Genomic DNA, 72089 nt, shown 5'->3' with positions numbered 1-72089 from the left:
AGGAAGCCAGGTATCTGAGTGTGTTCAGAGAAGCTGCAGAACTTAGCATGAGCTCCAGGAGCAGTGCTATCCCTGGGCACTTGGCCCCTGCCTGGCAACCCAGTGCTATCATTGTGCACCCTGCCTGCGCCCCAGGACCTGCGCTAGATGTATGTGCCTGCCTGCACTCCTAGACCTGGCGCTCGCCTTGTGCACCTGGCCTGTGCCCCGGCTCCAGCGCTAGACTTCTGCGCCCTGCCTGAGCCCCAGCTTTAGACTCGCGTGCCCTCCCCACTCCCTGGGAACAGCGCTAGCTGTGTTTTCCCTGTCTGTGCCCAGAGACCGGACTCTAGCCTTGTTTGCCCAGCTCGTGCCCTGGGTCCAGTGCTAGCCTTCTGCGCTTAGCCTGGGCTCCAGTGCTAGCCTCGCATGCCCTGCCAACACTCTGGAACCAGCACTAGCTGTGTGTTCCCACCCTTATACCCAGATACTGGGCGCTAGCCTTTTGTGCCCAGCTCTTGCCCCGGGTTCAGCACTAGCCGTGTATGCCTGGCCCAATGTCCTGGGACCCAGAGCTAGTCTTGTGCGCCCTGCCAGAGCCCGAGACCAGTGCTAGCCTGTGTACCCTGCCTGTGCCCCCAGACCCAGCGCTAGCTATCTTTGCCCTCCCCACACTCTGAGACCCTGCACTAGCTGTCTGTGCCCACCCCGAGACCTGGCACGAGCCTAGAGTCCACAGCTAGTGCCCTGGGTCTGGCGCTAACCCTGTACACCCTAAACAAGCCCAGGACCAGGCTCTAGGTATCTGTGCCTGCCAGCGCCCTGGGACCAGCCATATCCATACCCTAGACTTTCAGCACTTTGGCAGTAACTGTGTGTGCCTCAGACCCTGCAGGAATCCTTTGTGCCCAATGTGCAGGTGTTTGGGACCCAATGGACTAGCCCATTTAGAATTTCCAGAGACACAGGAAAGGTCCTCAAGATGCAATACCTGCACAGGGCCACAGCGGGAGGTTCCAAGAATACTTTGGACATCCTCCACCCCTGTGGTAGGGAAGCACTGGCCTGATTCTAGGGTGGAGAGTGCAGAGGCATGGACTATAGGCTGGAAATACACAGAACCTAGGACTTTTACAGAATTTATTAACAGTGACACCAGATGCCCTGATACCTAAACCCAAAGCTGTCAAAGGCAAGAGAGGGGTCCAAACACCCAGAGAGTGGGTTAAGAAGCTGACAATAGGGTACAGAGCAAATTAAGGGACATTGGATTATTCTTTGAAAGCTACCACAGCAACCAGACATTCAGATATTATGTGGACCTGACCCCATATTTGTAAGTAAGATGGGCTTTTCCCCACTTCTTTCTTTTCCTTTTATTTGTGTGTGTGTGTTTTTTTTTTTTAATATGTTTGATAGTTTGCTTTGTTTTCTGGTCTCACACAGTCACTAGTTAATTTTATTTTATTTTATTTTTTTCCTTTTTTTCTCTTTCTTACTCCTTTTTTCTTGTTTTCTTTTTTCTCTTTCAGTTGTTGTTTGTCTTTGTTTAAATAATAGTTAGCATCTGTATCTTGTGTTGTTACTTTGTGTTTGTTTGCTCCTTCCTCCCATCCCTTTTACAAACTTCCCTACACTAGCCTATCTACTCTCTTCCCTCAAAATTTTTCCCATAATGTAACTCCTTGTTTAATATTAAAGGTATTTCATATATTTATACTTAAATACTAACTACAAGAGTCCTACTATCTAACTCTCTCTCATTCTCAACAAGATATTACATTATTATACTTAAATTCTTACTAAACCTAAACATATCCTCTATCTATCCCAACTCCTGTACCCATCACCCTTTTCCTCCCCCATCACCCAACCCTCACCATTGGAAAAAGTACTGCAAACCTGCTGAAACCTCTAAATTCCTAATACTAAGATTGGATTAGACATAATACTCACAAACGATGGGAAGATATCAGTAAAACAGGCCTGAGAAACTTGAAAATATGAGAACCAGGAATAATGAAGAGACAATAGAAATAATGAATACTGACCTACAAGAAGTGCAAGAAGGGGAGTTCTGAATCTTGATCTACAACATGATGAAAGGCTTTAAAACAAGTCTACAGGAATGAAAGAGGAAATTGAAACACTAAGAATCAGAAAGAGGTCTGGAATAAAATGAAAGAGTCAATAAATGAAATGAAGAAAGCAATAGAAAGAAATTCTGGAAGATTAGATGAAATGGAAAGTAGAATATCACTGTTAGAAGACAGTTAATTCAAAACTGAAAACATAATCTACAGCATACAGAAGTCATTACAGCAACCAAACCTAAACATCCAACAATTATGGAACAATATGAAGCATCCTAACTTATGGATAAAAGGCATTGAAGAAAGAATAGAGGTAAAGAACAAGTGCATCTGTAATCTCTTCAGGAAATAATCCCAGAGAATTTTCCAAACATGCAAAGAGACTTGGATCTTCACGTTCAGGAGACATATAGAACACCATTAAGACAAGATCAAAGAAGAAACTCCCCACACCATATAATAATAAAAATGACCAACATAGAGGTCAATGAAAGAATATTAAAAGAAGTGAAAACAAAAGGATGGGTGGCATATAGAAGCAAAACAATAAAAATCATCCCAGACTATACATACCAAGTTATGAATTCCAGGAGAGACCGGTATGATCTGATCCAGACTCTGGAAGAAAACAACTTCCAGCAAAAACTGCTATATCCACCAAAAATATTATTGAAAATTGATGGAGAAACAAAAGTGTTTCAAGATAAGCAGAACTTCAAAAAATTTATGAATTCTAAGCCAACACTAGAGAAAATACTTAACAAAATAGAAAAAATACTTAAAGAAATAAACCATAAAGCAGAAAAAAGAAGCAGACTCCAGAACCAGAGAAGAGATGAAGTTGATCAGCAGGGCATCTAAGTAAAGAAGAAATAATATTATATCCAGCAGAAGATAGAACACAAAATGACAGGAAACAAACACCATATTTCATTAATAACGCTAAACATCAACGGACTTAACTCTCCAATCAAAAGACACAGACTGAAAATGTGGATTAAAAAACATAATCCAAATATAGGCTGCTTGTGAGAAACTCACCTTACAGCCAAAGACATTCACAGACTGAAAGTGAAAGGATAGAAAAAGATATATCATGCCAATGGAGACCCAAACCAGGAGGGACTAGCAATATTGATATCCAACAAAACAGACTTTAAGCTAAAACACATCAGAAGAGACAAAGTAGGGCACTACCTTTTATTAAAAGAAAAAATCCACCAAGAAGATATAATGATAGTAAATGTTTATGCCCCAAATGTAGGTGCAGCCACATTTGTAAAACAAACCCTCTTGGACATCACATCTCAAATAGACCCAAATACAATACTATTGGTAGACTTCAATACACCTCTCATACCACTGGATAAACCTTCAAGGCCAAAGATGAGTAAAGACTCTCCAGAACTAATGAAAACTATAAGTCAAATGGACCTAATAGACATATACAAAATATTTCAACCAGGATCAACAAAATACACATTCTTTTCAGCAGCCCATGGCACCTTCTCCAAAATAGATCACATCATGGGACATAAAGCAAGCACAGGCAAATGCAGAAGATAAAATATAATTCCCTGCATCTTTTAAGACTATAATAGGATGAAAGTAGAAATCAACAACAGAAAACCCAAAAGAAACTATTTAAATACATGGAGATTGAATGATACACTATTGAATGATGAGTGGGTAAGATCAGAAATTAGGGGAGAAATAAAGAAATGTATGCAATTAAATGAAAATAGAGAAACAACTTACCTAAATCTATGGGAAAATTTGAAGGCATTGTTGCGAAGAAAGTTCATAGCATTGAGTGCCCACATAAGAAGAACAGAAAGTCACCAAGCAAACAACCTAATGACACAACTCAAGGACCTAGAAAGACTGCAACAGTCTAATTCAAAGCCAGAAGAAGGCAGAAAATTATTAAAATCAGAGCAGAAATAAATGAAATAGAGAACAAAAAACAATTCAAAGAATCAACAAAACAAAAAGCTGGTTCTTTGAAAAGATTAATAGGATTGACAAACCCCTGGGCAACCTAGCCAAAAGAAAGAGAGAATAAACTCAAATTATTAAAATCAGAAATGAAAAAGAAGACATCACCACAGAAGTAGGGAAATTCAAATGATTATCAGAAACTGTTTTGAGAATTTATACTCCTACAGACTGGAAAATATGGAAGAAATTGATAGATTTCTAAGCACAGTTAACCTACCTAAACTGTACCAAGAGGCCATAGCAAGCCTAAGCCAACCAATAGCAACCAAAGAAATAGAAATGGTGATAAAAATCCTTCCATCAAAGAAAATCCCAGGCCCTGATGAGTTTCCAGCTGAATTCTACAAAACTGTTGTAAGGAACTAATACCAATACTTCACAACTTGTTCCGGGAAATTGAAAGGGATGGAATTCTCTCTAATTCCTTCTATGAGTCTAGTCTCAAATTAATCCCCAAACCAAATAATTTTTCTTCAAGAAAGGAAAAATTACAGACATATATCTTTAATGAACATAGATGCAAAAATTCTAAACAAAATACTAGCTATATGCATTCAAAACCATATCAAGAGAATTTTACACCATGACAAAGTTGGTTTCATCCCAGAAAAGCAAGGCTGGTTCAACATACATAAATCAATGCATGTTATTCACCACATAAATAGAACTAAGAATAAAAACCACGTGATCATATCCATAGATGTTGAAAAAGCATTTGACAATATCCAACACCCATTTATGTTAAAAAAAAAACACTGCAGAAAATTGGAGTAGAAGGAACATGTTTTGACATTATTAAGGCAATATAAAATAAACCCAAAGCCAACATCATATTGACTGGGGGAAAACTGCAAGAATTCCCTTTAAAATCAGGAACAAGAAAAGGATGTCCACTATCACCACTCCTTTTCAATATAGTCCTTGAGACTCTTGCCACAACAATAAGACAAGAGAAGAAAATCAAAGGGATTCAAATAGGAAGAGAGCAATTAAAACTATCCTTATTTGCATATGACATGATTCTATATCTAGAAGACCCAATGAACTCAACCAAAAGACTTCTGGAGCTGATTAACCAATTCAGCAAACTTGCAGGATACAAAATCAATCTAAAGAAATCAGTTGCTTTTCTTTATGCCAATAATGAATCCACAATGAAAGAAATAAAAAAACTATTTCATTTACTATAACCTCAAAACCAATAAAATACCTAGGAATAAACCTAACCAAAGATGTAAAAGACCTCTACAGTGAAAACTACAAAACATTAAAGAAAAAAATTGAAGAAGACCTTGGAAGATGGAAAGATCTTCCTTGCTCATGGATAGGCAGAATAAATATCATCAAAATGGCCATTCTGCCAAAAGTGATCTATAGATTCAATGCAATTCCCATTAAAATAGCAACAACATTCCACATAAACCTGGAAAACTCAGTAATGAATTTTGTATGGAGAAATAAAAGACCCAGAATAGCCAAAATAATTCTCAGCAACAAGAAGCTGGCAGGAGGTTCTTGCATAATTGCTAAATTATGGGAAATACACACAATGGATTTCTATTCAGCTATAAAAAAGAATAAAATAATAGCATTTGCAAGAAGATGGAAGGAACTGGAGTACATTATGTTAAGTGAGATTAGTCAAGCACAGAAAGAGAAGGGACATATGCTTTCTCTAATATGTCCAAGCCAGGGAGTAGTGGTAGTATCAGATGGATTCCAGATAATGGAGGGGAAATCTCAGCAAAGCTAAAATAATAAGAGAGGAAGAAAGCTGAGGTTGTTCAATGGAGGAGATACATCCGAATATGTGTAATAGTATAAACATAGCATGGTTAATCTGGACATTCATTATTGGGAGGGGGAAAGGGGAATCGGGGGGGAGAGAGCACGAAGCACAATCCAAATTACACCACTTTCAATATGTTCCACATATAAATAAAATAAAATACGAAAAAAATAAATGTGAGACCTTTATTTCAATGTGCATGAACTGGAGACGTCTGCAAAAGAGGAGACATCATGGACCTCTATTGTAAGTCAGAATCTGAATAGGGCCCTTGCTAAAATAGAAGAGAAGCCTGCAGCTAACTTTAGTTGTGTTTCTTAAACATAGAAAGATATTCTTTACACAAAGAGTTCTAATATCAGGTTTCAAAGCTCAGTGTAGAGATTTTGAAAACAGTAGACAAGAGGAAGGCACCATACAGTCCCTGACTGCTCTCTGAGACTGAATGAAACTGAAGTTCCGTGGCTCCAAGTGAGGTAGGAAGGCCCTGGTGAATCACTAAAAGCAACCCAGAATCTAGCAACCAGATGAAAATCAGAAATATTATTTTTTTAAGAATAGAATGAGAATTAATAAAAGGAATAAAAGGTGTCACATGATGACTCAGTGAAGGAGGAGTATAGTTCTCTTATTTTCATTATTTTTAAAAATGTTTTTATTAGTGCATTGTAGTCATGCATTTTAATGGAGTACAAGGTGATAGTGTCTCAGGAAGTTTAAGGAAAGCAGAATCCAGTAGGTAGCAAATTTGCATTCAGAGGAGAGAAAACACGGAGAGTCTGTGAAGTGAGCAAGTGCAGAGCAGAGCCCTCGCTCTTCCCAGTGGATTTAGTAAAAGTGGGGAAGTGGCATCAGCTTAAAAACTCTTTGAAAATTCTGAACAGTAGCTTTGGAGTCCTTGCAGTTTTCATTTGTTTTTCTTTTTTGTCGACTTTTAATTTGTCTCTTGTTCTTGATTGCTTTCCATTTGTCTAAGACCCGATGACCATTTGTACTTTACTGTGTGTGTGTGTGTGTGTGTGTGTGTGTGTATGTGTGTGTGCGTGCACATGCATGTGTGTGTGTGTGTGTGTGTGTGTGTGTGTGTGTGTGTGTGTGTTAGTGGGGACTGAACCCAGACAATTCTACCTTGAGTAGCTCCAGCCCCACTTATTTATTTTTTAATTTGTAAAAATTTAGTTACATTTAGGGTTTTTATACTTTTATTAATGTACTGTAATAATACATCAGAGTGAGTTTCAAAGTGATACATGCACATTTGCACATACCTTTTGGAGTATTTCCAGGCACAACTCACTCTGCTTCCCTTTTTGTTCCCTCACACCTATGAATGAGATTGGCAGTAATGGTTTCCTATAACATTATTTGAACTGTTCCTTTCCTCAAGCCTCCTTTTACCCCCTCCACTTCCATTCCCAAAGCCCTTCAGCTATTTTACTAGATTCATTTGTCATTTATCTGACATCTCTCTTGTTTCCTATTTTTTCTCTGTCACATATGGAAGGAAATATATGACCTTTGATTTTCTGAGATTCAGTGATCCCACTTAGCATAATATATTAGAGACTATTTACTTTCCTGCAAATGACAAAATTTTATTCTTCTTATGGTGAGTAAAATTCCATTATCTGTATGTAACACATTTTCTTCATCCCTTCATCTATTGATCATATTTGGATGGTGATGGGAGCTGCAGCTGCTGGTCTGCAGGTCTGCAGAGCAGAGCAGAGGGGGGGAAGGCTTTCATCTGAAATTGGTGATCTGAACTCTGTGATGGAGCCGACAGGGAGCAGAATTAGACTGTAATGAGGATTGGGTGGAAAGATGCTACTTGGAACATCCTGCTGTGGACCTGGTCACTTCCCCAGTGTCCCTGAGAGTCTGGAGGATTTGCTGACTTGACCTGGGCACTTCTGGTTCACCATCCCCAATGCAGGGACTGACGATCTCTGAAGAGTGGTATAGAGCAATTCTGATCAGTCCAGAGGCTACCTGTTGAGAGAGATGGCAGCAGCTACTTCCAGAGTTGCACTCCTATCCCTAGATACTAAAACACAGCCAATTTGAGGGCGAAAGCTGCTTTGAAATTGACAATGCTCCCCCAGCACACGCTTGCAGGCAAGGAGCAGGTGGAAATTTGCATATACAAAATACAAAGAATGTACACCATTGTTAACTGGTGGTCATAATGTCCAAGTTGAAAATACTTTTTCTATTATTATTTAAGCTCTTCAAATAGTTTAAGAGGTGTAATTATCTTATGCTCCTATATGATTTCAAACAATTGGGCTACCTCTTATTTCTGTTGTAAATACAGATGTGCATAGTGAAAAAGAATATTTGGCAATTTCTAAAATTTTGAATGTATTTGTTAGCAAGTATTTTAATGTTGTAAGAATGCCTATAGAATAGATGATACTCATAAATTTTTTTTTATCCTGAACACTGTTAATTGATTCATTTTGCAGTTTTTTGTGGGGTTTTTTTTTGCAATTGTTAAGCAATTGATCACATATGCTATGAAGTTTTCTGTTATTTTCCAGGACTTTGGTAACATTACACAGTTTCTAAGACTTTATAGACTCATTATGTACAAAATCCCTAAGGACCACGAGTTCTTAGAGAAATTATAGGTTCTTCGTTAATAATGGATTTTCATGGTGAGTAATGTCAAGTTACAAAATGTTAAACAGGTTCATTTGCTGGATTTTTAGAGATTTTTATATACTAAAGTATATGTAAACCTCTAGTGGTGGATATATTATTCAACATCTATTATTTAATCATAAAATACCTATTAATACTTAATAGAACAAGTATCCTGAGATCCATGGTAAGAGGAATACTAATGGAAGCCAAATAGCTGAAACCACCCACAGATGGCAAATTAGGAGCTAGATCACTTGCCTGGTCAGGGACAGAATGAGCACTGATTATTGATAGTCTATTCTTCCTGAGACTTCACTACACCAATAGTAATGGAGTTTTAAAGGTGAAAAAGTAGAAAAGTAGATGGCATATAGAAGAAAAGTGGCAGAGGAAATGGAATCAAGGAAAATGCCTGGAATGTAGGACCTGATGAACAACCAGCTGCTGAACACCAGCATGGGCTCCTGGTTCAAATGGAGGATGGCAGGCAGATCCCCATACTGTTGGAAGAAACAGAGGGCAAATTGAAGGTACCGATTCACATAGTTGCCTTGCCTCACGCTGCCTGGGAAACAAACTTACGTTCTCACCAGATAAATAATAGTTCAAACACATCCATATGAAAAAGAAACATCTTAGAAATGTATCAGTGACTGAGAGGGCACTTTGGCCAGCATGGGTGTTGGGGCTGCCATATGAAGCCCTTTCTATTTTATTTAGGATTCCCTCATGTAATATCTCCTCACATCTATTTTTACAAAAATCCTGACAACTAACAACACCTACTAAGACACTCAAAGACACTAAGAGTCATTCTATTCATTTATTCTTAAAAATGAATGAATAAAAACAACAGTGAAAAAATTGAAGAAAAAAGATAAATACGATAAACTGAAAACAGCTCTGAATATAGAGAGTTAAGAGAAGAGAAATAAATGTAAAGAAAACTACCTTTGTTCACAATAAAATTTAAGATGCTGTATTTAGAAAAAAGAAAACATAAAAATAATAACCCATATAAAATGTAGTATAATTTAGCTGTTAAATCCACTAAAAAAGATGGTGAGAAAAAATACTGACTACAAAATTGTCATACAAGATTATGTTATGTACATGTACAAATATGTTACAATAAATTTCACCTATTATGTTTAATAATAATGTACCAATAAAATGTTTAAAAATAAAGGAAGTTAATCATAGCACACAACTTGATGCCACACTACACATGTTTTATATTAACAATAAATTATATTTTATTTATTAAGTTTTCAATATTTTAAGCAAGTTAACAAGGATAGACTAACAATAACTATGGCTATGCAGCAGAATGTAAATTCCATCACTAATGTTGTCTAGTGATAACAGAAGAGATACACTGTCTAATAAGCTCACTTTTAAAGTCTATAAGAATGATACAAGACACTGTTGTGTCAAGTTATTATTTAGAGATTTGAAAATAGCTATCTCTAAAATTAAATACATAAATGGGCGACATTGGTTTCTTTGGTTAGAGTAACTGAGAATAAATCATTGGAAAGGCAACCATTGACTTTTAATTTGAGCCCATAATATTTCAAACTATGAATGTGTATTACTTTAATAATAATAAACCACGAGTAAAATTTAGTAAATACATTCAAATATGGATAGTTTTGGAAAAGACTTTGGAAATAGTCATAAGAAGCCTGAGAATCTTTTTCTGTTCGAGATTGGGATTGTTCAGCACTGGCTTTCTATTATTTGTAATTTACAAGGTGGATTGAACTAAGCATACTCTCTAGTTATCTTTGTATTCCCAACTTCTGGCAAACACTTCTCATAGAGCACATACTCCTTAGGTTGTACCTAGAGTAAGCATTATACAGAGAAGGATTCAAAGGTTGGCAAGGTCTCATGAAGATGTGATCAATTAAAACAATGTTAATATTCATTAAAATATTTTTATGTACATTAATAATCCAATAGTGGATAGCATATTACTTAAATGTACACATTATTTTTCCTTGTTGAATTATCGCATTGCATACAAGCATACACATAGTACATATATTTGTTCACAGTCAAGTATATATTTTGTGTGGCTATGAATATCAATCTCATGTTATTTTTATGTATAAAGGTTTGTTATTGATTAACTAAAATCATTTCAAATGGAGGTAATTAAGCTTTCTATAGGAACATATTTAAAAGTTAATGAGCTTTCATTTATGTACAGTAAATACACTTTTGTATAGTTTACATAAATTTATTATTGACGTTAATCTTTCATTCAAGGTAAAGATAGAGATAAAAGTATCAATAATGACTCCAATCAAGAATTCTTAAGTGTGGCCTGCATTCTCACAGAAAATGTGGCCATTACCTTTATTTTTGAATGCTTATGCTTAATTAGGCAAGCTAATATTTTTGTATGCTTAAGTAAGCATAAGTGAATGCTTATTTATTTTATTTTGTTTTCTTTTACTGGGAATGATTGTGTTATTCACAATTAGTGCTGATCACTTATCTTCTATTTGTGAATACTGAAAGTTAATGACCATAGGACTCCTGGGATGTTGTCTCCAATATTAAAAGGCAGAATTTAGCTAAATTCAAACTTAGCATTTATTAAGAAGATAAGGAGGCTTGCATACATGAGATGGATTGTACATATTTCTGTCCTTTTATACAAATATTGTATGTGCTCAATTTCCCACTGATGAGGATTTTTTTTAACAATGGTGAGATTAGGGAAGATAATAGCATGAACATAAGGTCAAGATAGAAAATGAATGTTTATACAGACATTAAATCTCGATAGTCAGGTATGATAAAATGCACATGCAAATAAGGTTGCATGCCATTAGATTCTCCTGAAGCCTGCTTGTTTACTTTGGGATTCTTTACCCCTGCAAGGCTCTGACTCTCCCTAGGGAATGTTTGCTTCTTATTTCAAGGGAAGATTGAGGTGACAAAATAGTTTGTAATAAGAAAAAATTCAACCTTTGCCCTCAACACGCAATGAACCTTAAGCAAACTTTCTAAAGCTCAAAAAACTTAGATATATTGTTTAAATTTATATGTACAGGTGGAACTTTAACATTTTAAATTATGAGAAAATCTATGTAAAATTAGTTTTAAAACCTGTTCTGGGAGAAATTTTTAATCTCTCTGGATGTAGAAATGAGTATGAGAACATTGTCTGAACTCATGTTTAGATTAAATGAGACTCTTTTCCTTTCTTCTTGACTTAATAAGAGAGCTAAATATCCCAGAACATAATACCAACTCCTTTCAACTCCTAGGCTGTTGAAGAGGAAAAAAAAAAAAAAAAAAAAAAAAAACAGTTAAAATCTTTTCTATTTCTCATCATTAAATGAACTTATACAGATCCAAATATATACAAATATTCTCTTTCCAAAAATTATATTTACTTTTAGTTTAAAATGCTACTAGCCCGGCGTGGTGGCGCACGCTTGTAATCCCCGCGCTTGGGAGGCGGAGACAGGAGGATCGCGCAGGTTCGAAGCCAGCCGCGCGCTGGCTTAGGAGACCCTGTTTCCAAAAATGAAAATGAAAAAATAGGTCTGGGAGTGTAGCCCGGAGGTAGAAGGGCTTCCAGGAACCCCAGTACCACCAAAAAAATAAAATAAAATAAAATAAAATAAAATGCTACTAAGTTGGGCATGGTAGCACATACTTGTAATCCAAGTATGCTAGTGTGTCTTAGCCACACTCGGGAGGCTGAGACAGGAGCATCGCAAGTTCACAGCCAGCCTCAGCTACTTAGTGAGGCCCTCTGCAATTTGTGAGACCCTGTTTCGAAATAAATAATAGAAAATAATAGAAAATAGGGATAAGGGTATAACATAGAGATAGAATGCCCCTGAATTCAATACCCAGTAATGCAAAAAGTATTAAAATGTCCAAAAAATTTTACTATACTCTAGAAGTGTTGGTGTCATGCAAACAAACATGATATATGAGAATAATTGCTACTTTAGGCAGCTTTACTTCAATCTTAAGATTATAACTATCACAAATATACATGCATATGTAATATATATATTACATATATATTATATTATATATAAACATATATATGTATAAACATTATATATACACACACACGGATATACGGGTCTGGGGATGAAACCCAGGAGCATTTGACCTCCAAGCTACACCCCCCCGCCCTGTTTTTCTTTCTTCCTTCCTCTCTCTCTCTCTCTCTCTCTCTCTCTCTCTCTCTCTCCCTTTCTTTCTCTCTTTCTCTCTTTCTTTCTTTCTCTCTCTTTCTTTCTTTCTTTCTTTCTTTCTTTCTTTCTTTCTTTCTTTCTTTCTTTCTTTCTTTCTTTCTTTCTTTCTTTCTTTCTTTCTTTCTTTCTTTCTTTCTCTGTGGTACCGAGGGTAGAACCCAGGGGCTTTCTATCACCAGGCTACTCCCAGACCTATTTTATTTTATTTTATTTTATTTTATTTTTTATTTTTATTTTTGGTGGTACTGGGGTTCCTGGAAGCCCTTCTACCTCCGGGCTACGCTCCCAGACCTATTTTATATTTTTGAAACAGGGTCTCTTACGCCAGCGCGGCTGGCTTTGAACCTGCGTGATCCTCCTGTCTCCGCCTCCCAAGCGCGGGGATTACAAGCGTGCGCCACCATGCCCGGCTCTATTTTATATTTTATTTGGAAACAGGGTCTCACTAAGTTGCTGGAAGCCTCACTAAGTAGCTGAGGCTGGCTTCAAACCTGTGTGATCCTTTTGTCTCAGCCTCACAAATGCGGGGATTACAAGCATGCACCGCCACCATGCTCGGCTTATTCTTTATATTTTAAAACAGGGTCTCACTAAGTTACAGCGTGCCTCACTAAGTGGCTGAGTCTGTCTGCAAACCACGATTCTCCTGTCTCAGCCTCCCAAATGCTGGGATTACAAGCATGAGCCACCATGCCCAGCTTAACATATTTCTTGAGTTATGGCTAAATTGATGCTTAATTAAGCTAACTAACCTATTTCTTAAATTAAATTTTTTTTGTTATTTAATATATTTTTATCTCTAGAGATAAAGGAAAAACAGACATTCCTCAGTATCCATGATGAATTGTTTCTAGTACCTTTATGGGCACTAATGAGCAGGGATGCTCTACTCTCTTACATATATGGTGTTGTATTTCACATCATAATCAATGTTCATCCTTTTATATACTTTAAAATTTTTCTAAATTACAAATAACACCTAATTCAATTATAAATGCTACTTAAATAGTTGTTAGACTGTGTTATTAGGAAATAATCACAAAAAATTCTGTACATGTTCAGTATGAACACAATTATTTTTCTGAATATTTTCACTCCCTAGTTTGTTGACTTGATGGATGAAAAACCGAGAGAAAGGACACTAATTGAGATAATGATGATATTGGACATATTATATTGTTAAAATAGGACCTATTAAAAAATAAAAACTTCAACTTTGAACAAGTGCGTTCTCAGTGTACAATGTACACAATGTAAGGTTTCCCACAATAAAATAAATCATTTTTTCCAGTTACTTCCTAATATATGTATAGTTCTGAACTTTGTGTGTGTGTGTGTGTGTGTGTGTGTGTGTGTGTGTGTTACTGGAAATGAAACCCAGGGTCCTTCTACCTCCGGGCTACATGCCCAGACCTATTATATATAAATATAAATATAGCATAAAGGTGATCAATGATGTAAAATAGAATGTGCATAGATAACTAAGCAAAACTAGAAAAACACAGGGATTCTGTAGCTGAAAAATTTCTTAGAAGGGATCAGGAGCAGAATTTATTAGGAATGTGAGTCAATAAATGTAAAGACATATATCTAAAATTTAGCAAGAGGGAAAAATAAACTGGAATTAAAGAAAGTGAGGAAATGTTATAGAACTTACTGGACACTATAAAGTTAAACAATATATTATGGGAATTACAGAATGAAGTCAGATAGAGATAGTAGATGATGCTGATTTGAAGAAATAGCGGCCCAAATTTACAAAACTGAGCCAAGAGAAAGGCATTCAGATTTTTAATAAATCCATAAATAAATATACAAACATAACATTATAATGAAATCGCATAAAATTGAAGGCATATAGAAAATTTTGACTGTAACAAGAATGTCATTATACAAGGTAGCTTATAAAAGTTAACTGTAAACATCTTAGTAGAAATTTGTAGATTAGAAATCATAGGATATAATCACAAAATACTGGAAACATTAAACCAATAAACCCGTAGCAAGTTTCAAAAGAAAACAAAAAGACTGAAATAACTAAATTCAGAATGAAAACAGAGGAAATTAATCTAGTATGTCAAAATTAAAAATTTAAGAAGACACTATAAAAATGTATGCCAACACATTGAGTAACCCAGAAAAAAATGAATAAATTCTAGTAAACATACAACTTAATAAGAACCAATTGCAAATGAATAAAAAATTTAAACAGGCAACGAAAAAGCAAGGATATTAAATAAGTAATCAAGTCCCCCCTCCCACAAAACAAGACCAAAATAAATAGCTTAACAGAGAATAACACCAAACATTTAGAGAAGAATTACGACCAATCATCCTGAAACTCTACCAAAATTGAAAAGAAGACTGACATAATCATGTTATTAGTTTAGCTTTACCATGATAAGAAATCCAAACAAAGACACTACAAGAGAAGACACTACAGACCAATATGCCAGTGAATGTTGATGCAAATATTGTCAAGTAAATATTAGCAAATTAAATTCAACATGACATCAAAAGCAGCATGCATCATGACTAAAAGGGTTTATTCCTGAAATATAAGAATGATTCAGCATAAAAAATTCAATAGAGGTAATATAACAACAACTGAAGAAAGGGCAATATATTCCTAGTTCATAAATTTAAAGAGTAAATATTGTTACATTAATCATAATATTCAAACTGATGTGTAAATTCAATCCATTTTTAATCAAAGTCCCAATGTTAATTTTTGCAAAAAAAATTATTTATAAGTCCATATAGAGTCTCATGAGAACCCAAATAGCCAAAATACTTTAGAAAAAAATCTTTTAGATAGCAAATTGTTTTATCTTTCCTTTATCCAATATGATGAGATCGACATTTCAAATGATGTGTCTAAGATAACAAAATTTAATTATAAGAAAATTTTTTGTTTCCCCACAGTTTAGAATCTTTAGCATTCTGCGTTCCTTTGTACATTCAAATTTTCATCAAGTATCATTTTTCTTTTGCCTAGAGAACTTTTTTTGAGATTTCTGAAAGTATAGTCTCTTGGAAGTAAATTATCTCATCTTTTTACCTTTGTGTGTGATATTCTTTTTTTTTTTTTTTTTTGGTGGTACTGGGGTTCCTGGAAGCCCTTCTACCTCTGGGCTACACTCCTAGACCTATTTTTACATTTTTTATTTGGAAACAGGGTCTCCTAAGCCAGCGCCCGCGGCTGGCTTCGAACCTGTGCGATCCTTCTGTCTCTGCCTCCCAAGCGCAGGGATTACAAGCGTGCGCCACAACGCCGAGCTGGAATATTCTTTATATTGCCTTTACTTTCACAAATATTTTCACTGGATTTAGCATTCTAGGATAACACAATATTTTTCCTTGAAAGCTTTAGATTATTTATCTATCTTTTTAAAAAGTCACATAATTTTTAAATTTTTTTATTCATATGTGTTTCTAGCCCTACCTGTTTGTTTGTTTTGTTTGTTTTGTGTGTGTCTGTGTGTGGTACTGGAGGTGAAACCCAGGGTCTTTTCTACCTCCGGGCTATGCTCCCAGACTTATTTCATATTTTATTTGGAAACAGGGTCTCACTAAGTTGATGAAAGCCTCACTAAATAGCTGAGGTTGGCTTCAAACCTGTGTGATCCTCCTGTCTCAGCCTCCCAAGCGCTGGGATTACAAATGTCTGCCGCCACGCCTGGCGCCCTAGCTATTATTTTTCTTTTCTTTCCTTTACTAGTTATGTTAATTTAAAAATTTAGGCATATTGAACGTACTTCATTGTTGTCTTAGTGCCCCTGTCAGGCACTTCTAGGTCTTTCTACTTGCCTTCCTGTCCCATGAATATGTGTGACACTTTTTCTGTAGTCTGATATTTTTTATTGATTTAAAATCATTTTTACTTTAAAGTGTTGAATATTGAATTATTTTGTGTTCCTTTAAAGACTCTTTTGTTCTTGCAGTCAGCTAAATCTTGGACAGATATGTCAGATCCTTTTAAAACATTTTTTTAACTTTGTAATTATTGTTTTCTTTTGAATTGGTATATTATGATAAGAAATAATTGTGGGATTCATCATTCAATATTTTTAAAGCCATTAAAGGGTGGCCAATCATAATCTGTACACTTGCACTAGTTTATTCATTGTAGTCTAATCCTCTCCTCCATGGTATTGAACCACTGTCAAAATTTGTAGCAATTATTTGATCAACTAATTCTTACTTGGCCCCAAATCATTATTCTGTAGACTCGTCCTTTACCTTCCATTTGCTTCTAAGAAGACATCTTTGCTGTTTCCTCCTATTCTCAACATCCCACCCTTGGAATGCTCCATAGCTTAGTTCTTGAACTTTATCTATTCTCATTCTCTGAATTGTATTATTTCATGGTTGTAAATTCCATCTACATGCTGAGAGCTCCCAGATTTATATCTGAAAAGCAGACTATTGTCTTAATCCTAGCCTTATATAAATCTGACTCTCCAAAAGATTCATTTGGGTATAAAACAAACCTTTCATTATGAACATGTTTAAGTCAGAGTCCAAATTGTGTTCCTTAAACTCCTTTGCCTTCATTATGTCATAAAGGATTCAACACTTTTAGTTCTATAGACTAAAACCTGAAAAGTGTCCTTGACTTCTGTATTTTTCTCATACAGCAGTCCATTGTCACATTCTGAAAGTCTCCTTTCTTCTGCTTCTGCTGCTACTACCATGGGCTGTGAACCACCTAATTTTGGCAGTGCCATTGAGTCTAACTCATTTCCTCTACTCTTTACTCTCATCCTTTATTTGACACTATTTTTCATAGTATAGCCACACATATATCTTAAACATAAATGCATTCCTTTATTATACCAAATCCGTTGCTTTCCTTCTTTTCAGAGTCAATGTTCCGTCTGCTATGCCTGTTACCTCTTGGAGGAACAAGAGGTAACAAGAGATATAACTTCATTTTGTTTGTTCCTCGTTATCCATATTTTATTATTGATACTTAAGACTCATACTTTCCTCTTGACATACTTGCTGCTATTTTTCTGCTGGCTTTATTGGGGACACAATAAAAATTGACCAAATGAAGGAATAAACCAAGGCAGATAATATATGTATCTTGGGTAGAAAAATAAACGGAGAGTGGGGAAAAACAAGGACTAAATGCCAATCTTGTTTTCCACAACTGTATTTTTCTAGATATATAAAGAATAAAATTCAGACAATGGATATATCTTCATAGTAGAAATATGTTATATATAATCAGGAAGACACGGAGCTTGTGTTTTGACTTTCTTAATTAGTTCTACCTTATAACCTGTTTATTTTTACAGTTTTAGTATTTAAAAATGTGTCTTGTATGCAATCAGAAATGTCATTGAAACTCAGTTGATTTTTCTGCCATAGGGATACATTTTGTGTTGCTTTGTTATTAGAGCAATCGGCAATAATAAAAAATAGAGCTGTCTAAAGGTTTACTCAAACTCTCAAATATGAATTATTTTTAAAAGCATATAGACTACTATGCTATTTTTAATTTAAATATAAACACTTTCAAAATGACTGGTATAATATTAGCTTATGAATATATATATATATATATATATATATATATATATATATATATATATATATATAATTTTTTTGTGGTACTGGGGTTCCTGGAAACCCTTCTAACTCCGGGCTACACTCCCAGACCTATTTTACATTATTTTTATTTGGAAACAGGGTCTCTTAAGCCAGTGAGGGTGACTTCGAACCAGCACGATCCTCCTGACTCCTCCTCCCAAGCACAGGGATTACAAGGGTATGCCACCACACCTGGCTGATATATTTTATTTTTAACTTCTATGACTAGTCAACAGTCCATTTGGATGGATACAATTATTTCATTGTACATTTCTTCCAAATACATTATCAGCATCTGAAAACAAATTGTACTTCAGTAAGGAAGAATCACTATACTGTTTCTCCCTTCTGCCACAAACAAATTTCTCCTGTGGACAGCTCCCTATCCCTCATGACTGATGGTTGGTGTCAACATATGGCAGCTTTGAGAAAATTTATAAGTCTGCTAATGGTAGCAAAAACACACCCAGGAAGACCCACTAATTAGGAAATAAAGCTGGCAAAGGCTTGATCAGTAGAGCTTACGGTGAACACCACCAAATGTCTAAAAGTATCGTGGTTGAGTTTATCCCATCAGGTAGAACATAATTTTCAGGGCTATACAGAATTTAATATACTTTTGAATGTAATTACTTGTTACTGAAGCCTCCATATTTTTTGCAATTTGGTGACTTTCCAAAAACCTAGTCTCCACAAACAAAATAGCAAATTGTGATAATTATATTAGAAGGCTAAATCTAATTATTATTGTTTTGCAACAGAAAACATATTAAAAATCATCCAAACTTTTTCAAAATGTTTAGAGGTAGAATAACTAAAATGCGCCTTCAATATCTTATTATCAATAAGCAATTTTAAACTTCTAAGATGGTCTTCTGCATAGTAAAAAAAAATCAATCTGTGCTTTGAAAATGAATTTGCTTATGCCAACACAGCTGACAAGTCTATTTCCCTGCCTTTTAATATCAACTATTCCTTAAATTTTTTATTTGTTATCATGATCCTCAATATAAAGATGAAAATTTTATTAGTGACATAATATAAGAAGTTAAAATAAAATATCTGTATTTTAGAATATTAAATTTTCCTTTTGATTATATTTCTTCAATTTTGTTTCCTTTTGTTTTTGTGGTGCTGGAGATGAGCTATATCCTCAGCACTATTTTCTTTACTCTTTATTTTGAAACAGAGTCTCCCTGATTTGCATAGGGCCTCAAAGTAGCTGAGGCTGTCTGTGAGCAGCAATCCTCCTGTCTCAGCTTCCCAAATCCCGGGGTTATTAGCATGCACCACCACGCCTGGCTCTGTATCTTCGACTTTTTTGTGTGTATAGGTAAGGCACTGGGGATTTAACCCAGGGTGTTCCTACCTCTGAGTTATATAAAAGCTCTTTTTTCATTTCTCATCTTGAAACAGGGTCTTGCTAAACTACAGCATGCTGGCCTCTATCTAAATATTCCCTTGTCTCAGACTCCCAAATAGTGGGATCAGGACTATACTACCATTCATGTTAAAAACCCTGCTTATCAGCTGGGTGCCTGCCGTGGTATAGGCAGATAATCCCAGTGTTTGTGAAACTGAGACAGGAGACTTTCAAGTTCAGAGCCAACCACTGTAATTTATTTTATTTAAAATTAAGAGGGCAGAGGTTGACATGTAGCTCAGTGGAGTGCACCCCTTGGTATACACACACACACACACACACACACACACACACACACGAGAGAGAGAGAGAGAGAGAGAGAGAGAGAGAGAGAGAGAGAACGAACAAAAACCCTGCTTATCTCTGTGAACCAAAATAGAATGTTCATTTCAAAAGTGGCAAGTAGATAAATGTTCTTTCTAAAATTGCAATGCTTGTTTTTGTGTGGTTCTTTGTAATGTAGAATTGTCTGCCACATTTTCCTAGTTTTTAAGTATAATTTTGGGTTTATTTAAAACTTCAAAGTTTCAGTTTTTATATAGTGGTGACTACATTCATTTCAGAGAGTTTTGGCTTCTGAAATGTCTAATAAACTTACTTTCTTCTTTCATAATAAAGGGCAGGATTATCAGTTGCTCTGAGACTTTGCTTCAGCTGACAAACACCAAAGAAACTAAAACATGCAAATAAAACAAAAAGCCTGACCTTTCTTCCACAGATCATTGGGTTTACTCATGTTAGTTTGTCCCCATTTCATCCAACTGAGGAAAGGGATTTGGAGTAAAATTAAACCGACCCACTTCAGTTTCATGGGGATCCCTGGAAAAACATTCCAGAATTTTGGCCTTAGCAGATTTGGAGACTTAAGATGAGTCATTTTAACCTTGGAAAATACTGAAACCTGCCTGGTATTTCATCTCAGTTTTCTTCTCTTATAAACTACAGTTGTTCCTCCATTTGCCAGCATTCTCCTGTTCACTTAACACTTTATTCAAGTATGATTGACATGCATTTCCTATCCTCCTGTCCTAATATCCTTCTGTGCTTCATTATTAGCAGGATAAACTGTAGTATCAACATGTTTGAGGTCAGAAAGACCTGTTTGTGAATTCCAGTTTTATGTTTCTGAGGAGGCTTGGTGGAGAAGACAGGAATCCCCACATCATGTGCTTATGTCAAGATCCACACAGGTAACTCATGCTGAAATAGTGTACGGTCTGACATAGAAAACAAACTTTTCTAATCATCTACATTCTCAGGAACATAGGCTCTTCATAAACTGATTTGTCTAATTCTAAGATTTTTTTCCCCCAGTATGCTTTTACATCCCAGTTGCCACCCACCAAAGGAGATGGTTTTCCATTATAAAAACATCCCATGGTCTTCCTAAGTACATATTCCAAGTCCTTTCTAAGTAGATGTTCCCAGTCCTCTCTATGATTTGCATTTTATATTTCCCTGAGTGAATACTGAAGTTGTTCTGGTCTGTGTTCCTACAGCCATAATCTAAAGACCTGACAACAGAGCTTACAGGAAGGAAGATTTATTTTCTTACAGTTTTGGGTTTAGTCCATGTGAGGCTGGGGACCACAGATCTCATTCATGGTGGTGGAGGTGGAGTAAGGGAGAGCACATGGGCTGTGCTCCTCACATCAGGGAGGCGGGAAGCAAGAGAGCAAGCAGGGGAGGAAGAAGCACACATACAATCCCCAAGGCAGCACCTCAAGGACCCACTTCCTCCAGCCTCATCCTACTGGTCTACAGGGCACCATGCAGGTAAATCCATTACCATGTACTTATCCAATGCTGGGATTATAGCACTTATGACTCTACTGTATGTATCAACCCTGAATATTAATAAGTGAAACTTTAGGGGATATTTTATATCTAACTATAACAAAAGCCTATTGCAACATTTATGATTCTACAAATCAATGCAATTGAAATCACAAAATGTATATAGGTCACCTACTCTTTGCCAGGATCAATTCAATGCAGAGGAAATTTGAAATAGCTAAAGGACTAAAATGATGCAAATAATCAACATTCAGATGTAGTGGGAAGTTACAGTTTTTCTGATTGTATTCTGACTCAAATCTCAATATATTTTTATTCTCTGTGTAGAGTTCCATGAATTGCCTAACCAGTAAGAACTGCCCTGCGCACCCCCTAACTGCTGCTATGGAATTATACATTAATAGAATATCCAAAATGATCCCATCAGAAGAAAAATTCCTCTAAGATTACTAAAAATATTTTAGGTTGAAGTGACATGCAGTACTTTAGATTATATGTCATCCAGAAAGTCAAAGGGCAGATGGTAAGGGCAAATCTACTCTCTGGAGATTAATTCTGCAAATAGTAGGAAAGTTGACAGTGTAAAGACAGTATGGCTGACAATACACTGAATCAGAAAATTTACCATTTGATTTGGTATTTCCATTACTTGGTTGTGACAACTCCAATGAGTTGATTTTCAGGACCATGTTTTTCTTATTAGTATATTATACATTAAAGTCGGGTTGAGAGTGACCAAAACATACGTACACACAGCATTCCTTGTGTTTTTCCTTCTGGGACCCTCCCCACTGCCTCTTCCCCATGAATGATATTTACATTGATACACATAATTTTGTGTATAAACAAAGGCTTATTTGGATAGTTTCATCATCAGCTCTCCGTTTTCTCCTCCTCACCTTTCCCCTGCATCCCCCTCCCCCATTCCACTAGTGTATATTTTTCACCTGTATATATTCATGTAATATGTACCTTATGTCTTAAATTCGATTGAAAACTACCAATTATCAAAAATATAAATAAAACTTTAAGGTCTTTAACTGAAAGGAGATCTTCAAACATGATGTGAAAAATAAAATGCAACATTTCCATGCAACTTATTTGTTTATAGTCCAAGCGTTAGTAATTACCCATGTAACATTGCAAAAAGTTGCTAGGAGATCTAAGTTAAGTGAAGAGGGCTGTTACTCATTTTAAAGAGCAGATGTGTAAATTATTTTAAAATGTATCTTCAAAAAGATAGTAATGGTGGCACTCGCTTGTAATCCCAGCATTTGGGAGGCTGAGACCTGAGGATCGCGGTTCGCGGACAGCCTCAGCTACTTAGTGAGGCCCTCTGCAACTTAGTGAGACCCGGTTTCAAAATAAAGAATAAAAAAATAGGGCAAGAAGTGTAGCTCGGAGGTCGAATGCCCCTGGGTTAAACGCCCCAGACCCGCAAAAAAAAAAAAAAAAGATAGTAATGTATACCGGGCGTGGTAGCGCATACTTGTAATCCCCGTGCCTGGGAGGCGGAGACAGGAGGATCGCACAGGTTCAAAGCCAGCCGCGTTGGTTTAAGAGACCCTGTTTACAAATAAAAATATAAAATGGGTCTGGGAGTGTAGCCCAGAGGTAGGAGGACTTCCTGGAACCCCAGTACCACCACCAAAAAAAAAAAAAAAAAAAAAAATAATGTTATTAAATGCTGTCGTTCTAGTTATGTAACAGAAATCTATTATTGAGATTTTTATGTCAGATCCACAGTTATTTCCTTTGAGTTTAAAAATGTATAGGGCAAGTTCACCAATGAGCTAGTCCTTTTGTTATCTGCTAGCGTCACTTAGAAGGCAGGTGGCTTTTATGGGGCTTTATGGCCTCTTCATGTTTTATGTCATGTGCTCTCATCATTCACTTTCTGTAACCACCAATCTACCCAGATTCTGTTTCCTTAGTATAAATTTTTTTTATCTTTTCCATTAAATAGGAAAGTTCATTTGACAACCAAATTTTGGACAATGCTCAAATACCATTGCAGGCCAACTATCAATATTGTGAGGGGGGCGTGAAAGGTCTGTAGATTCCTCATGAATGCTCAAAGTCAGATCTCTAATGAAATGTACTATGGCTTGAATTTATATGGGTATTTCAGGTTGTGAATTCAAAGGCTTTGTGAAATTTACCTGTAATGGGATGAAGAACAAATCAAAACCCAGAAACTCTATGCCAGCACATATGGACTTGATAAAATGAAGTGCGCTATTTAGTGGAAAATGTAAGGAAGTGTTTATTAGAAAGAATACAGTTTTATGATCTGAAATAGTGCCAGGCCTCTTACAGTGTCCTGGGAGCACTGTAAACTCCCAGGAAGCGAGCAGATTGTCAGTGCTAAGTCTTGAGTGAAAAGAACACAGAAAAGCAAGTGACTATCAGGATGGTCATACCACAAGAGTGAGGCTTTTATTTCTAACAGTGACAGGGCCCTTGCCTACACAATAATATGAACACATGGCAAAGTGATCTACAGAAAAGTTCTTGTGGAATACATTTTGTATTTGCTTTATTCTTTGGAGGAAATTTCAGAACTGAATATAAAATTTGGATTAAATATTGTCTAAGTAAAGCTAATACTATAAAGGATTAAGGAGAAAATACAAAGAAACTATATCTAGTGAACCACATGAATTTTCAACTGGCTACGAATACTTTAAAGGCTAACGACTCAGGTAAAAATATTGTTAAGTTTGCTCTATATTTTAGTGCTGAAGAAAATGCACCTTAAAGAGTAAAGAAAAGGCATAAGTCTACAAATGCATACCTTCATGTAGAACATTATCCCAAAGGACCTTCCCTCCCTTTCTCTCTCTCTCTCTCTCTCTCTCTCTCTCTCTCTCTCTCTCTCTCTCTCTCTCTCTCCATTCCTTTCCTTTTTCTGTGGAAAAAACATACATGTCTTCATGTAGACCATTAACCCAAAGGCCCACCCTTCTTTCCTTCCTTCCTCCCTCCCTCCCCCACTCTCTCTCTCTCTCTCTCTCTCTCTCTCTCTCTCTCCATTCCTTTCCTTTTTCTGTGGAAAAAACATACATGTCTTCATGTAGACCATTAACCCAAAGGCCCACCCTTCTTTCCTTCCTTCCTCCCTCCCTCCCCCACTCTCTCTCTCTCTCTCTCTCTCTCACACACACACACACACACACACACACACACACACACACACACGAAAGGAGTTGTTGATGAAGATTAAGTATAGGTGAATAGTTATTTAATTTGATAGTAAGAATAATAGAAGATAAAAAATATATTAGAGTTGGAATGATTTTTCTGGTTTTGATAAATATTAGGTTGTAGGAAGAAAAATGAGTGACTAAGAGTATTAAAAATCTCATAGAAATTGAAGATTAGGGATTTTTTCCCTATTGACTCAAAAATATCATCTAGGAGAAAAAGAATGTAAAGACTTCAGTAAGATTATTGAGACAAGAGCTGGTCAGAGGGTGGCAGTCCTGACTGAGTACCTTTGGAAAGGGGGCAGCCTTAACTTAGTGCATCCTTATCGGCTGATCTCTTCAGATGGATTGGTGTCTGTGCTCATGTCTAAAATGCTTTTGAATTCACCTACAATGGTAATTTTTGTTGCCTGTTATGAGTGGAATTGTGACTCTCCGTTCTACTACCATTCACATGCGGGTAGCTCTGACCTCTAGTAACGCAGAATGTGACTGTATTTAGAAATAGAGACTGTGAAGGGGCAATTAAGTAAAAAGGAGACTATTATAGTGAACCCTAATCCAAACAGACTAGCTTTTCTATAAAAAGAGGAGATTAGGATACACAGAGAGACAGGGACTCCCACATTAGGAAACAGCTATCAGGTTGCACCTGCAGTTCCAAAATGGCCTTAGAAACATATATACCAACACCTTGTCTGGACTCCAGTCTCCACAACTGTGAGAAAGCACAATTCTTTTTTTTCCAAGACATTCATTCTCTGCTATTTTGTTGAAACAGCTCTAGTTGACTAATACTATATCTTCCCCTCAGGTAAGAGAACAGCTTTGCCTCTTTTGACCTGACACCTGTAAGCACTTGGTTGTTTATGAACAGGAAGTTTATGACTTGAAGACGGAAGTCCAGATTCCAGAATGGGAGTGATAATATGGTAGCCTAGCTCTTTTTCCTTAAGGCAGATTTTTAATGCTGGAAAGTCGTAATCTAGCACTGCACTGAAGTTGGTCCTCTGTCTGAAATTGTGCTCTTACTTGGCTTCTTCACGTTCATGGTGCATTTTTCTCTGTTCTCTTCATCCATTTTTGCTAGAAACCTGTCTTTCATAAATCACTTGAATACACATCCAGTCCTAAGGGCTGACTTCCTGGGAATCACACCTAAGCTAGGTAATTGATTAATATGTTTTATCCACCAAATGTAGGCATTTTCAGACAAAAATAGCCACTGAGATCCAGAAAGGCCACCAAGTGGTGCCTTGTTTCTTTAAATATGTGGAGTATGGGAGGGGTGAATAAGGACAAAAGAAACTTTCTTTGAGAAGACCAAAGAAGAAGTGCATTCTAAATTAAATAAAATAGTCACAGTCTATACACCTCTTTCCAACATCTGCTTTTTTGGTAAAATTTTATGTCCTATCATCTTAGAAACAGTGAGATACTACTTACACTTGTCCTTGTCTCAACTTCTGTATAGCGTTTGAATTTCAATGAGGTATTGTTAATAATGTAACCATATTGCAAAGTCTAATCAAATTATTCAGTGTCTTGATTTTTATTTATCAAATAAAAGATCACAAATTCAGATACAAGAAATTTATTGAAATGCTTTCATGTGCACCTAAACACCTACTGCTTCATTTTCCTCAGGACATTAATCTTTCTATTTATCATTGTTTCTTTTCTCATGTGTTCATACTCTGCCACCTTATCTCAAATTCCTAAGAACAAAATAAAAACAATGCTTGCTGTTTCATGTGCTATAACAAATATCTGTCACCTCCCCAAAGAAGACAATTTTCTAAAGCTTTTATTTAAAAGCATATTTTCAATAAACTATCTTTTCAAATAGCTTTTATTTTTTAAAAAAACATATTTTCAAATCTTTTCATTTGCCATCACCTCCCTTTTATTCTCTGCATTCATAATCACATGCTGAGATATTATTCCCACTGTTCATTAAGGTTCCTGCTGTGCTCGAAAACCAGTTCCTGACAGCTCATAGTCACTTCTGTGAGAGGTCCTGGGCTCCCAAAGTCTAATCCATTCTCCTTTAAGGGGGGAAAATGCTTCTGTATTTAAATTCTAACATCTTTCTAAAGTCCCACTGTACGTGAAAGGCGAATTCTATGACAACCTTTAGATGCTACTATAGAGTCCTTATTGGTTCACATTTCCTACTTGATAGGTGATCTATTATGCTAAAATACTACTGAGTAAGGGAATTTTCAAAAAAGAATACATAACCTGTCTCTCAAAACTAAGGGCAGCAGGGTTTAGATTCCCATCTGAAAATCTCATATTGAAAAGTGTCCGTAATATTCTTATTTACTGTGCATCTGATCCACCCATTTAGAAACTTCTCTAGATAATAAGGCTGAGATAACAAACCAAGTTCTCTGCTTTCTAGGTTTTTTAGAAAAATTTCTCATCTATGTCTGAAAGACTTCTACCAGGCTCTGCCCATAAATGTAAGAAAACCACATTCACTTCAAGAAATATTTATACTTTTTCTTTAGACTAGAAATATTTTTGGGTTTAGTTTTCTTTGAGGTTTGATAACAAATGCACGGTAAGGCTGCTCATTAGAGGAAACACATATAGCTATTGGCAAATTTCCAAAGTATTAGGAAAGGTGGGAATCTCTTCTTTGTAATAATTACATTTAACAGTAATTAATGGTCTGGGACTTGTGTGATTAAGTAGATTTCATACCCAGCTTTTTTGTAAGTCAGTCCACTCGAGTATTTCCAGTTACTAAACATATCTACTTTCTTGATTCATATCGACCCCATTTCTTTTAAATTGTACCTTCAAGTGTTTGAAGTTCTACAGAGCTTATCTATTTTATCCTCTTTCCAATTCACAACACAAGCCATGTCAAAGTAATTAACTGTGATAACCTATTTTGCATAAAGTTATTATAAGTGAAGAAAGAGCAAAGAAACTTTCTGGCTATTCTCCCAGGCCTCTAAATTAGAGCATATGTGGCCATCTTTAAGCCTTGAACAATATCTTTGGTGAGGAAATAAATCAAGATTTAGGTAAGTTCTTGATAAAGTTTCATTTAAGATTTCTTGAATGGAGAATTTTCTTGAGTAAGTGATGATGAACATAATCCACATGTGGTCATAATTACCAAGTTTTAATTGCACAGATTATAAGTAAATACTTTCAGCCAAAAATCCTTTTTAGTTTCTATTGTACAAATACTTTCTGAGATTGTGCAGGATTTGATGTTGTGGAGTCTAAGTGAAAATATCTATTAATATTTGATAAAAATCTCAGCTTTTGGTTACATTACAATTTATTTTAGTTTTTTTGCTTTATAAATCTGCATTTTAATGTTTTGATTTGCTATTGATGAGGTCCTCCAGGTACATATTAATTTGAAATAAAAATTAGAGCTGACTGATATCTCAGATATTAGACAGGGAAAAAAGAAAGTTTTATTGTTAAGTATTATAAGCACAGGTCAATATTTAGAAATGTTTACGGAAGAGTGTCAAAAGTGGTAACTGAAGGGACTACCAGATAATGATCATCAGTTTATGCAGTAGTTAAAATCATCTATTCAATCAGCATATTCTTTTCAGATTAGGAATGTTATACCTTTTCTGTAATTCCTAGAAAACTAATTAATTCCATATGACAACATACGCCAAACTAAAATGAGACCTTTTTTTTTCTGGCTGGGGGAAGTGCTCTGGGTTTAGAACATTGCTAGAGGTTTATCACATAACAGGAGAGAACATTTCCATGAGCTAGCAGAAGAGACTTATTGGAAAACCATGCCTGAATTTTCTTCTTTTCTAAACATAAAAGATGCAAGGGAAGAAGGATGTTCTGAAATGGAATCCTCTAATGTATTTTTATAAAACTAAATATTAGATCTATTTTTTGAGGAGCAAAGAAATCTATATGATGATATAAGTATAAATTGAGCCAAACTAAAACCATGCATGACTGTTGAAGCTCTGGATAAATATTGTTCTTGGCTTTTTTGTTAGCCAGAACTCCTATCTGTACCTTTGATATATTAAAACTTAATGTGATAGCAGAAAATATCTTTCTAAAAGAGCTTTAATTTTCAAATATATATATATATATATATATATATATATTGGTGGTACTGGGATTCCTGAAAACCCTTCTACCTGCAGGCTACACTTCTAGACCTATTTTATACTTTTATTTGGAAACAGGGTCTCTTAAGCCAGCAAGGCTGGCTTTGAACCTGCGCGATTCTCCTGTCTCCACCTCATAAGCGCAGGGATTACAAGCATGTGCCACCATGCCTGGTCTTCCAAAGTAATATTTTAAAATATTATATGTAAGACATTTGAGTAATGCAAGCCAAATAAAATAGTAAATTAAATTTTCTAAGTGTCTGCTTTAAAACATAAGAGAGCATAATTACATGTGCGTGATTAATTCTGCCAATTTGAGTGTATTTGAGGTTATATTGAGACAATTTTTGGAAATAGGGTGTTTGATTATCTAACTTCAAGTAAAAATAATTAAAAGAAAAATTTATCATGAAATACTGACGTTTGGGGGAAGTAAGCAGGAAGTACATGCCATTTGTTTCTAGCATTCACCAAAATTTGGACCCAAATTCCTTGTGTTTCTGTTTAATGCTGTTCCAATTGGAGGCATGAATAAGTTGGATGCTCCCTCTAAGGATGGCAGCTCTGCAGGCATCCACCAACTTGCTAACAGGTTTTGAATGTGTTTGTTTGTTTTTGTGATTGTGTTTCTCAGTTTACAGATGCTTATCCAGCACCAGCTTTCTAAAACTGGCAAGCTAAAGTGAATGCACTTAGAGGTTGTGTGTATGTTCTAGTCATATTGACATACTTTATTGAGAAAATAAAAACTGTTTGTAGATGAAAGCTGGGTGGGAGGTGATGAGGATTTTAAAAGAAATAAAAACATGGTTAATCAGATATGTTAGAATAAAATCTGGCTACTATATAATAGACAATTGAAGAAGATAACTTTGAGTGGTGCGAACTTACCGTGTAACATAAGAAATTTATTATGGGAAAAGCTGATATCCACATGTTAAAAATGTTAATATAAAAAGAATTAAAAAATTAGCATTTCTTTCCTGATCTCTGATCTCTTCTGGCATGTACAAGATTAGCCTTTCTCCTTTCATGTTTGTTGATTTATTTACATTATCCCATAGACATGACATTAAGTAAATCTTGGCAAATATAAACATCAGTCAGCAAGCATCAGCAGGAATTCTACCCATAGAGAATTTAAATTTGTTTTCCCTAATGAGGATTCTCATAGGTTGGAAGGGAACATCAAAGACAACAGGGTAAACTAGATGCATCAGCCATGTAGACATGATGGACTTGAGACAGACTTTAATAACACCTTATTATATAGACATATATCCATAGGTCTCATATATCTCATTAGTGATTTATTCTGGGATGTGACTCTGTTTTCCTGATGTTTGCTAAGGCTCTTATTCCAGCCCTTTTGTGCTCTGGTTTCCTTCCCAGTTTTATCCTTCAACACCCATTCTAACATTCCTTCCTCCAAAGCTGTTGATACATCTGGTTCATAGTCTTTGGATTCATTGACTTTGTATCATTTTTCTCACTCATAAAACTTCTGCCATTCTATACTCCTTTATACTTATTTAACCATAATTAAGACAATATCCTGTCTCTCTCAGTAATTTTCTTTAGGCACTCTGGGAAGAATTAACTTATTTGTTTTCAAAATCATCTCCTCCTACCTTTTTTCTGTGTTGTGTGTTTGTATGCATAGTGTGTTGATGGCATGTTGGTAGCTTAGTTTTCTGTGGCTGTCATATTTAATTAGCATACATTTAAAAAGACAATCCTGATTATTAGTTGACATTCTATAGGTCAGAAGTTCAGAAGCAGAGTTGCGCCCCTCATTCTCTTTTAAAACTCCCAAGAACAATATGGAGGCATTTACAGGGCAGCATTTATTTCTAGATAACTGGGAATAAATTTGCCTTCAGGTTCATGTAGGAAATAAGGGTTATCATTTCTATGCTGGTTGCTGTTTAGGACCATCTCAGTGTTTATAACCTGCCACATTATTTGGCAGGTGTCTTCATTTCTCCATCTTCAAAGCTGCAGTGGTAGATTGATTGAATATTTGAGTATTTCAGACTCTTCCATTTATAACATCTTTTCTGCCTCCAACCAAAGAATTATCTCTCCTTTAAAGATTCCGGTGATTAGATAAAACTAATCCAGGATAATCTCATTACTTCAAGAAACTCGACCCTAATTACATCTGTAAAACTTTCTTCTGCATAGTACCTAGCAAATTTGTGATTATAACCAGGACATAAGAATCTTGGGAGACATTTTCAGAATTCTTCTCTACTGCAGTCATTATTATTCATTTGACCTCTACTCTTTATTACCTGACTATGGCCACTGTGGTATTTTTACAAATTGATTTTCTACAGTCCCCTGCTGCTAGCTTTCTTGGTGTGTATAGCATCTTGCAAAAGAAATTCTCAATGTGTGTAATGGTTTGGATTTAGACTGTTCCTTTAGCCCTCACAGAAACAAGATGGTAATATTGGAAGTGGAGCTTGGTTGTTGATAAGGAGTGGTCCCTGGGGGTGTGTCCCTGGGGTTATATAAGGTTTTCTCTTCCCCTTGTTCTCTCTTTTGTTTCTGGGCTCCATGATGTAAGAGCAGAGACTCTCTCTTTCTCTCTCTCTTTCTTCTACCATGCACTGAGCTTCAGACCTTGGGCTCACATAGGCTGAATCCAGAAACTCTAGAAAAGTGTGAGAAAAAAAATTTTCCTCTAAATTGTGTGGTAAGGCTTTTGAGATCACATCATTGAGAATGTTGATTGAGAAAGTGTGGGTTTGAATAGATCGCTTTGTAGCCCCTTGCACTTCACCTATTGAGTTCATCATTTACCTGAATAAATTTCCTCCAGCTTTCAGAGTATCAAATAAATAATAAATTTCCAGCTTTCGGAGTATCCCCTTGTTCTCTCTTTTGTTTCTGGGCTCCGTGATGTAACAGCAGAGACTCTTTCTCTTTCTCTCTTTCTTCCTTCTACCATGCACTGAGCTTCAGACACTGGGTTCACATAGGCTGAATCCAGAAATTCCAGAAAAGTGTGAGAAAATAAATTTTCCTCTAAATTGTATGGTAAGGCTTTTGAGATCACATCATTGAGAATGTTGATTGAGAAAGTGTGGGTTTGAATAGATCCCTTTGTAGCCCCTTGCACTTCACCTATTGAGTTCACATTTAGCTGAATAAATTTCCTCCAGCTTTATGAGTATCAAATAAATAAATAAATTTCCAGCTTTCTGAGTATCCAAAAGCATCAACATTGAGCTGGTTTCTTGACCTTCATGTATATTCCCTGAATTATGGCTTCAGATGCCTAATCTCTAATTTCACATTGTCCAGGAGGCTGTAGTAGTGGTGGCAGTGATAGGCCCTACAAAAATTGCCCATCTGTTTTCTCAGAGAAAGAAGCTTCATGGTGGGCCCGTTGGAAGTTTCAATAGATTCTGGCTAGAACTGCTTCTTCATTCTTTATAAGATTCAGTAACAGCCTGTTCCCTGCTTTCCTCTTTATACTCAAAATACCTAAAACAGCAACAGTTTTTTTTTTCTTCACTGAACCTTGCTTGACACAATACCAAAAGTAGAAATGAGTGCACTGTAGAAAATCCTAAAATATGTGACTTTGGATTAGTGGTCAGGTAGCAGGTATAGAGTTTGACCTGACAGGTTGGGACTTTGGAGGCCTTAAAAATATATTTGCTAAAACTGTCATCTGCAATTACTTGGAAGAAAAATGTTTTACAGTATCCATAGCTGTAAGGGCAGTGGTTGTACACTGCAATTATATTTTACCTGCTTATGGCTATTTTACCTGTTTATTTTACCTGCTTATGGCTATTTTCAATCAAGTAGTATATAAAATAGATGAACTTCGGTAAGAAAAGTCAGGTGTCAGGACAGAGATAAAAAGAAAGAGAGAGATCTAGCAATTTGGGGCTTCACTTAATTGCACGCTCTAGCTATCTCTGTGCACCAAGAGCTAAGCATTAGGGCCACAAAAAGACAAAGACGCCAGTAAAAAAAAAAAAGATGGAGTCAACCAAATTGTTAAGTCAAAAACAGAAGTCTGAGTACAGTTACTGGCATACAGAGCCAACTGCAAGAAAATAGACTAAGAGTGTCAAAGAAACTACAATTCTAGAATGTATTTTTTCAATCCCTGAAGTTTCTCACCTGTGCTTCCAATCACGGACAAAGATTAGATTGTAAAGGGGCAGCTTTCATGGAGAACGTATTTTCAAATATCCGTTTCATATATGGTAGCAGGGATGAGAGAAGAAATTACCTTTAAAAGAGGAAAAGTAGATACTGTAAAATGAGTCACTTTCAGAAAAAGATTCTTGGAATTCTAGCCTCCCAAATTTTTCTTCAGTAGAGACCAGTTATCACTAAGGGTTTTTAATTCTTTTTTCTGTTTTCTTGATTTCTTAATCACGTTTATCTTGTTCCTGTATTTCATGTGTCTTTCATCTAATACTTTATTTTGAAACCACATAGGTAAACCAAAAATGTATTTTTATTTTTTAAAAGCTTCTTTCTTTTTTCTTTTCAATATGTACTTATTAGTGCATTAAAATTATATAACATAGTGAGGTCCAATGTGATACAAACATACATGCATACAACACTTGGTGTGATTACCTATGAATAAAATTTTAAATCTTTCTTTGCTAAAATGTAGTTTTGAATTTCATAGGGAACAATGAATATAATAAGTCTTATGTTTCAGTTCTTTTTCTACTTTAGAAACAGTACAATCTTATACTCAATTGTGTAACTTATAAGAGTTAGTGTTGTGAACAAATTTAATAAATTCTTTGAATTGTTCTAGTTTTCTTATCTTCCCAATTTCTGTGGTTTGTATAAATCATGTAAAATGTTTCCTCATTGTTCCTTAAATAATTGAGAAGTTAATAAAGAGATTGAATTTTTATGTAAATTAAAATACAATGTTAATAAACCAAACTTATATAGCTATTTTTATGTTTAACAATATTATTATAATTATTTTTTGTTTCCACGGTTAGGGTTAGAGAAAAGTTGCACCTTTACAATCTAACCAGTTGTCACTAACTCAAACAACAAGGATGCAGCCTTTGATATAATAAAGGAAAATTAGTATGAGTTTTGAGTTTTGACATCATTTCAGGGGAATTTGATGAATAAACTTATTTTAATTGTTTTGATAGCTTTCTTAAATTTTCTTAAAATGATTATTGAAGGTAAAATAATAATATTTATAATTTAACACCTAGTATGTACTAGATATATTGGGTATATTTATTTAATTTAATTAATTAACTAATTTATTTATTTATTTATTTATTGGTGGTAGTGGGGTTCCTGGAAGCCCTTCTACCTCAGGGCTACACTCCCAGACCTATATTTTCATTTTTATTTGGAAACAGTGTCTCCTAAGCCAGCGAGCGCGGCTGGCTTCGAACCTGCGCGATTCTCCTGTCTCTGCCTCCCAAGTGTGGGGATTACAAGCGTGCGCCATCACGCCCGCCTATATTGGGTATATTTAACATGCTATTTCTAATTGAATCATATGCTAATATTATTCTAACTATCATAATTTAAAGCAAGTTAATAATTTACAGAAATTCAACAAGAATATTTAAAATCAAACGAAAATAATGAGAGCAAAAATGAATGAAAAACCAGAAAGAATAAGAAAGATATTTTCTCGTGGTAAAATATACTGAGATTGTTTTTGTGTAATATTCCCTCATACGTATCTATCTCATTATACATGTAAATATACATATATATATATATATATATATATACACATATCTTCAGATTTCAATCACTTTTATATCTGCTTCTTTTCAATTTTTATTTATATTCTTTTATTGGTGCATTATAAACTCACGTTATAATGTAGTTCATAGTGATGATGACATACATGCACATAGCACTTGATTATTCTCCCCACTCCCTCTCTACTCCCTCCTCTTCCCCATAAGTGATCCCAAGACTGGCATTGGTATTCTTACTTATGTAAATAACATCAATGAAAGTGCCACCTCTGTTAATTTTCCTTTTCCTCCCACCCCTGGACCACTCTCACTCCACTTGTTTTCTCCTCCATTATCTAAAGAAGTCTCTCTTCTTTCTTTTCATTTTGCCATCAGAGAAATTTTTGCATTATATAAATGTAGAGAAATTTGTATAATAGGGTCTCATGAATTGCAAAAATTATCAGCATGCTATCAATGTGGTTTATGTATTCTCTCTAAATGTCCTTGTACCTGCATGAGTAGGAAAAAATCTTAGACGTTGATCAGATCACTAAGTCAAGCTTAGTGACAAAATATTTGATAGAAGGAATTAGTTATTTGTATAATCATGTACACAATTCACAGAAATTTTGACAATGATTTCTTAAATGTTATTTGCCCTTGAAATTCATTTTTCCTTCTTTCCCATGAGTAATTTCACAGTTAAATATAGTCAATATCCTTCCTTACTCAGTGTTTACTTTTGAATATTTATTTCTCATTGCTGTGAAATATGCTATTTGAAACATGAAGAGAACTCTCATTCCATCTCCAATTCTATGCATCTAGAATCCCAAGAGAAAAACCCATTACAATTAAAGGCATTCTATGCATTTCTTAAGAACTGGAATTTTTTCACCTGAGTAAGATCAATGAGTGTAAGAAAAAGGACTGACAATAAACCAAATATAGATTTTTGACCTTTTGTTTGCTAATTCTAATGATTATGTCATAGAGGTAAGATAGTTCTTTTCATTTTTAAAGTACATGGTTAGGAGCCGGGCGTGGTGGCTCACGCTTGTAATCCTCGCGCTTGTGAGGCGGAGACAGGAGGATCGCACAGGTTCTAAGCTAGCCGCACTGGCTTAAGAGACCCTGTTTCCAAATACAAATAATGTAAACTAGGTCTGGGAGTGTAGCCTGGAGGTAAAAGGGTTTCCAGGAACCACCAAAAAAAAAAAAAAAAAAAAAGTACATAGTTAGTGGGATAATTGATTGATAGGCTCATTTAAAATATTTGTTGCACTCTTGCTATGTCTAAGATATTATTCTATATACTGAATGTTTGAATGTTCAAATATAAAAAGCCGATTATTCATTGCCATCCTCAAAAAACACTGTGACACAGTGTTGAACAAGGGCTTAGTACTGTCCTTATTGAAGAAGTGGGACCAAGTCTAAGAGATACTTGTTAAAGGCAGGAAGGCAGTGCTATGGGAGCAGAGAGCTACCAGAGCCACTGATCCTAAAACGGAGAGAGTGGAGGAGGTAGGGATGTGCAAGAAGTTTTAGAGAAGAAACAAAAAAGAACTATGTAGCACGAGAGGCAGACAGGATAGTATGGGACATGGGCATTTAATATTGAGAAACTAAAAAAATTATTGAGAGGAAAATATTTGAGTCAATAAAAGATTTAAAATTACAAGCTGAGAAAGTTAGATTTCAATGTATAGGAAAACACTTTAAGAAAAGCAATTACATAATCAGCTAGCATTCATTTAACCATCGCTCCTAATGCCACGTAGTGCTAGATAACTAAGTTGAAAGATGTGTATCATTTTCTGAGCTCCCTGACTAAACGAAACTCAGGGTGAAAAACTATATTGTTTCTGCTATAATTCAGCTTGATGTTCTCATGTTGCTGCTTTTGAAGTCTATGATCACAGATAGAAGAAGATGAAGACAAAGACAAAGAAGAAAATCAGAGGAAGGGCAATCATTTTTTCTTCTCCCTCCTTGACTTTCTGCTCCACTCAGGTTTATTCTTCCGGAAGAGGAAAGAATTGTTGGTTGGCAGCCTGCCAAATTGGGCACAGGTGGCATTTGCAACACTTTGGTACCTGCCCAAAAGCCATGCAAAGAAACAACATTCAAGGGTGGGAAAGGTGATTTCACCACTCCCTAAAGAACTTCCTATGCAGTACAATACAGGGAGTTCAAAGGGGAGGAGAAGGAAAGTCATTTCTGCACACACAAATAAGGCTGTGCCAAGCTTTTTATACTAAGGCTTAGGAAAATTTTGTATCTGATTTCTTGGGTCAGAGGCTCAGAACAATTTATTTTTTCTTCCTATAATTATTATTTGGATCATTGTATTTACTACAAGGATTACATTCACACTACTTGTCTTAGGCAAAGCTGAGGATGTATTATTTGAGGGGGGGGAGAGAGAGAGAGAGAGAGAGAGAGAGAGAGAGAGAGAGAGAGAGAGAGAGAGAGAGAGGAAAAATTGTTTTACATTCAGGAGTGTGGCTTGAAAATGCCACCCTAGTGTAATTCACTGCTCTGGAGTTTCTGTGGTGAGGAAGAAATTTCATTTGGGTGTAATTTTCTCAGAGCCCCAGGAACTACTTACCACTTTTGACATGTGAGACATCACAGCTCTGGGAAAGAGCTGATTACCAAGTCATATTTGTTGTGGTTTTCCAGGTGGCTGGGTATTTCTAAAGCATCCTGCCTCTCATACAGCTGTACTCACAGTTTCTTTAGAAGGCCGAGTCTACACTACACTAATAAGCAAAGAAATGCTGCCAGGTATGCAGATAAGTTATACTTCTTAATTAGGAGAGGCAGGGAGGCAGTGAGTGCAGAGGCTTCACTGAGGACTATATATGATTGTTCTTAGAGGACCAGTCCCTCTTGAGCAGCATAAACATGGGCAACCTATTAAATCTTTAAGAGTTAATTTCTGCAAACTATAATGTACAAGATCTTCTTTATAGGCATCATTTTATATGGTTTAAAATTTTTAATGTATATAAAACATTCAGCCCAGATAATGCCTTATAATTACCTCTCAATCATTGATAGTTTTTATTGGAATATTTCATAGATGGAAATAAGTTTCTGATCTGGCTTAAAATCTCATTATATGCTGAAGAAATAAGAAATTTATAAGGTATTGGAACACCTATTCATTTCCATTTTTCTCTGTAAAACCTATTTCCATTTATTTGCATTCTTCACTTTAAAGAAAAAGGGTATATCATATCTGTGAAATCATATGGAGAATTAATTTATTCCATTCATAGGTATTTTTTCAAATAAAAATGTTGTACAAGGGAAAATTTTGTATTTATTTATTTTGCCCCAAATGCAGTTGACAATTTGTTTTAAACTATTTCCTTTAATAAGTAAAAGAGTAAATTACTAAAAGAAGTGAACCAATTTCATTCCATTAAAAGAAACAGGAGCTATGTTGGCACAACCTCTTAAATATCACTGCAAAATCATCATGCAATTGCTATCAGCACTATTAACTTTTATATCATTTCAACATCCTGCATAGGGTGTCTGGAGCTTGATTTTATTGATGAGACTAGTGTCAATGCACTTTTAACTACACATTGCTCAATCAATGAATTTAGAAGCAGAGAGCTTATGTTTGCCTATAAATCTGCACAAGTGTTTAAGCATGGGGTATTTATATACAATTAACTGGTTGCCAAGAAGTCAGCAGGCTCTGATTTCATCTACCACTTATTTGTTCAGGTATTTCCAGTTGGAATTTTACTGTATCATAATGAATGGTATTGATTAAGTTGGTTGTGTGACTGGCATGAAAGTCTTTAAATAAGTCATACCGAAGACTATTTAGTGCTATGTCATTTATTCTTTTGTACAGAGCACGAATGTCTAAGAATATATTGCTTCTTTGTTTAAATAATAAACAATACTTCAAAACAAAACAGAAGAGAATTATAAAATAACTGAGGGTTGTTATTACTAAAATTATTGATCATTTCTTATTATAAACGTTTCTGCCCAAACCATGTGTTGAATCTTAATCCTAGTGCAACATTGTTGGCAGCTGGAACCTAATAAAAGATGGTCATGAGGGATCCACACCATGAATAGAAAGGGCTTTTGGGGCAGTGAGTTTCATCCTTTGCTTTCTTTCAGCTTCTCTTTCTCCTTCTCCCTGGGAGGATATAATCCTTCTGGAGGTGCTGGCCTCTCAAACTTAGATTTTTTAATCTCCCTAACCAGGAGAGATATATTTCTTAGATTGTCTGGAAGAAGAAATTAAAAAAAATAATTATAGAGATCATGATTAAGATTATTTCAGATTTTAAATGTTCATTCTTCATTTATAAGTATTATATTAGATTTCTAATAAAATTTTATTACAGTATAGTTTCATATATATGAACATACATACATTTTGCCTTATTGCATTTTATATAAACACATAAAGGGAGAAAATAAGTCTCTATTATACATAAAAAAACAAATGAGCTCTCTATAAATGACTTCATTAGTATCAATTCCTTATGATGCTTTGCCTAGGCATGGAAAATAGGGATTTTTGCTTTAAATTTGAAGACTACAAGACCATCCTCCTCTTTGCTCTTAAAGCCTGTTTTCTCCTAAGTCTGAAATCTTAAAAGATTCAATATTTTATTTTTTTGGGGAAATCCTGAGTGGAAGTGTTTTCTGGATTTCTTTTTCAGTGAATTTATGGTTGGTATACAGAAAAGCTTCTGATTTTTTAAGATTGATTTTGTATCCAGACACTTTGCTAAATTTGTTGGTCATTTCTATAAGCCTTTTGGTTGACTTTACTGGGTCTTCTAAGTATAGTATCATGTCATCTGCAAATAGTGAAAATTTAAGTTCTTCTTTTCTTATTTGTACTCTGTTGATTTCCTTTTCTTGCCTTATTGCTCTGGCTAGAGTCTCAAGTTATATATGGAAGAGAAGTGGTAATAATTGACATTGTTCTCTTGTTTCTGTTTCAGGAGGAATTCTCGAAGTTTTTCCTCATTTAATATGATGTTGGCTGTGGGCTTATTGTAGATTGCCTTTACGATGTTGAGGTATGTTCCTTCTATTCCAGTTCTCTGCAGTGCTTTTTATCATAAATGCATGCTGGTTTTTATCAAATGCTTTTTCAGTGTCTATTGAAATGATCATGTGATTTTTATCTTTGGTTCTGTTTATATGATGAATTACATTGAGTGATTTTCATATGTTTAATCAGTCTCACATCCATGAGATGAAACCTACCTAGTCATGGTGTATAATTTTCTTGATGTAGTTTTGAATGTGTGTTGCTAGTATTTTGTTTAGCAGTTTTGCATCCAAGTTCATCAAAGGTATAGGCCTGTAGTTTTCCTTCCTTGAATTGTCTTTATTTGGTTTTGGTATTATGGTGATGTTGGCTTCATAGAATGTATTTGGGAGAGTCATGTATTTTTCTATTTCCAAGATTGAGGAATATTGGCATAAGCTCTTTTATGAAGGTTTTATAAAATTCATTTGGGAAACCACCTGGTCCTGGGATTTTCTTTGATGGTAAGTTCTTTATTGCTGCTTAGATCTCTTTGAATGCTATTGATTGGTTTAAATTTTCTATGTCTTCTTGACTCAGTTTAGGCAGGTTGTATTTATCTAGAAAGTTGTCAATTTCCTCCAGATGTTCCACGTTTTTGGAGTATAGATTTTCAAAGTAGCTTCTGATAATCCTTTGGATTTCTACACTGCCAGTAGTGATATCTTCTTTTTCACCTTTTATCTTTGTAATTTGGGTTGATTCATTCTCTCTCTCTCTCTCTCTCTCTCTCTCTCTCTCTCTCTCTCTCAGGTTAGGTTGGCTGTGGTTTATGTATCTTGTTAATTTTTTTGAGAAGTCAGCTTTTGATATTGTTGATTTTCTGTATTGTTATTTTATTTTCCACTTCACTGATTTCTGCTCTGATTTAAATAATTTCCCATCTTCTACTGGTTTTGGGCTTAAATTGTTCCTGCTTTTCAAGGGCTTTGAGGTGTGTCCTTAGATTATTTATTTGAAGATTTTTCTGTTTTTTTTTTTTTTATGTGAGCACTCAGTGCTATGAATTTTCCTCTTAATACTACCTTCAAAGTGTCCCAGGGATTTTAATATGTTGCATCACTATTTTCATTTGTTTCTAGAAATTTCTTGATTTCACTCCTTACTTCTCTTATGACCCATCCTTCATTCAGCATTGTGCTTTTTAGTCTCCACATGTTTTTGTGTTTTCTCTGGGTCTTTATATAGTTGATTCCTAGTTTCATCTCATTATGGTCTGAAAAGACACAGGGAAGTATGTCAACTTATTTGAATTTGCTAGTGCTCACTTTTTGTCCCTGGATGTGATCGATTTTGGAGAAGGTTCCATGAGCATCTGAGAAAAATGTGAACTCTACTGTAGTTGGGCGGATTATTCTACATGTGTCTAATAGGTCCATTTATTTGATGGTATTCTTTAAGACTGTTTGATGGTATTCCTTAAGGTATACCTTTTGTCTAGAAGATCAGTCTAATGGTGAGACATGAGTGTTGAAGTCTCCCAGTATTATTGTATTGGGATTTATGTGGAAGTTAATGTCACAAAGAGTTTGTTTTATGAAGGTGGAGAATATTTGGTGCATAAATGTTGACTATTGTTATTTCCTTTTGTTGGATTGTTCCATTTACCATTAAAAATGACCTGCTTTCTCTCTGGGTAGGAAATTTTTGGCTGCCAGTTGTTTTCTTTCAGACTTTGTAATATGCTACTTCAGGCCCCTCTGGCTTTCATGCCTTGTTTTTGGAAGTCTGGAGTGATTCTAATTAGTTTGCCTCTGATGTCACTTGGTCTTTTGTTTTTGTTGCTTTTAAATTGTCTCTTTGGCTTTGACATTGGTCAGTATGACTATTATGTGATACGGAGAACCTTTTTTCTGATCTTGTCTAAAGGGCATTCTATAAGTTTCCTGTAACTGTGTATAAACCTCTTGCTCTATGTTTGGAAAATTTTCTGATATTACTTTTTTGAAAAGATTGTTGATTCCTTTGGTTTCACCTTTTTTTCTCTCTTTCTATTTCTTGTCTTGGGAATTCTTTTCCAACCCACATATGCACCAAGACATTCCTCAAGAACTAAATACTGTATTTTAGCCAAATTATTGGACAATCTATTAATAAAATGGTGAAATTTATAGAACATTTATGGATCTTTTTAAAAAATTTTATCCCTGAGACAGGCATGGTGGCACACGCTTGTAATCCCAGCACTCAGGAGGCTGAGACAGGAGGATTGCGGTTTGTGAACAGCCTCAGCTACTACTTAGTGAGGCTCTCTGCAACTTAGTGAGACCCTGTTTCAAATGAAGAATAAAAAATACGGCAGGGGGTGTAGCTCAGAGGTTGAATGCCCCCTGGGTTCCATCACCAGACCCGCAAAAAAAAGTTTAGCCTTGGGCATAAACCATTATCTGTGACAGAGGAATGATAATATACCCAATTGGAGAGTTGAGAATCAAACAACAACAACAAAAATTTAAAATAACCTCAGGTACTTGAGAAATGGTCACAGGGAACGTTATTACTACTGTCATGTTCTTCTTTTTTTTTTTTTTTCTGGTACTGAGGATGGAACCTTCTACTTCCAGGCTACACTCCCAGGCCTATTTTATATTTTATTTGGAAACAGGGTCTCTTAAGCCAGTGAGGCTGGCTTCAAACCTGCACCATCCTCCTGTCTCCCCCTCCCAAACACAGGGATTACAAGCATGCGCCACCATGCCCGGCCTACTACTATCATGTTTTATTAGAATAATAGAAATAATATTTTTTAATTCCTGAATCACCACTCAAAAGAAATGCTCCTTCAAGAAAAAAATAAATAAAACAAACAAAAATAGAGTTGCAATGAAAACTCAATCATTAAGTGGGGAATTGCAAATGAGATACAATTAGATCTTTTCCTGAGTCTATGATTTTCTAGCTTGAGGCATTTTTATGAATGTACCATACTTTTTTTATACTACACTTTTATACAAAAAAAATCAGGAAAGAAAAAGTTAAATGCAGTTTAAAGTATTGCCAGGAGAGTATCAATTGAACTAAAACTGATTCAGTGCTTGACTTTTTCTGTAGTCCAAATGAGTTTTCAAAATAAGCTTTAATTTTGAAAAAATCTCCATCTTCTTCCACTGATTATTATTTAATCTTAGGATGTATGAATACTTTTAGACAATGCTACTACTTTTTTAAAAGGGGCACTAAAAAAGAAATAAACAAAGATAGTTGTAGATAACTAAAATAAGCTTTTTATAAAATGTTGGGGAACTTCAGTGATCATTTATTCTGATAATTGCATGATTTTTCTATTTTCTTTAAGGAAGTACCTTAGAGGCTAGAATACATAGACAGTGTGGGTTGTATTTAAAGTCTTAGGTACATCTTGGCAACCCACAATCACCTGAGACATTCTAGATACATAGGGCCATAACAGGGTTTAGAGTACAGGGATCCCTGGGCAGTGAAGGAAAGGGGAAAAATGTAGGGAGGAATGAGAGGACAAAGACAGACAAGGTTATGAAGCTTAGAAGTGATTATTTTTGTTGTTCATTTTACTTTTTGACTTCCCAGAGCTTCAAAATACAGATTGGATTGTCAAATACAAGAAGGAAATTTAAGATTCTGTAATATCTAAATTTGACAGAAAATGATTTCATATTATGAATGTCTGTTAATGCCTTAAATAATTAGTTGTTTATGTTGTGGGATGCAATTTTTAAAACATGTACCTAGAAAGTTTGCAGCCCCTTGAGATAAATTCTTTGTATAGGTTTGCCTACCAATACTCCCTAAGATGGGGAAGAATTTTACCTCCTTGGAGATGGAGCTCAGTCACATAGTCCTAATTTAAATTATGGCAACATAAAAATATATTTAAAATTATTACCAAAATACTTAGCATGGATATCAAAGTGGTTTACAGGTAGTGAAACCACTTTGTACAGAGTACAATCTTTTATTTTTAAAAGAGTTTTAGATACATGCTTGATTGTGACAGAGAACAAATAGCATTGAATTAAAACAATTTTGGTAATATAGAATGTCTAGCAAATAATTTGACTTGAAGATGATTTTTAAATTTTTATATTTATAGGGGTACAATTTACATTCACTAAAATGTTCAGCTGGATATATAGAGAGCTATATTGATGTCTATTCTCATCAGTCTCTCTCTTAATCATTGAAGCAAGTAGTGAACATAATTCTTTATCACTAAGTACTTGAATGTCAGTTTTCCCAAAACAAGGATAATTTCTTCATTGGTTGCAAATAACCTCTAAGTAGGGCAATACAATATGTACAAATCAAAAATATTTGTGAAAAATAATAAATATAAACTTTTGAGTTGCTCTTTTAATATAAATATGTGAATAGGTATTATTTAAAACTATGTATTATTCTGTTTTTAGATTTTTGTTATGCAAATCCTATCATATGTTTAGGATTAACTAATAATGGCAATTAGTCACCACAACATAAACCATATAGAATTAGTTAAAAGTGGAAATTATTATTTGTAGTATTAGTTAACAAATAATGTAAACAATATAATGTATGTATATTATTTCTGTCATTTGATGCACTGTTTTTAAATTATCTAAATTATTTATTGGATATATTTTGAAAGCTCTATTGTTGTGTATTCTTAGAAAAGCATAGTAAATAAATGTAAGGGGTTTTATTTATTTTTATTTTATTTTATTGTTTTGGTGGTACTGGGGTTCCTGGAAACCCTTCTACCTTCAGGTTACACTCCCAGACCTATTTTTATATTTTTATTTGGAAACAGGGTCTCTTAAGCCAGTGTGCCTGGCTTCAAACCTGAGCGATCCTCCTGTCTCCGTCTCTCAAGGGCGGGGATTACAAGCATGGCTACCATGCCCATTGGGGTTTTTATTTTTAAAGAGATGTATGCTTTGGGTATAGTGGTGGGCATTACTTGCCTGTAATCCAGTACATGGGAGGTTGAGACAGAAAGATAACAGATTTGAGGCCACCAATTTTATAAGAATTTGTTTCAAAATAAAAAATAAATAAATCAAAAGGGGCTTAGAGTTAGCACACCCTGACTTCAAACCCCATCACCATCTCCCCATACATACACACACAAGCTATAAAATAAAAAATTATTTAAATAAAGTTAAATTAAGTAGTTTTTACTTACTAGAAGGTAACAATGACACATTTCTTTCCTTCACATGATACAGTAGAATAAAGAAACTCCTCCTCTCTTTTTTAATATTAAACTTCTGAACTGCAGCCCAGTGTGATGACATCAAGCTTTACAGCCTCTCAAGAAAAACATTTGAGCATGGAACACTTAGGATTTCTTAAAGGGTGTTATTAAAAACAACAATTGTTACTGAGGTAAAATTCACATATCATAAATCTAATCACATTCTGCATCTCTCTTGCAAGACTACTAAACTCATTCATAAGGTCCCTGCCCACAAAATCAGATCACTTATCAAAGGCTTCTCCCATTCTTATTATCATCCTGGGAGTTAAGATTACAACATATGAATTATGAGGGGACACAAACATTCAGACCATATTGTTCACCATTCTTCTTTTCCCTGGACCTTGTCAATTACTAATCTACTTTCTGTTCCTCTGTATTTACCTATTCTGGATATAAAATAAATGTAATCATATAATGCATGAACTTGCATCTTCTTAGACTGCTACATTTAGTAGAATGTTCTTGTGTTGTATCATAACAAAACTTCATTATTTTTATGGTTTAATAATATTCCATTTTGAGGACCATTTACTTATTTCTAATTTTACAATTAGCACATTATAATTACATATAAAGTGAGATTGTTCCATGCTCATACTCACACACAATAAAACTTGATCAATTTTATTCCCCAGTATCTCTGCACATTTCCTTCTCTCCTCTTTCCTCCTGGTTCTGGTCGTCTTCCTTCTATTATTTTTTGAATGTTCCTTTTTTATTTCCTGTTTTTTTTCTCTATCTTCCATATACAAGAGAAAAATATAACCTTTGGCTCCTGAGTCGGACTTATTTTACTTAACATAATGCTCTTAAATTTTTTATGTGCCTGTGTGGTATTTCTACTTTTGGCTCTTGTAAATATCACTTCTGTAATAATTTGTGTATATATTTTTGTTTGAATATGGGATTTTAACCCCTTTGGGTATTTTTCTGGCAGTGAAAGTACAGATGGACTGATAATCCCATGTGTACCATTTTGAGAAACTACTAAATTGGTTTTCATAATGCCTGACCAGGTTTACATTTCCACCAACAATGAACAAGTATTTCAATGTCTCCACACCCTTTTTATTAAAATATATTTAGTCTATTTGATGATCATCACACTGTGGCTTTGATATGCATTTCTCTAATGACCAATGATGCTTAATGTGTTCATGAATCATTTGTAGAATGTTTTTCGGAATAATGTCTATTCAATTCACTTACCTGTTTATTAATTGGGTTGTCTTTCTTTGTCTCACTGTTATTAGTGTTCTTTATATATTTTTAATATTAGATATTTATAAGTATATAATGTGCAAATATTCTTTCATTTTGTAGTGTGTTACTTCACTTTTAAAAACTAAATTAAATTTTAATTTGCAGATAAAAATCTATGTATATGTATACATATATATGGTGTATCTTTAGATGTTTTATTATGCAAACATTGTATAATCAGGTTAAAAAATCTTTCTTCCAAAATATTTATTACTTGAAAATAGTCTGAATATTTCAACTGGGTTCTTTACATCTATAAATTTATAATATAGGCTATCTATGTCTATATTATGAAGTGTGTAAGAAAAATTTCTATTTCTCAGAGTTAAAACACACAGGTAATTTTAACTTGTAAAATTGAAGGTAGAATCCAAATAGGCTTAGTTTTAGTAAAGAAATTGAAAAAGTCCTTTTTAAAGAGGCTGCACTTTTTTGGTATCTTTTTTGAGTTCAGAAGCAATCTTATTTCTAAAAAGTAAATCATTTTTGTTGTTGTATAGTTTGTTCATAACTTACATATAACTTTGAAAAGCCAAGATGTAGTCAATTCAGCCTTTTTTTAGATCCTAATGGCCTCTTCAAATATCACCAAACAATTTTGGAGAAAGAAAACACAAATTTTTGTTTTACTATAGTACTCTTAATGATTCCTATCCTCAGTGCATTTCCAGGTTAGAGAAGGACAATCTTCTCATCCCATTATTGAAAATATGATGTTACAACAGGATATTTTATTTATTTGTTTTATTGCTGACAATGACAGTCATCTTGTAGACACATGTCTAAGGAGTTTATTGCTTTCAAATTCTACACAAACATGTCAGTATAAACACCTCAGTATTACAAGTAGGCAAATCACACTGTTTTTAGCAGTGCCACATGCAATAAATACAAGACATGTAGAAGAAAATATATTTTTGGTAAGGTTATAAACTGAATAAAATTGACCAAATTTATATTTATACTGTCTGAAGAATATGAAAATAGTCACACAAAGTATAACTTTGATTTGAGCAGGATATTAACAATTTTTGTCTGATATATTCTGTAGTTATATTAAAATTTTTATAAAATTGAAGAATGTAATTTGAAATTTGATTTTTTCCAATCAAAGTACCTAAAAGTGAGGAGTGACTTTATTTTTTCTAAAAGTTAGGGGTAACTTTTTTGTTGTTGATGTTTGATGAATCACTTGATATGCTATAGAAAACATGATCCTTGGTAAGATGTAACTGAATCAATCCTTCAGTGTAAAAAGTTAATATACCTGTTATGAAAATTTTTACTTCCTGATTCAGGAAATGTAAGTTACTCAGTTTCAGAGACCAGTTTAGAGTACAATGCACAACGTCCAAGTTGGGATTCCCAAGTTAATTCAGTGCTTCTCTTTCCAACTGAATACTACTGTCTTTTTGAGAGATGAAAAACTTTTGCTTAATACAGAAGACAGATGCAGAATTTTGAGAGGGGAAATTAAAATAAACATATCATGGGATAGAAAATGAAGGATAAAAACAACACTTATTGTGCCGGGCGTGGTGGCACACGCTTGTAATCCCCGTGCTTGGGAGATGGAGACAGGAGGATCACGCAGGTTCAGAGCCAGCCTCGCTGGTTTAAGAGACCCTGATTCCAAATAAAAATATATAAAATAGGTCTGGGAGTGTAGCCCGGAGGTAGAAGGGCTTCCAGGAACCCCAGTACCACCAACAAAACAAAACAAAACAAAACAAAAAACAAAAAAGAAACACTTATTCTAGTATCAAATAGATAGTCTAGAGATTATCTGTCTGGCATTGTCACTGCCTCTGTTTTAATCCCTGGCCACTGGTAGTGAGATCTCTGATTTGTTATATCATATATATATAAACAAAAGTGAGAATTAGTCTGTATAAATTAATATCTATGTGAAAGATTACTGTGAACATACTATAGGTGAACTATATGTATTCTTGTGTTTATAGATAATCTATAAATTATCAAGTATTTATAGATATATTTTTAAATTATGCAGTATATTTATAGAAATTAAAATGAATAAAAATAGGCACAGTGCCACAAGAAAACTGACATTCTAGATATCTGTTATCATAGAATGCCTAACATATTAAATTATGAAAAGAAACTTTAAGCAGTTTTAGCCATGAGCTAGCTAACTAAATATAAAAAGGATTACTTTATATAAAAACTAAATATTAAAAGGATTACTCTATCAGCTTTTTGAAAAATACTATCAAGTCCCTAAATACAATTCATTTTCCAGGTCCAGTAAACACATTCCTAGTATTCATTATTGATTTAAAAATGTTTAATTAACATATCTTTAAACATTCAAGGGTTAATAGCATTGAATTCCTTTGGCAAATTTTGATATATTAAAAATTAAGAAAATTATTATAAATTTATTGTCTTGAGTCTAGTCACCAATTTTTCTTAATCTAAAACAAATATTAATTAAATAATGTTGCATGCCACTGTGTGCTCAGTCACATCAGGAAGTCTAGAGGCTCTCCTTCCCTATCTTCATTATAGCAATTACCTGTTTTGCTTCATTAACTGCCTCCCGTACTTTCTGTGAAAATTGTCTTCTTGGCCTGGAGCTTTTGATTCAGTTCATAAAGTGAGAACTCATTAAAACATTTGGCCAAAACCTTACCAATGTTGAGAACATTTGTACAACCTACATTTCTTCATCACCTTCAGGGGTAAATGGGTATAGATTTTAAACAACTTAAGATATATATCTTGTATTATGAGAGTCACATATGAGAAGGGCCAAAGTTAAATAGTATATTCATTAATTTAGATAGGCTAAGTGAAATTCTGAATTCATCGTGACCTTTTTGTCTCTATAAATTTTTTTATTTCTATATAGAGAAGGGAAGATTTGGGGTGTGCTTTTTCATCTACATTATGCATTAGATGCAACTGTATATTCATATGTCACAGAACTCCTTTATAGTCCTGTAGCAAATGCTTTTGGCACCTTGCCCAGATCCTGTGGCCTTTACCTTCTCAGTGAACTCATTTGATTTCCAAAGGCCAAGACCTGCTTTTATTTACCTAAGGAATTCCTCTGAAAGCCAAAACCTCTTGGCTTCTGTGTGACAGGCCAGGAATGCTGGAGAAAAAAAGCTCCCTAGGAGTAGCTGCCAGTTAATGATTGACAGAGGATAGTCTATCGATACTTCACCTTCCTCACCCTTTGGGCAGCAAAATCTAAAACACAAATGCTGTATTTTCCGTAACAGTGAAATTGCTCTTGTCCACAGTGGTCACTTGCTTGATAGCATACCACTTGATTACTGCCCTCTTTCTTGTAGTTCCCTTATCTCCACCCTTCTGAGATTCCTGGGATTATCTGAAATAAACATCAGATGGCCACTGAACTACGGTGATTTTATTTATATATGTTCAAGTTTGTTATGGTATGAAAGCACTGTGCATTGAGTAGTAACCAAACTTTCAATCTGAAAATCTGATCATCCTTATTCTCTCTTAGAGAGCCACAGCTCCTATTCAGCCACACAGTCACAAGGGAAAACAACTGGTACTCTATGTTGTGCTGCTAAAACTTGATGTTGGGTAGATTAGGAACATTAATTGCAATTTTACCATTCAGTGAATTTCTCTACAGATAACAGTAAGGAACATTTGTGCTTGTGTTTGAGCCAATGTCTGATCTTTTATGTTTACAGAAAAGAATGAAAAGGTTAATTTATTTATTCAGTAAACAAATATTTGGGAATGACCTATTTTGTGAATAAAGCTGACAAAATTCAATTTCTTTTGGAGTTTTCATTCCAGAATAGGGAAGGCAATGATCATTTCTATTCTCTTTCATTTTATTCCATAAATGGCTGGTTTACCTTTGGGTATCTAGCTGATAATGGTAGCTACAAATAAATTACATATTTAGAAAGAAGAAATTTTATTTTGATTATTCACTAAGATCACTTGGCTAAATTTTTATAAATTTTTATTCTTCATTAGAACTGAATGAAACCTCTCGCTCTCTCTCTCTCGCTCTCTATTTCCCTATTTCCCTCCCTCTTTCTGTCACACACACACACACACACACACACACACACACACACACAGATTTATGTGTAAGCATTGCTAAATACTATAAATAAAATCAAGGTAGAGAAGGAGGGTACTGGGGAATCCATTTGTTGTTATGTATTGAAATGAAACTGAGCAGGCAAGGAATACTTTACAAAAATAGGGCTTTTTTTTTTTTTTTTTTTTTTTTTTTTAGTGGTACTGGGGTTCCTGGAAACCCTTCTACCTCTGGGCTATACTCCCAGACATGTATGTATATATGTGATGAGCCCCACCCATTGCCTGCTAGCTCGAAGACCTAAAAATAGCGCCGAGCGGAAGCTCTGTGAGGCCCATTAAGCAGTAAACAACTTTCAGGAAGTCCGGTAACCGGAGCATGGGGCGCACGGGAACACAACATACCACTGTTTGTAACAAATGAGCTAATTTTGCATGGAGCGAGTGATCTGAGTGCTGATTGGCTGCTTGGGATATATAAGCGGGGAGCGGGGAGCGGAGAGGAGGAGAGTATGTAAGAGCCTGGGATAATAAAGAGTCCGAAGAAGATCGTCTCCGGTGTCGTGCTTGAAAGCGGCAAGTGGTGGCCCGTACGGGGAATCTCTCTCAACGAGACGGTCAGAACTTTGGACTTTCCAGGGCAGCCGGCTGGTAAGTTCTCCTGTGAAGAGGGAGGCTCTACAAAGTAGAGGATCATAAGATTGTTCTTTCCCAACTCCGTTTGAGGACGAAGGGGAGCTCCTTTGAGGGGAGGATTTATAGGGTAGTATACTCTCAGGCTGGACCTGAGGCTGAATAGGTATGGGAAATAATCCATCTCATCCAATACAAAAGGCTTTAAAAGCCTTATTAAACGGAAAGGGGTTAAAACTTAGGGATAAGACTATTCAGGGTTTTTTGAGCCAAGTGGATGAGGTGGCCCCTTGGTTTGCAGTATCAGGAAACTTGACCCTGGCAAGTTGGGATAAGTTAGGGAAGGATATTAAAAGGGCAGAGAAAAACAATCAAGTCACGGGAGGAACTTATCCTTTGTGGCGCCTCGTCAGGGCATGTTTGGAGCAGAAATACTACAAACCGCTAGTGCGAGAGGGACAAGTGGCACTTGATCTGTTAAAAGAGGAACGGTCCACTTCCTCTCACCCAGCTAGTGAACTAGGCTCTGAAGGGGAGGGGGACTCGGACGAGGAACTTGCGGCAATAGAGGAGGAAGTCAGCAGATTAACCCTAGCTACGGGCCCCTCGCAGGGCTCTGTTCCTCCGCCCTATAATCCCTCAGCTCCAGGACAAAGCGGAGGCCGCTCCTTTAATGAAAAGGTATGGCGTGAGCCGGAAATGTTACTATCCAGACAGGCTTTCCCCGTGTTTCAACCACAAGGAGGAGGACCTCGGTATCATGAGCCTTTAGATTATAAGCTTGTAAAACATATTGCTGAGTCCGTGCGGACTTATGGTACCAATGCTGCATACACCGTAGCCACCTTAGAAAGCATTTACAGGTATGCCATGACCCCTGGAGATTGGCAGAACTTGGCCCGAGCGGCTTTGACCCCAGGACAGTATTTAGATTGGAAGGCTTTCCTTATTGAGTTCGCAGCAGAGCAAGCAGTGGTGAATCAGGCCGCAGGACAACCTGCCTGGAATTTGGATATGCTTTTGGGACAGGGACAATTTGCTAACAACCAGACCTGTTACCCTCAACAAGTGTATGATCAGATAAACAATTTGGCCACCAGGGCATGGAAAAGTTTGCCTAATAAAGGGGAGGTGTCAGGCAATCTTACTAAGATAATTCAAGGTCCCACTGAGCCTTTTTCTGATTTTGTGGCTAGGATGGTAGAAGCTGCTGGACGAATATTCTGGGATGTCGATGCAGCCATGCCACTTGTTAAACAGCTTATTTTCGAACAATGTAATACTGAATGCAAACAAGCTATAAATCCATATAAAAGTAAAGGTTTAGAAGTATGGATGAAGTTATGTAGAGAACTCGGCGGACCTTTAACCAACTCGGGGCTCGCTGCGGCTATCATGCAAGCATCTGGCAGGCAAAAGGGCAATAACAACACCCGACTAGGAAATTGCTTTTCATGTGGGGCGGCAGGGCATTTAAAAAGAGACTGCCCAAAACGAGGCTCTCTCTCTCAAAAGAGCCCACCAGACCTATGTAAGAGATGTAGAAAAGGCAGACATCCCGCCTCAGAGTGCCGGTCCGTTAAGGATATTGACGGCAATATCCTACCGTCCCATGATCAGTCGGGACAGGGTCGCCCGCTGTCAAAAAACGGGAAACGGGGCCCCCATCCCCAGGGCCCTTACAAGTATGGGGGCCAACAAATGTACAATGCTATAGAGACACACCAAACACCCCAATGGCCCAATCTCCAACCGCCCAAGGAATCCGGAGAGCCACTCCCGGTTCAGCGGGATTGGACCTCTGTGCCACCACCCGGCTGGTATTAACCCCTCGAATGGGAATTCAAATTATGTCGACTGATATGTCAGGGCCATTACCCCCAGAAACGGTGGGCATAGTTTTGGGGCGATCATCATCCACCATGAAAGGCCTAATAACTCATCCTGGAGTTATTGACCAAGATTATGAGGGCGTTATAAAGGTTATGGTCTCCGCCCCCAGAGGAATTGTTGCCATCTCTCCTGGTGATCAGATAGCGCAGCTGTTATTATTACCTAGTCTACATTCTCTCTTCCCTTCAAAAAAGGAACAGCGAGGAGAAAAAGGGTTTGGGTCCTCTGGTACTAATATAATATCTCTCGCCTTTGATATGGGAAAACGACCTTTAATTACTTTGAAAGTGGAGGGAAAGCCGATTCTAGGATTACTTGATACAGGGGCAGATACTAGTGTAATTGCTTCTAAGGATTGGCCCCCCGCCTGGCCCATAAAAAAGGCTGACACACAGCTTAGAGGATTAGGATACATTAAAACACCTGATATTAGTGCTAGACCCCTTCATTGGGAGGACCAAGAAAAACATTCTGGGACCTTTACACCCTATATGCTGGAAATTCCGGTCTCCTTGTGGGGTCGAGATCTACTTCTGGACATGGGATTCCGATTACATAATGAATATTCTCCCCAGGCGCTACATATGTTTAACAAGCAAGGTTTTCATCCATCATTTGGATTAGGGCGAAACCTACAGGGACGGAGGAGCCCTGTCCCCACTGAAGGACAAAACACTAAACAGGGATTGGGTTTTGTGGAGTAGCCACTGGGGAGGCAATTCCCATCACTTGGAAGACGGGGGATCCAGTATGGGTTTCCCAGTGGCCTCTCCCCCGTGAAAAATTGGAAGCAGCAAAAGAGTTAGTAAAAGAACAACTAAAATTAGGACATATCCAATCATCCACATCACCCTGGAATACCCCTATATTTGTAATAAAGAAAAAATCAGGAAAATGGAGACTATTACATGATCTCCGAGCCATAAATGAACAAATGCAAGTTATGGGACCAGTCCAACGTGGACTCCCCCTTCTCTCAACTATTCCAAAATTCTGGCCAATTATAGTGATTGATATAAAAGATTGCTTTTTCTCTATACCATTAAATCCTCTAGATACCCCACGTTTTGCTTTTACTGTGCCATCCCTAAACCAAGAGCAAATTGACCAGAGATATGAGTGGAGAGTGCTCCCCCAGGGTATGGCGAATAGCCCCACTCTTTGTCAACTATATGTGGATGCTGCCTTACAACCTGTTAGGGATAAATTCCCTCCATTGCGTTGTCTCCATTATATGGATGATATCCTATTAGCCTGTGAAAATGAAAAGGTACTGGATGAAGCGTATTGTGTGCTTGTTAAAGCCCTTGAGGAAAAGGGTTTAGTTATAGCATCTGAAAAGGTTCAAAAGGGCACCGTCACCCATTTTTTGGGAAATATTCTTTATCCCAATTTTGTCACGCCTCAAAAGGTCACCATTCGTACAGACCAGTTACACACTTTAAATGATTTTCAAAAGTTATTAGGAGATATTAATTGGATACGTCCTGCTTTAGGAATCCCAAATTTTATGCTAAAACCTTTATATGATATCCTCAAAGGAGATTCTTCCTTAACCTCTCCTAGAATGCTGACTGCTGAAGCCCGGGAAGCCTTAAGTTTGGTAGAACAAGCTTTAACTAAGGCTTCCCTTAAGCGCATTTCACCGAGGGATTCTATTTGGGCATGCATACTGGCTACTGAGCTCCAACCCACTGGGGTCTTATGGCAACAAGGACCTCTATTATGGATTCATCCTAAACTATCTCCTCAAAAGGTTATTGAGTATTATCCCTCTATGGTGGCAAAGGTTGCTGTTCTTGCCATACAGCAATGTATTCAACATTTTGGCCAAACCCCTAATAAGCTTATTGTTCCCTATAGTAAACACCAAATATTAATTTTACAAACCTCCCTGGATGATTGGGCTATATTATGATGTGTGTTTAATGGAGAGATAGATAATCACTTACCTAAAGATCCTATATTACATTTTGCAACTCAACATCCTATTATCTTTCCAACCATAACCAGAAGAACACCTATACCCTTCGCTATCAATATTTTTACTGATGGATCAAAATCTGGCCTTGGAGCTTTTATGATAGAAGGACAAAAACCCATAGTTGTTCAATATCAGCATATATCACCTCAGCTAGTTGAACTAAATATTATATTAGAAGTGTTTGAGAGATATGATTCTTCCTTTAATTTGTTATCGGACTCCTCCTATGCTGTAGAGATGATAAAGTCCCTTGAATGTGCGGGGCAAATATCAACACATACGCCCATCCACTACTTGGCATCTAAAATTCAACATTTAATTTTGATGAGGAAAAATCCCTTTTATGTACAACATATTAGGGCACATACAGGCTTACCAGGGCCTGTTGCCCAAGGTAATGATTATGTAGATAAGCTTACGAAGATGCCCATGATTTTCTCTCTCACCCCACTTCAACGGGCACAAGATTTTCATCGCCAGTTTCATGTAAATGCTAAAACTTTACAGATTAAATTTAAAATTCCTCGTTGTCAAGCCCGTGACATCATCAAGGCCTGTGGTACTTGTGCACCCTTTATCCCCTCTTCTAATGTTGGTGTTTGCCCACGTGGGTTGCTCCCCTTACATTTATGGCAAATGGATGTGACCCATATACCTGAATTTGGCTCTGTTAAGTATGTACATGTTTCTGTTGATACTGTTTCTGGAATTATATATGCTTCTACTCACACAGGGGAAAAAGCTCGTGACGTTATCGCTCATTGTCTTGAAGCTTGGGCAGCATGGAATGTGCCAAAAGAAATAAAAACTGATAATGGTCCGGCTTATACCTCACAAAAATTTCAGTCTTTCTGTAAACAGATGGGCGTAACATTAAAACATGGCCTTCCATATAATCCTCAAGGACAGGGCATTGTTGAACGCGCCCATAGCACAATAAAAGAATGTCTAATAAAACAAAAAGGGGGAATAGGTGAGAATCTGAAACCAAGGCAGCGATTATCTTTGGCACTTTTTACTTTAAATTTTTTAAATTTAGATATTAATGGCAAATCGGCCGCAGATCGCCATTTTTGTCCTTCTAGTATTCCCCATGATATGGTAAAATGGAAAGATGTCCTCACCGGAAAATGGAAGGGACCTGATCCGGTACTCACATGGGCCAGAGGCTCTGTTTGTGTTTTCCCACAGGACGGAACCGATCCGATTTGGATCCCAGAGAGACTGACTCATCAAATAATATCGCAAGATGGCGCCTCAGGGATGGATACACCTGATCACCATGCTGATCTGGACAAAACCAGTATGGAGTGAGCAACAATGGGGTATTTTTACAGCTTTTCCATTTCCATTACCATTGAGTTGCTCCTCCCAGACCTTCCCTAGAAATTTTACTACAAATGCATCTCTAGAACTTCTCGGGAGCTTTCCCAACATCTTACAGGCAACTGGAGCTGGGAGTTTGATAAACTCACCGAACAATTACGTGCTGAAATCATCAAGGTCAACACCACCCGAATCGACCCCAAAGTGGCCCAAACGCTGGCGTCCCGGATCCAGAAGGCAGCATTCCATCTAAAAGAATGGGCCGGGTTGGGAGCATTGGGATTTTGTTTTGTTTTCCTGTGCATTCTATGTCTCTGTTGCCTGAGACGTTTATTTCTGCAGAGGGCCAAGGATCAGATGCTCCTAGCTCAGGCTTTCATGGCGGTTGAAGCAGGACAATCGCCTACTGTTTGGCTAGCCGCAATGGAAAAATCATAAAGCAGAATGTCAGCAAGGACTGCACTTGGGACCCCGGGAGGGTGCATCCCAAGGAGGATATGCTCAGCTGCATACGGGTTACCACTGTATTGCTCGCCCGTCCCTGCAAAAAAGGTGGTGGCAAATAATTGCATAAACTATAGCAGGGGTTGAGTCCTCTATCCTCTTCTGCTTAAAAACAAAAAGGGGGAACTGTGATGAGCCCCACCCATTGCCTGCTAGCTCGAAGACCTAAAAATAGCGCCGAGCGGAAGCTCTGTGAGGCCCATTAAGCAGTAAACAACTTTCAGGAAGTCCGGTAACCGGAGCATGGGGCGCACGGGAACACAACATACCACTGTTTGTAACAAATGAGCTAATTTTGCATGGAGCGAGTGATCTGAGTGCTGATTGGCTGCTTGGGATATATAAGCGGGGAGCGGGGAGCTGAGAGGAGGAGAGTATGTAAGAGCCTGGGATAATAAAGAGTCCGAAGAAGATCGTCTCCGGTGTCGTGCTTGAAAGCGGCATATATATATGTATATATATATATATATATATATATATATATACACACACACATTTTTTTAAACAGGCTCTCTTAAGTCAGCAAGGCTGACTTCGAACCTGCATGATACTCCTGTCTCCGCCTCCCAAGAGTGAGGATTATAAGCGTGCGCCACCACACCCAGCAAAAATGGGGTTATTTGAATGATGTCCTGAAAGTGAGAGTAGTATACATGGGAAGAGCAGGCTCCCAATCTAACAGAGTTAACGTGATATCTTTAAATATTTCTTTCCTCAAGTATTATTTTCTTTATAAAATATTATGAGAGTACAATATTTTACTAAATGGAAAATAAAAAAATCTCACATGACAGAGGAATAAATATTTTGGTAATGAAAGTTAAATTGTTACACTTTTTCAGACATATTTCAAAGCATAACTGTATGAAAAAGACTTTTCAACATGACTCCTGTTTGAATCCAGCTGTATCAAAATGTCCTGTTCTGAATAAGCTTCTGCTCCTTTTCTCAAAGAGATTAGATTTTAGACATGTAAACAAAGTAATATAAAATGTACTTGTGTTTGAAGAAAATGAAGAACTGTGTTATAAGAGACTGATTTATCAGAGTGCAGAACAAAGATATGTGTGGAGGGATACCAGTACATATATAGTGAGGATCAATCAGACAAACAAGCTAGTATTCAGGATTTGGAGAATTATTGAAGTGCTGTAAGAGTAGGCACTGATTGCCTTGGTGAAGAATTTTAAGAGTACCATTCTAAAGATATGAAAGGAAGGTGAGGGTGAAGAGAGAGGGGGAGTTCATATCCTAAAGGGACTTGAGCTTCTGGGGAATGGGCTGGTGAATACCTTCTGAATGGAAAGGAAGGACATCATGTAGCTGTGCCATGAAAAGCTTACTCTGGCTGCAGAAAGAAATGCAAATGTGAAGGAACAGGAATGACTGAAAAAGACAAACACAGAAAGTTAGACGTCAGTCACAGTAGATGTGATGGTAAACAAAACAGATTTGGTATTTGTGTGAGAAAATGAGCAGGATTTGAGCACTTATGAGGCAGTTGAATGAGAAGGAGTTCTCTATGTGATGTTGCAGGTCCTTAAATGGTGTTCTTGTTTGGATGGGGAACAGATTTCAAAAGGAAATATGACCTCAGAAATACCCTAGATCCTCAGTGTGGATACTCTCTCCCGCTACTTACTTGTCATGTTACCATGGTATTTAATTACTGGATTATTGGAAATAAACACATAGAATTTGGATGACAACATAATTGTTAATGCCTTTTGATTGCTCTTGAAAATGAAGTATTTTCTTCTTTTTTTTTCCATTAATGAAAAATTAACATATGGCTACCCAGTTGTTAATGATTGCTAAAATAAATTTACCTTTTATAAGAGGAACAAAATTAATTTTAATTGTTTATTAATGGCACTTTGCTAGCATTTCATTCTTCATCAAGACTGTGTGCAAGAAGACAATAACATTTTAAGTGTGAGAAAATGAGAATCAATCGCATTTGTTTCATGATTCATAGAGATTGAGGGATATAAACTTTTCTTTTCTAAATACAAATGTTCCAGATTGCTCCACAGCATGGAAATGAAAGTTTGAAAGTAAACAAATAGTCTACCATTTATAGATATGATTCTAATTTGATAACACATTTTTATTTTTGTTAGATAATAGATTATAATGAGCAGTTAAAACTTCATTTTAATCAGAAAGAGTTATGATTCAGACTAAGCTTATGAATTCTAACACTGCCATGTAAAAAGCCAAATTAAAGCTGGGCATGGTAGTACACATTTGTAATCCCAGTAATTAATTGGGAGGCTGATACAAGAGGATTCCAGTTTCAAAGCTAGCCTCAGTGACTACTATTGTACTATTCATTTGTTGTTAACGCAATACATTTTGTTTTATTATAAATAAAAAGAAAATTATAAACATTTACTCAAGGAAGAATTAGGCATATAACTTTAAAAAAATTCATTGAAATAACATAATATATAATACAAAAATTAAAATTCCTAATTTTTATATACTGTATGTGAAAATTTACTACATGTATATACACATGGTCATATGTTCATAAGATTGAGTGGGCTTCCCATCATTGTACCGAATATATGAGATAATAAAATTATGCAGGGGAAGATGCACTGGACTCACAGTCATAGCAGTTTCAGTCCATGATTGGCCGGCAGCATTGCTTATGGGTGAGGTAGCACATCATGGCAAAAGCCATATATATATGAAGTTGGCTTTGGGTTTATTGTATATTGCCCTCATGATGTTTAAATATGTTTCTTCTATTTCAATTTTCTGAAGTGTTTTTTTTAACATAAATGGGTGTTGGATTTTGTCAAATGATTTTTCAACATCTATTGATATGATTATGTGGTTTTTGTTCTCAGTTCTATTTATGTGGTGAATAACATGTATTGATTTGTATATGGTGAACCAGCCTTGCTATTCTGGGATGAAACCAACTTGGTTGTGGTATACAATTCTCTTGATAGGGATTTGAATGCATATAGCTAGAATTTTGTTTAGAATTTTTGCATCTATGTTCATCATGGATATTGGGCTATAATTTTCCTTTTTTGAGATATCTTTATTTGGTTTGGGGATTAATGTAATACTGGCCTAGTAGAGGAATTTAGGAGAGTTCCATCTCTTTCAATTTTCCAGAACAATTTATGAAGTATTGGGATTAGTTCTTCTTCACTGAAGGTTTTGTAGACTTTAGCTGAAAACCCATCAGGGCCTGGGCTTTTTTTTTTTTTTTTTTTGATGGTAGAATTTTTGTTGCTATTTCTATTTATTTGCTTGTTATTGGTTGGTTTAGGCTTGCTATGTCATCTGGGTTCAGTTTAGGTAGGTTAAATGTGCTTAGAAATCTATCAATTTCTTCCAGGTTTTCCAGTCTATTGGTTTATAAATTTCCAACACAGTTTCTGATAATCCTCTGAATTTCCACACTGTCTGTGGTGATGTCTCCTTTTTCATTTCTGATTTTAATAATTTGAATTTATTCTCTCTTACTTTTGTTTAGGTTGGCCAGGGGATTGTCAATCTTATTTATCTTTTCAAAGAACCACTTTTTGTTTTATTGATTCTTTGCATTGGTTTTTTGTTCTCTATTTATTTCTGCTCTTATAATTTCCTGCCTTCTGCTGGCTTTGGTATTAGACTGTTGCAGTCTTTCTAGGTTCTTGAGATGTGTCATTAGGTTGTTTACTTGGCAACTCTCTGTTCTTCTCATGTGGGCACGCAATGCTATAAATTTTCCTCTTATTACTGCCTTCAAAGTGTCCCATACATTTTGGTAAATTGTTTCTCTCTTTTCATTTAATTCCAGAAATTTCTTTATTTCTCCCCTAATTTCTGATCTTACCCACTCATCATTCAATAGTGTATCATTCAGTCTCCATGTATTTAAATAGTTTCTTTTGGGTTTCCTGTTGTTGATTTCTACTTTTATTACATTATGGTCTAAAAAGATACAGGGAATTATATCTTTTGAATTTGCTGGTGCTTGATTTGTGGCCCAGGATGTAATCTTTTTCAGAGAAGTTTCCACTGGCTGCTGAGGAGAATGTGTATTCTCTTGTTACTGGTTGAAATATTCTGTATATGTCTATTATGTCCATTTGGTTTATAGTTTTCTTTAATTCTAAAAAGTATTTACTCATCTTTTGCCTTGAAAATTGATTTAGTGGGATAATTGATGTATTGAAATCTATTTGAGATCTGATTTCCAGAAGGGTTTGTTTTACAAATGTGGCTGCACCTACATTTGGAGCATAAACATTTACTATCATGATTTTTTCTTGGTGGATTGTTCCTTTTAACAAAAAGACGTGTCCTGCTTTATCTCTTCTGATGTGTTTTAGCTTAAAGTTTATTTTGTTGGTTATCAGCATCGTTACCCCTGCCTATTTTTAGTCTCCATTAGATGATATATCATTTTCCATCCTTTCACTTTCAGTCTGTGAATTTCTTTGGATGTAAGGTGAGTTTCTTGCAAACATTATATATTTGGATTATGTTTTTAATCCACATTGCCCATCTATGCCTTTGGATTGGTGAGTTAAGTCCTTTGATATTCAGAGTCATTACTGAAATATAATTTTTGTTTTCTGTCATTTTGTGTTTTGTCTTCTGTTTGGTATCCTGTTATTTCTTCTTTAGTTAGATGCTTTACTGATCAACTTCACCTCTTCTCTGGTTCTAAAAACTGCTTCTGTTTTCTTGTTTATGGTTTATTTCTTTAAGAATTTTCTCTAGTGTTGGCTTTGAATTCATGAATTGTTTGAGATTTTGGTAATCTTGAAACACTTTTGCTTTTCCATCAATTTTTAAAAAATAATTTTGCTGAATATAGCAGTTTTGGTTGGAAGTTGTTTTCTTCCAGAGTCTGGATCACATCATACCAGTCTCTCATGGCATTCATGACTTGGGTTGTATAGTATGGGGTGATTTTTAAGGTTTTTTTCTCTATATGTCACCTGTCCTTTTGTCCTCACTTTTTTTAAGATTCTTTTCTTGGCCTCTATGTTAGTCATTTTGATTATTACATGGCATGCAGTGGTCCTTCTTTGATCTTGTCTTAATGGTGTTCTACATATCTCCTGGACATGTACAACCGAGTCTCTTTCTATGTTTGGAAAATTCTCTAAAATTATTTCTCTGAAGAGATTACAAATGCCCTTGGTCTGTACCTCTATCTCTTCTTTAAGGCCTTTATCCCCAAATTAGAATGTTTCATATTGTCCCATAGTTGTTTGATGTTTAGGTTTTGTTGCTGTAATGACTTCTGTATGCTGTTGACTGTGTTTTCAATTTTAAAAGAAGTGTCTTCTAAAAGTGATATTCTACTTTACATTCATCTAATCTTCCAGAATTTATTTCTATTGCTGTCTTAATTTTATTTATTGACTCTTTCATTTCATTCTAGACCTCTTTCTGATTCTTTCTTAGTATCTCCATTTTCTCTTTCATTTCTTGTACACTTGTTTTGAGGCCTTTCATCATATTGTAGATCAAGATTCTGAACTCCCCTTCTTGCATTTCTTGTAGGTCAGTATTCATGATTTCCTTTGTTTCTTCACTATTCCTAGTTCTCATATTTTTAAGGATCTCAGGCTTGTTTTTCTGATGGCTTTGCATGTTTTGTGGGTATTATTTTTAATCCAATCTTAGTAATAGGAATTTTGAGGTAAGCAGTGAGGTTTGGTAATGGGGGAGGAGCTGAGGTGATGGGTACAGGATTTGGGTAAGGTAGAAGATATGATTAGGTTTAGTAAGAATTTAAGTATATTAAGTTAGGGTCTGGTTGAGAATGAGAGAAAGTTAGATAGTAGGACTCTTGTAGTTAATAGAGTATTTAAGTATTTATATATGAAATACCATGAATGCTAAACACAGAGATACAATAACAAAAAATAAAGTTTTGAGAGAAGGGAGTAGATAGGCTAATGTAAAAAAGTTTGTAAAAGGAGTAAGGGTAAGGAGCAAACAAACAATAATAGAATAACAGAAAATATTCAAAAGCTAACAATTATACATCAAAGTCAAAAAAAGAAAAGAAAAAAGAAATAGAAGAGAAAACAATAAAAATATAAAATAAAAATAAAAAATAAATGACAAAAATATAATAAAAAGAACTAGTGACAGTGTGAGACAACAAAACAAAACAAAACAACTAAAAACCCAAATAAAAGTAAGAAAAGAAAATATAAAACGGAAAAAACAAACGGTCCTACTAATTTACAAATATGGAGCTGGGTCAATATAATATCTGATCACTGTGGTAGATTCTGGAATATATTCAATGTCTCTTATTTTCTCTGTACCCTAATGTAAGCTTTTGAACCCAGTCTTTGCTTAAACCACTTTCTTCCAGCTGCCAGCGTCTTGCAGAGGGCATCTAATTAGACTTGGCCTGGTCCTCTGTGACTCTGTGCAGGTACTGTGCCTTGAGCACCTTTCCTGTGTCTCTGGAGAGTCTAACTAGGCTAGCCCGCTGAGCCCCCTGGCTGGTCCTGCACGGCTTCTCTGGGCGCACATGGATACCTAGCTTGCTCTAGGGAGGACTTGATGAGCCTTTGGGTCCAAGCGGCTTCTCTGAGTGTAAGAGGTTGTCTGCTCGGGGTCTCTGGAGGGCTCACTGTGCTGCTGGGTCCTGTGGCTTTTCTGGGTGCACAGGATTACCTGGTCATGCTTTGGGTCTCTGGAGAGCTCATTGTGCTGCTGCGGGTGCCACCTTTGGTGGGCACACGGGCTTTTGGTTCCAGTGCCACTGACCGCTTAAGATATTGGAGGTCTGTGACTGCTTTCAAGCACTTGAATTACTTTTCTGGAGTTCTTGGGGCTGCTGCACTGGTGTCGATCAGAGCCCAGACTCACGGATTGAGCCCATGGCACCAGCAGCTGGTCTGCAGCAGATCCATTGATCACTCAGGCTTTTTGCAGTAGATCTTGCAGTTCAGAGTTATGGAATTTCTTCCATCATAGTTCCTGTTTCTGTTTTGGTTTGTAAGCTGTATTTATTTTGCTTGACTAAATGCTGCCTTCTTGATAGTTGAACTTCATTTGTTTCAACTACTGAGATGTGCTGTGTCCCACAGTCACCAGTTGGATCAATCTAATGTCATTTTTATGATTGTTGTCTGAGTGGGCTGTTGTACTGAACCAAGGTAATTTTTCACTTTAGGGAACATTGGGTAGTTTGTGGAGACATTTTTGGTTGTCATAGTTGGGGCTATTACTGGCATAGGAATGAATCTAAAATCTGATAGTACACAGTAAATGTATTCAAAACTAAGAATTATTCTGTCCAAATGTGAATAGTGCTAAGAGTTGCTGACATAGAGAATTGGTCTTTGAATTTTTCAGTCATAAATTAATGATACTTTCTATAATACATCTAAAGAATGTCACTTAGATTGATTTATTGTTGACACTCATATAGATATAAACAGTGTTCTTGTTAATGAATAACTTGATCAGAGTTAAGCACAAATAACTATCCCTACTAAATACAATATCTTACAACATTGCTGACATTTAATACATCTTTGTTGAATTGAATTTTATTTGAAAAATCATTCCAGTTGTCTTGACGATTTTGTATCTAAGATTTTAAGTCTTAACCTTTTAATTAAATATTGTCTGAAATTGAGTATGGCATATATGTTATAAATGTAAATAGTGAACAATACAATACCATACTAGAAAATTACATTTATGAAATACAGTATATAAAAATATTTATCATAATGGTGTTTAAGGCTCTATAAATTTGGCATCCATTGATGAAAAAATTGATTATACATTCAAGAAAATTCCAAACATAGAAAAGAAAAATGAAAAGATGAATAACATTTTCTAACAATTATGAAAAAGGTCAATATTTTAATGTATTGAAATATTCATACAGGTCATTAAAAGAACAGTCTAACCTCTAAAAGCAAATAAACAAATCAAGAAAAAGTACATAAGAGAAAATTATTTAAATTATTGGTAACATAAAAATACTCAACATTCACTGAGCAATCCTCTTGAGGCACTGCACTAAAGTTATGTGTGTGTGTGTGTGTGTGTGTGTGTGTGTGTGTGTATGTATATACTGTGCTAAAGTTATACATATATACACACACACACACACACACACTCTGACTCACTCTGAAGTATTTTTATCTATTTTTGGTGAGCTTATCAAGGTTAAGTAATTTGTTAAGATTCCATAGCTGTAAGAAGATACAATGAAATGTATTGAGATTCACTGGTCATTATATACTTTCAAATTAAACATCCACATAATAGATTTTGAATAACAAATTAAGAAAAATTAAAAATATAACACTATTCAGTGCTGTAGTTTGGAAAAAAATATATATATACATATACATACATACATACATACATACACACATACCTACATAGATTGGTGGAAACAAGGTACTTAACTCTATCAAAATCAAATTGGCAATATTATGTATCATGAAAATGTCTTTATATATTATTTATAATTCCAATATGGGTATTTACCCTAAGCAAAAAATTCTTTTTTTTTTTTTGTGGTATTGGGGGTGGAACCCAGAGGCTTTCTACCTCCGGGCTATACTCCCAGACATATTTTATATTTTATTTGGAAACAGGGTCTCACTAAGTTGCTGGGGCTGGCTTTGAACCTGTGAAATCCTCCTGTCTCAGCCTCCCAAGAACGGGGATTACAAGCGTGCGCCACCACGTCTGGCTCTAAGCAAAATCTCTAAAAATAATTATTGACATATGCAAATGTATTTGTTTATAATATTATTATTTGCAATAATAATAAATTGCACTAAATCTTCAGATTCAATTTTAATAAATTAAACAAAAGCCAACTGATGAAATATTATGAACATTACTAGGGCCCATTTTATTTATGACGATTTTTTTTAGCAACGTAGGCACATCATGTTGTTATTCTAAGCAAAGAAAGACAGATGCAAAGTAAACTTATTGTTAATTTATCAAAATATACCTGCCTTTGAGAAAATCTAGAAAAAAATATACAAGACAAAAATATAAAAGATAGTAAACATATCATTAAATCAAGAGAAAGAAAATTAAAAGAGTAATATATTTCCATGAATATCACAAAGAAAGTAGTGGTCTCCTAGACTATAATATAGAACTTGTCCTGGATCAAGAAAAGAGTAAATTAGAGTAGTTCTTCCTATATCATAGATTCTCAACTTTGATGACAGTGATATTTTGGGCTGGATAGTTCCTTTTTTGGAGGCATCCTGTGTAGTGTAGGGTGCTTAGCAGCATCCTCTTCTCTCTTCCCTATTTCTTACTGTGACACTCAAAAGCATATAGACTATTATTTTGTAGAAGATTAATTGAAAAATTAACCCTATACATTTCTCTACCTATGTAATTGCATTTTGTGTGTGTGTGTATGTGTGTGTGTGTGTGTGTGTGTGTGTGTGTGTGTGTGTGTGGTACTGGGGATGGAACCCAGGGGCTTTCTACCTCTGGGCTATACTCCCAGACCTATTTTATATTTTATTTGGAAACAGGGTCTCATTAAGTTGCTGAGAGCTTCACTAAGTAGCTGAGGCTGGCTTTGAACCTGTGCGATCCTCCTGTCTCAGCCTCCAAAGTGCTGGGATTACAAGCATGCACAACTACACCTGGTTTTATGTAATTACATTTTATAAGGCAGCTATAAAGCTCTTCTCAAGGAGACTCTTATTTTCCTATCTTTTTAATTTGGCATAGCCCAGTGACTTGATTTGGCCAATTCAAGGAGCTGGTCACTACGAGTCCCAGTTCAAATTCTAGGTCTCAAGAAGCTTTGCAGTCTTCCCTTGCTTTTTCATTTTTAGTTTTTCAACTTATGTTTTTTGCATCTGCATGAGCATATAGTAGAGTGAGTGAAGAAAGAAATGAATATAGATGAGAGTACAGTTAGCCACATATTCCAGCTGAGGCTCCATACATGTGAGAGACCCCAGCCAAGTTTAGCAAAGGCAACCTATGGCAACCACAGATGTGTGAGAAATTCCACCTAGTGGCAGAACATGCCTGTTTAGCCTTGAGTGAACTCCCAAATCATAGAACTGTGATACAAATAAACAGTTGTCTTTAGCTATTAAATACTGGGACATTCTGTTCTGAACAGGAAAACAATATTTTTTGAAAACACTTTATGTTTCTGTAAAATTTGTGTTAATACCAAATCCCCATGACATGAAGTTCTGTATCTTCCAGTTTACCCAGATCTCTGGGTTTGCTCCCTGGTACTTTCTAGTGGAAATACAGAAGTGTTCCACAGATGTTTAATCTCCAATAAAGTACAGATGGTCCCGGTTTCCTATGGTTGGACTTAAAGTCTTTCAACTTTACAATGGTACAAAAGCAATATGTGTTCCACATAGATCACACTGTAATATGCGTTGACTACGTTAATGGTGGGTACTCATACAATCATTCTTTCAGTGCAGTATTTAGTATAAAATAGGGTTTTCGTTGGATGAGTTTGTATAGCTGTAGGCTATTGTAAACATTCCGAGCCTGTTTAAGGTAGGTTAGACTCAGCTACCTTACGATGTTCATTAGGTTAAATGTACAGAATTCTGTGTGTGTGTGTGTGTGTGTGTGTGTGTGTGTCTGTGTGTGTGTGTGTGTGTGTGTGTTTATGTTATTGGAGATTGATCTCAGGGGTATTCTACCTCTGCATATAGTCACAGCCATTTCTATTTTCCATTTTGAAACAAATCTTGCCAATTTGCTGAATGCCTTGCTAAGTTCTTAAGGATGGTCTACAACCTGCTATTCTCCTGTTTCAGCCTCACAAGTCCTGGGATCACATGGGTGCCAATGACTCCTAAAAGGCCTTTTTGGCTTCTGATAGTTTTAATTCAAAATGGATTCTCAGGACACAATTGTAGTAACTTATAAATAAAGTTTCTTTACTTACAGATGTAGTAAAGAATATCACATCTTCTGGATTTCAACTAAATAAACAAATTTACTCCAAGATATAATTTGTTTTACATGATCAGAGCTAATTCATCTTCATTAATTTATTTTGTACATTTTTCAATTAATGTATGCTTTATGAGAGTAATGAAGTTGCAAGGACAAGCAACTTATTACTTTAACATAAAAATATTTGCAAGATGATGAAACTTCTAGAATATTTTTGTGAAAATAATTAGATTTTCAGATTAATGAAGTAAAAATTATTATAATTATATTATAGCAGTAGGACACCTCAGATGCTGAGATTATTTGTACTGAAAGTCTTGCATTGTATAAATTTTCTTCTTTTCCTAGAACCTGAATGCTAATTATGAAAGGAAATTTTTAATATTCTATCTCACATAGTAGTGCTAAAATAACTTAATACATGATTTTGTAATCAATTTGGCAATTGATACTAGATTTTTTTAAAGGATTTTTGGGGACATTTTTGCAACTTCATGAATATGGAGATTCAGAAACATTTCTAGATTTTAAACAACTACATTTAGGCTGGCTGGAGTTAAGATTTTTCTAACTGGATTCTCTAAATTCTAAATTGTTCTGTTTATTCTCCTGTTCATACTCCTGCCTTGGTGTAAACAGTGAGCTGTCTTTGTCCACTGGACAAGGAGAAACCATGTGGAGCAGAGCCACTGAGTGATCCTGGTGAGGCTAAACTACAGCCGCCATTGCCCCTTCCGCCCCACCAGCTGAGTGCAGATGTCTGAGAAACCCAGACGTCATCAGCTTTCCCCAGTAGAGAAAGCCAGAACCACTAAGAGGCCTGAGGGACTGGTGGGCAAGAAGGAGTCTTTTTGTTTAAGCCACTATACTTTGGGATGGTTAGGTATCAATTATGAACGATAGTTTATATAAATGAATTTCATTTTTATACTTCATGTGCTACTGTGGGGCTAAAATGCTACATACATATCACAAGTATATGTATATTTTGCTAATATTATGTTACATAATAATGTCACAAATCACATAATTTAAGCTATATTGCACTTTAAAATACATTGTTTAAGTTATTTACACTTGTAATAAATTTTTAGTCACAATCCCAAGTTTTACAAAGTCTTTGAAATTAACCTTACTAAATGGAAACATTTATTAAAATTTATTCTGCAAGTCCTTAAAAGCATTGATCTGCTTCCCACTTGGGAAAAAAATCTTTCTGTTATAAAACTATTAGAAAGTAGAAAATATATTGAAATATGGTCTTTAAGACCTTGTTAAAAAACTAATTTTATGTATTATAAGTACACAGAGACTGTGTGTGTGTGTGTGTGTGTGTGTGTGTGTGTGTGTGTGTGTGTGTTTCTGGGAATTGAACCTAAGGGTGCTCTATCCAGGGGCATAATACCTCTGAGCTACATTCCCAGCCCAATTTTATTCTTTATTTTGAAACAGGGTCTCACTAAGCTGCAGAGAGACTCACGAAGTAGCTGAGGCTGGCCGCGAACCCAGATCCTCCTGTCTCATCCGCTCAAGTATGGAATTTCAAGTGTGTACCACCACGCCCAGCTCTCTGAGTTTATTTTGAAACAGGTTCTCACTAAGTTGACAAAAGTCAATAAATTGCTGTGAGTGGCCTTAGGCTGTGATCCTCCTGTCTCTGTCTCCCAGGTACTGGAATTATAGGTAAACACTACCACACTTGGCAGCATACTGATATTTATCTTTTTTAGTGGTGCATTGTAGTCGTACATCTCAGTAGGGTACAAGGTGGTAGAGACCTACATGCACACATCAGTCATTTAGCCCCTCCACACGTCCCACCCATATATGAAGTAAAGTCAAGGTAAAGGAACAAAATTAATTGTTTAGATTTCAGAGTGGTTCAATAGTATTTTCTTTTTTAATAAGATACTTAAAGATTTGATTATTAGAGGTATCAGTTGAAACTAAAGATAGGTAAAATCATAGCTCCTGAAATTGAATTAGAAAATTATGCTTTTTACTTGAATAAAAGAAGTGTGAGCAGTTTAAGCCCCTTCTAAATGACAGCATATTCTCTGTAATAGAATGTGTTTACTCTATACTGATAAGGGTAGCTGTTACTGTAATTTTCTCCCTTGAAAGGGCACATATGGGAAAATAACATTTATTGTGAGTTTATTGACTTGGCTCAGGAATTGTATTATTAGTGTCGACTGCTATTAGAAAAACAAGCAATATTTTTTTCCCAATTCCATCACAATCCTGTGCTGGTGTTTGCATGTGAACTCTTGTAGGTGCTATACTCTTTTAGGGTTTCTATAACTGCTGGCATTCATTAATTTGTCATTGCTTCAACTGACATTGTCATTCATGACTACACAGGACTATAAATGATGGTCTAATGTCACTTTTCTAATTACTTGGCATCTTGCACTAAAGTTTAATCCTCCTGGGTCAATAACTGCTTTCAGCTTGGCATTCAACAAACAAGCCTAGATATGTGTATGAGTATATCTAGCGGGGACAGGAGTGTGGCTGGCATTTTAAGGACTTACTAAATGTGTATCTTTGATAAATCCTGAATGAATAAAAATGTTGATTTATTAAGTGCAAGCTTAAAAAAAATACTCAGTCAAATGCAACTGAATCTGAACCAGAAAGTGCCATAGGAACATGGTTTATAAAATGTAATTGCCCAATGCTTTCATACATTTGATTAGTTCAACCACACCCGATTTCTTCAAAAGAAGTGTTTTTATTGTTTCCTTTTAGTAGATGAGAAAACTGAGATGTTAGGCAGTTTGCCCAGTTCCACACGATAAATCAAGAACAGGACTGGGATTAGAATTCAGTGAACTTGGACTTTGTTCATAAATCCATGGCCCTGAAACCATAGGTCTGATGAAGAGCTTTTAGAAGTTGAGTTATCATTACATTTGTAAAGACTGCAAGTCCCTTCAAACTGGATGGCCTTCAAGAAGTCTAACCAAAATAAATAAATAAATAAATAAAACAACTAAAACAAAAAACAAATTTAAGATCATTTTATGTTATGTTGGGAGAACATTGTTTATATTCTTTTTATTCTATCCACTAAGAATATATATGTAGGAAATTGACAGACTCATATTACCTTGATTTACAGTATCAGATTGCCTTTACATTAAATGCCATATTGCTCTTCCTATATTTTAACTAATTTTTTAAAGATTTTTTTTAATGCTCTGGGAAAAGAACAATTTTTGGTAATTGCTTTTTAATAGAGTTAAGGCAACTTATAGGAGATAATTTCTTCTTTTTTATTTTTGTATTCCATTTTAGACTATGATAAAATTTGTAATATTAACATGAACACAAAATATAGTTTACTGCGTTGAAGAATGGATAAGTCTCTATGAAAATTACTCTAAAGATAAGTTCTGTGCTATAATATTGCCTTTCTGCATATAAGGCAACATCTTCTTATGAGTTTTTGTTATAATTTTTTAGATAAATAAAAAGAAATAATTTGGAATCTGCCCCCAAATACATTTCTTTATTTTCACTTTTTCCTAATTTAACATTGATTTTGAAATTAACACTTGATAGGTATGTTTTATTTTTTGCCACACAAAAATCAAATGGAAACAAACATTTTTGAGAAAACGGTTCTTAGGCATCCTTGACCACCTTGTTTCTACTTGGAATCATATCCCTTCACAACAGAGAGTCAGTTCAAATTTTGTAGTAGTTGTTAATATCATTTATGCTCTGTTCTGAGTGTTTGGTGGAAAGTAGGTAGACAGAGATGCTAACAGTATTTCTCTATAAGTAAGTAAAATTCACTCTCCTACACTGGAGATTTCGCATTGTATTACTCAACATTCACAAATCCTTTCTGTTGAATTATTGTGCTACAGAATTTGGGTCTATATCAGAGTTCTTACTTGCTGCCAACAATTCCTTTACAGACTACTGTTTCCACCAGAATTTCATTGGCTTCATTAATACCTGGTGGAAGCCTGGAAACAGGGTTATAAAACTGTAAGGATGCTTCTACTTTTCATTCTCCAATAACAGTACAATATGACAGATTCAATTTTTGAAACGCTAACCTGTCTCCCCTTCTCCATTAACAGAGGCTCATGAAGAATCAGTATAACAAATATATTTTAGCACATTGTCTTTTTATTCCTGGTTAGTAGAAATGTACCAGACTTATAAAGCAATGCATATGGGATGGAAAGGGAGTGGGTTGGGATCCAGAGGGAAATACAGAAAGTGCTCTGTGAATATATGTTTATATCCCTCTAAACCTCATTGTGATATATAATTACAATGAATTAATAAAAAGTATATGAAAATGTAAACAAAGAGGTTATTGACTCTAAAAATAAAAAAAATTACAATACACAAGTATTTCCCACCAAATTTCTGAGTTGCCCTCATTGGCTAAGAGGTGCTAGGTTACCTAAGGGGAAAAATCTACACAGGTCCCTTCCCGTCTATATGTAATGGTGTCTCAATACCTCTGTTAAATACTGGGTTTTCTCCTGGGAAATTTTACCTAAGTCATTTATTTTCAC

The sequence above is a fragment of the Muscardinus avellanarius genome (assembly GCF_963383645.1).
Source record: "Muscardinus avellanarius genome assembly, chromosome: 1".
Taxonomy (NCBI): Eukaryota; Metazoa; Chordata; class Mammalia; order Rodentia; family Gliridae; genus Muscardinus; species Muscardinus avellanarius.
The sequence above is the reverse complement of the archived record's forward strand: the minus strand, read 5'-3'. Positions refer to the sequence as shown.